Source organism: Manis pentadactyla, chromosome 11 (assembly GCF_030020395.1).
Source record: "Manis pentadactyla isolate mManPen7 chromosome 11, mManPen7.hap1, whole genome shotgun sequence".
Taxonomy (NCBI): Eukaryota; Metazoa; Chordata; class Mammalia; order Pholidota; family Manidae; genus Manis; species Manis pentadactyla.
Window position 1 is genome coordinate 120,987,446 of NC_080029.1, and position 69,931 is coordinate 121,057,376.

At 54.4% G+C, this 69,931-nt stretch overlaps 1 protein-coding gene and 1 long non-coding RNA gene across 3 annotated transcripts; one reads left to right on the forward strand and one right to left on the reverse strand.

Annotated features, from left to right (window-relative positions):
• Window positions 1-10,864: 10,864 nt before the first annotated feature.
• INSYN1 (inhibitory synaptic factor 1) lies at window positions 10,865-21,796 on the reverse strand. Of its 2 annotated transcripts, XM_036907760.2 has the most exons (4): window positions 21,139-21,796; window positions 20,024-20,743; window positions 11,616-11,690; window positions 10,865-11,520 (listed from the first exon to the last, which is right to left on the reverse strand). In XM_036907760.2, exons 3-4 carry the CDS (start codon window positions 11,633-11,635, stop codon window positions 10,968-10,970), a joined length of 573 nt encoding a protein of 190 aa, XP_036763655.2. In that variant the 5' UTR covers window positions 11,636-11,690; window positions 20,024-20,743; window positions 21,139-21,796; the 3' UTR covers window positions 10,865-10,967. The 2 variants fall into 2 exon arrangements, with proteins under 2 accessions (XP_036763655.2, XP_036763654.2); XM_036907759.2 differs by having other exon boundaries at window positions 10,865-11,690; window positions 21,139-21,500.
• A 6,290-nt stretch (window positions 21,797-28,086) lies between these two features.
• Window positions 28,087-43,947, forward strand: LOC130679633 (uncharacterized). Its single transcript, XR_008992671.1, has 3 exons — window positions 28,087-28,295; window positions 39,206-39,410; window positions 42,995-43,947. It is a non-coding gene; the product is annotated as an uncharacterized LOC130679633 (long non-coding RNA).
• The last annotated feature ends 25,984 nt before the right edge of the window (window positions 43,948-69,931 follow it).

A 69,931-nucleotide genomic window follows, 5' to 3' on the forward strand; every position in this document is an offset into this window, starting at 1 on the left:
CTGCAGGCAGGGCAGAGCCTCTGGGTTTTCCAATCCAGGCTCCTTAGTCCTGGTCTACCCCTGGAGGTGGCCTTACATAGGGCTGTTTTTCCTCTGTTGGCCCACTTTCATGTCTGTCTCATCTAAGGTGGCGCTCAGAGTTCTCTTTAACTTGTATGCATCTGCCACGTTCAAGGGATTGTTTCCTCATTGCACTTACTCTCAGGCGTGGGCGTGCCCTTCTGGGGTCAGGAGCCTGACCGCCTGTCCTGTCCCAGGTGAGGCAGAGTCAGGACCTGCCAAAGACTGAGGACCTCATTTGACCTGTTGCCTCTTCTTCCGTCCCCTAGCAACAGAGACTCATTCTCTGCTCATTGGTGGTTTTCTGGATTTGACTCTCCACACTCTCCTGTGTATCAGGGCTTGTCCCATCTGTCACATGTCCATGTTGCTGCGTTCCTAGATGCGGGAGCACGGATCCCCAGATGGGGCAGCAGCCCTGGAGTTGACGAATGTCCTGTTTCACATGTGGGAGCTGCTGATTTGCTTCAGTATCTGAAAATGCCTTTTGCTTTTCCTCTGAGCCCTGGGGCTGGGGGGCTGTGAGATTGAGATGGCATTCCTATCCCAGGCTTCCCACCCTGTGCCCCAGGTTGCCCAGGTAGGCTGACCCACCCTGGTTGATCCCCGTCCTTCCCAGGGCTTGCCTGCCTTTGCCTGCATTCAAGGTTGCTGCTCAGGAAGTTGCTCTCTGCCAATGGCCTCTGGTCCACTTCTTTATGTTAGAATCCCAAGCTGTAGTTGGCTAGAGGATAGAAGGGTCATGATCCACTAGCAAAGGAACATTTATCCAAATTTGATCTAAGAGGAGCTGTGGGGTCCAGAAGAAGGAGGAAGTAACCCTGGAGGAATTGGAGAAGACTTCCCAAAGGTAGTGCCATTTGAACTGAGCCTTGAGAATGCTAGTCATGGTTGGGTGCAGGACGCAGAAGCTAGTGTATTTCAAGCAGAGAGGTGTTGAATGCAGTGTACTGGGTGTTCACAGAGTCAGGGCTGAGGCTGGGTCTCCAGGAATGATTCCCAGAATACCACAGAACTGACCCGCTGGGAGGCTGTGACCTCGGCCACAGTCAGGAAGGCATGGCGGGAGGCTGTACAGCCACATTCGAATCCCCAGAACCTGTGCTTGTTACCTCCCATGGAAATGGAGACTTTGAGGAGGTTAAGCTAGGAATCTTGAGCTAGGGAATTTATCATGATCCAAGTGGACCCAGTATCATCACAAGGGTTCTTAGAAGAGGAAGGCGGGAAAGCAGAGACAGAAGATGGAGGAGACAGAATGACCGGTGCAAAGGCGGCTTGAAGATGCAGGAAGGGGCCATGAACCAAGCAGCCTCCAGAAACGGGAGAAAGCAAGGCAGGGGGTTCTCCCTTAGAGCCTCCAGAAGGAATGCAGGCTTGCCAACCTTGACTTTACCACGTGAGACTGATGTTGGGCTTCTGACCTCCAGAGCTGTAAGAGAATAAAGGTGCGCTGTCTTAAGCCTCTAAGTGTGTGGTAGGTAACCGGTTACAGCAGCAAAAGGAATATGGAGTGTAGTGGAACCGCTGGGTCCCGGAACTCACTGCCCTAGCTGGGTCCAGGGAGCGGGGGTGGTGCTGCCGGCTCTCCCACCACTGAATCTGAAAATGCTGAGAGACTGCTGCATTCCCACACCCGAGCTTCCTGACTGGAAGCAGCACAAAGCAGCCATCATCTGCCTTCTGAGTCTTGCCAAAGTGCTGCTAATGGCTTGAACCGAGCTCACACGCAAGGCAGCTGCAAGGGGGCCAGGGAAAGGTTGTTTTCAGCTTTCTAGCCACAGCTGTCCAGCAAGGCCACTAGGAGGGGCAGGGATGAGATGCGGAGTGTTGCTCTAACATGGCCAACGCAATGGGAAACAATGAAAGTAAAATGAGTTAACACCTGTCTGTGGGCACACCCTGAGAGCGCCTCCCGGGCGCACGCACAGGTCGCAGGGCCCTCTGTTCAGATGAGGCTAAGCTACTTGCTCAAAGTTCCAGAGCAGCAAGCGATAAAGGCAGGTTTTGAACCTGGCTTTGCTTGACCTCCGAGCTCGAGCCTCTAAGCATTACACAATACTTGGTTAGTCCTGTGAGGGGAAACGGCCTTGAGGAACACAAGGGCGTGAAGGAATCAGGCACTTTGGGGACTGCAAATGGCTTGTCTGCCTAGAATGGAAGCTGCCTGGAGGGAGTTACCCGGAGAGCAGAGACCCGCAGAGGCGCGGCTGTGGAGGGACTCCAGTGTCCTGCTCTGTAGTCCTAAAGGCCAGGAGGAACCAACGAAGTTTTTTCTTCTTTTTTTTTCACAGGGGGTTTTAAGGCAAGAGAGTGACAAGTTGGTTTGAGTTTTGTATGTGAGGAATAGCTTGCAGTAGAGATTGGGGAGCTGAGTCAGGGAGAGCAGACTGAGCCCTGCCTTCCCCCAGGTGGAGTCCTATCCTTGGGCTCCCCCAGAACCCTTACTTTGAATGTAGCCTGGGCCTGCCCAGCAGCTGAGCCCTTACCTCATCCAGCGTCCTAGGAATGCCACTGATCACTGGGGCAATCAGGTGTAAGAGTGACTCACTCCACAGCCCAGAGCTCACAGCTTAACAAAGCAGAGAAGTGTCCGCTCCTCTGGGACAGCTGACTGACAGTGCTGGCTTTGCCCCTGTGAGCTGAGGCAGAGGAGGAGGAAGCCGGGTAAGAGGGAAGGTGAGTTCTCAGCATGCTGAGCTGCCTGTCCCACAGTGAAAGAGATCATTGCAAACCTGGAGCTCCCTGACAGCGGGGCCCCTAGTGACAACCTGGGGCTAGGCGAGCTCTGCTGGGCCTCTAGCAGAGAAATCAGGAGCAGGCCCTCCCCCAGCCACAGGGTCTTCCTTAGTGAGATGAAGGCTGAGGAGACCTGGGAAGCAGGGCAAGCAGATCCCATCCCTCACTGGCATCCACCGGTGAGGCCCAGGCAGCGCTCTGGGTGGAGGCGGCAGGAGGCTGAAAGTCAAAGGCAGCAGGCAGAGCTGGGATGGGTCCAGGAAAAACACCCATTTGTCATCACAGAGGTGGGGCGGAAAGGTGGGCACAAGGTGCTCACGACACCAGAGGCGGCCCAAAGTAGTCAGAGATGAGGCCAATCTCTCCCTTGGGTTGGAGCCCCCTACAATGGGGAGCCTCTGTACCCCACCTCTGCCATGTTTCCCTTCCAGCTCCAGGGGCCCCCTGGGCCATGCCGCCCCTCCTTCCCCCATTTATATTTCCTGTTTTGATTCTAGTCTGGGAGATCTCTGTCTTATCCCTGAAGTCTCCAGGGGTCAAGGGAGGTTTCTGCCTGCTACCAGGTGTGGTCATCTACAGGGCGGGGGAGGTACATCTTCCCTAATGGACAGCTTTTCAAAATTCCTGGGACACCACTGACTCTGGCGGGCCCACTTCCAGCAAAGCTGACGGCTTCCTCACTGCTCCACGCCAGCCCCACCTTCCTGCCCCACCTCTGTGGTGACATAAGGGCAGGTATCCTTGTCTGGAGCTTGCAAACTGTCCCAGGGGGCAGCCACAGAAACATTTTCCTGGGACTCTGCTCCTGAGCTCAGGGTATTTCCGGTATGGCAGGGAGGCAGAGAGCCCTCCAGACGGAAGAAACACATTGCTGGTGCACGTTCTGCAGGGCCCAGATAGGGACTTTCCATGTATTTTGTCACTGAGGCTTCACAGAGCTGTTGGATGGGCCTTATCATCCCTGAGAAAATGAAGCTCCAAGAAGTTGAGCAGCTTATGCAAAATCACAATGCTAGTAGAAGATGGAGCCCCGATTCAGACCCAAGTCTCTCTGGATCCGAAGTCTGTGACTTCACCCTGTATCATCTGCAGGACATCCTCCTTCCAGGCAGCTCTGCCCGCCGTTTGGTCCACAGTGATCCAAATGTGGCCATGGTGTCAGCAATCTTGAATCTCAAGGCCCTGGATGTTTCTCTGCTGGGCCTGGGTTGCCACAGATCCTGTTCTCTGCCACCTGAAATTTTGGGATGCAGGTCTCTGCCAGGGGTGGGGTGGGCATTATATTCCTCTTTGGGCCAGTCTGGAACCAGGGCAGGGACACTGACACCAGCCGCACTTTGCCCCCTGCTCTATTCCCCGTTGAAAGCTCTCTGGACACAGGGTGCGAGCTGAGGGGTCTAGTTGGCCCTGGGTGTCAGCTCAGAGTGTGGACCATCCATCCCTGCGTCCTATGCAGGTACCAGAACAGCCACATCACACACTTGCAAGGGGTGTCACTCCCACAGTGCTCCCTTGGGAGCTGTGCTGAGGGGGCCATTCGCACGGACTACTGCATGCGCGGTGCCCCTGGAGATGTGCAGCGGCCCTGGCAGGTGCCCTCAACGCCTCCCCCGGAAGGAAATTCTGCCAGGGCTGGAGAAGGGGTAGGGGGATAGAGGGTAGGTTTATTTCAACGTGGAATAGAGCAGGTGGGGTGGGCTGAGGGCACAGGGCTCACCAGCAGGGAGTCCAGGTGGGGCTGCTGGGGCAGAGTTCCAAGGCCACCTATCCTGGGGAAGCAGAGGGTGCAGGTCTGAGGTGTTAAACCAGATCTGCCTGTCTGAAGCTTCAGCGGGCCTTCAGAATGTACCAGCGTCACGTGGCAAAGGCACTTGATTAAGCAAAGATCTCTTAACTGACCCCTCACACCGTCCCATCCAACACTTGAACGGTGGCAGTTACTTGGTGTGTGAGTTACCTCTGTGGCCGGTGCTCCCGTGGATTGATGCAATAGCTACGAGGGCTATTGGACTCGAAGCTTCCTTTATTAAAAAGTATGGAATCATCCTTCAGCCCTGCAATGATGCTCAACATTAGAAAACAAACATATGAAGACAAAACTGGGTGAGTGCTTGGCCTTCAGGCAGTGGGCAGCCACCTCAAAGAGCAGGAGGGGTGGGCAAGGGGCCCTGCTTGTCCTTTGGTTCCCTCTAGACCTGGAATGACACCCCACTTTCAGAAAGACTTTGGGAGTCATGGACCCCGCTGTGGATCTGGAGAGAGGGTTAAATCCTGAGGGCAAAGGGGGGCTGTAGGCCTGTGCAGGGTGAGAGGCGTATTCATTCAATAATATTCACCGAGGACCTACTGTGTGCCAACCCGGTGCCGGCTCCTGGAAGCACATCAATTACTCCTGCCCTCAGGGGCCTTGCAGTCCACTGGAGGAGACAGCTGTGTGGAGAGAATAAACCCCTGGGCGTTAATGGGGTGGACAGAAGACAGGGCAGGGCCAGGAAGAGAAGGAGTGGCTGTAAAAGATGCACTGGGGCAGATGAGATCAGCAGAGGAATCAGACTGAGACAGAGGAAGGAGCCTCTGTAGATGAATGCAGGCCACTCACAGGGTGGGGGGCCGGGGATACAGATGAGGGGACTGGTGAGTGCCCCCCTCCACCTGCTGCTCAGCACCTGAGGACTCTTTCTTTGTGGGACACCAGTGCAGCATGGTCAGATCTACTGATTTGTTGTAGACTTAATTATTTTAGAGCAAAATTTAGGGGATTTTTTCCAAGAAACACGAAATCTGGATTTTTATGTAAAATTATCTTCAAACCAAACCAAACCAAACCAAACTATGTGTGCAAGACAGGTGTGCAAGCCACCAGTCTGTAATCTCTGGATGGAAGAGAAATGCCGGGGAACTGGAGGGTGAGTAGGGCCAGCTTGGCCCGAGGGGCACAGCTGAGGGCCAGACAAGTCCCCAGAGCAGTCCTGCCGGGGCTGGGGGGCCTCACCTGCTCCCAGCCTCTGGCCTGAGCACAGGGGGCTCTCCCACGAGGCAGCCAGAGGGACTCGAGGGAGACCCATATGCTCCGTGTCTGGGGGCCCACCCTAGGACTTCTCCTCTAGCCTATACCAGCCCAGGGGTGCGGGCGGTCCTGAGGAGGGCGGCACTCCACTCTCAGGCACCAGGGACCCTGCAGTGTCTGCCCGTGAAAGAGGTACTGGGCTGAGCACACTGGGCCCTGTCCTAGATGTGTCCCCTCACCAGGCCGGTCTGCTGCCTCACGCGCCTGGCCCTCTCCCAGGGACCCCCTGTTGCCCCCTCCCTGTGCCTGTAGGATCACAGGCTGCACTCAACCACCCTCTGCCCGCACAGGCCAAACCCTGGGCTCATCACCCCTGGGACTCTTCCTCTCACGGAGGTAACTCTGCACATTCGCCCTGCGTCTCCGAGGCAGATGCGCCTCCTCCCAGGACTGTGCCCTGGGGAGTGGTCGGTGTTGGGCACACGGGAGAGGAGTGCTGATGAGCCTGCTGGCGGTGAGCGGTTGCCAGCCCTCTGCCTCCGACCCCTTCCCAGCACTCCTGAATCCCCGGGGAGCTCCTTCCCTGCCCCACCCCTCCGAAGTGGACATAACCACCACCACCTCCTTTGCGATCCCTCCCACAGCCAGCAGAGTACTTAGCACCCCTACAGAGGTCCCCTAGGAAGGCCCTACCACTGACCACAAGGAAACCCCACATAAACCAGGGACCACCCCCACCCCAGCTTCTTTCCACAGTTCCTCCACAGGCTGGGCCCTGCAGTGACCCCACCCCACCTTGCCTTTTTGGGGGTGGAGGAGGGGTGGAGTAGTGTGGATGGCAGGGGAGCTAGTGCCTGGACACTGAGTTTCTGTGGCCCTTCTAAGATGGCTGGTGGTGGGGAGGGTGCCCCGTGGGGTTTGCACTGCTGGACTGTTGCACACGGTGGGGAAATGCTACTCTAAGTGCATCCCAGCCCGGGTAGGAGAGGCAGCAACCTGAGCAGGGAACTCAGAGCCACAAGCAGGTGTGTGAGGTTGAGCGTTCCTGCCAGGAAGTCAGGTCTGCTCAGGACTGGGCATGGATGGCATTGACTTCAGGCCACCCACGTTAGTCTGCTTGGCTGGCAAGGCGGGGACAGGTAAAGCGGGAGAGGCGGGAGGTGACAGTGGCTGTGCTTCCCTCTCTAGTCGGCATTCAGGGCAGGCAGGTGGGCAGAGCCGGATCTCATCAGGATCTTGGCTGGCTCACCTGAAATGGGGACAGAATGGCCCCAGCGTCCCCACCCCCACCCCATGGGGGAAAGGAAGTTTCAGTGAGAATGCATTGCAGAAGGAATATTTAACCTATTTGCAAGACAGAATGACTTTCAAGGGCTTCAGTGTATCTATTTTCTTACCAATGTGCTTACCACGTGCTGTTCTCGTCTGTCCATCAAAGTGGGTCCGTGTCGCAGCAGTCTCTTCCGGTTGGCTGTCACTGAGCTCTTCAAGCCACTCTAGTGCCAGACTAGACGGGAAGCCCTGATTCCTTCTCCTGCAGCCTAGAGGACGGAGTGGCTCTGAGGGGCCATGGGACCCCTGTCCCTTGCTGCGGGTGCTCTCGTCTCTTCCATCCTCTGCTCTGGCAAGGTTCTCCCCGCCGACCCCCGTCTGGCCATTCCAGCCAATTTTGTCAAGTTCTACCAGCCCCAAATCCCCTTCGTTCCAGGTACCCAAGCTCTGCTCCACGGCAAACGAACTCCATTTCAAGTCCCCCCTCCTCCTCCCAGGAGCCTTTTCTAGATCCTCTGGCCACTGACACCAGTCTGACCGAGACCAGACTGGGGCTGGGCATGTGCTGGGCTGGGAGCAGCTTATCTTCCAGGCTCTCCGGAGGTGTGAGAAGGGGGAGGGATGCTTCGGACCTTGAGCTTTCTTCTGCTGGTCACCTAGTCAGCATCTGAGACCCACAGGGAACCGGGGGCGGGTGCTAGGAGTCTGGCCTCACACTCCCAGAGGCTGTGCTGAAGAGAGCAGGGCCTGAGTTCTGGTGAGCTCCGGTCAGCTGTCGCGAGGGAATTCTGTGCTCTGGCAGTGTCTACTTGCAGGGGTTCCAGGCCCCCTGAAGCTAGGAGTGTGGGAAGCACGGTGAAGTCCAGATTCAGGTCCTGTTTCTGCATTTCCAAGCTGGTTATTTGGGGGAGGATACTATACCTCTATGGGTCTCATTCTCCTCATTTATAAAATGGTTAATAGCCTCTGTTACTTGGAAGGTTGATATAAAGTAGGTAAGATAATTTATGTAAAGTGTCTAATGCATCAAATAATAGGTATTCCAAAAATAGTAGCTCTTACGTAGTGTAAATAATAATAACAAGGTCACATCCCAGCTCCACCAATTTCTGACTATACAACTTTGAACAAATTCCTTGCTTGTTCTTTGGCTCCCTCACCTGTAAAATAGGCTGTGGTTCCCCCTTTTACTCAATAAATAATTGCTGAACAACCCATTATGTGCTGGACACAACAAAACTGTCATTTTAGTGTCAGTTGAAAGATGTGGCACAATGCCTGGCAGATACTAGGTGCTCGGTAAGTGTCAGTTTTCTCATACAAGTCACCGCTAGAGAACGAGAGGTGGGGAAGGGGTGTGCGGTTGGAGGCGTTGGAACAGAGAAAGGGAACTCCAGAGGGGCGGAGGTGGAAGGCTGGCCTGCTCTGAGTTCCAGTGTCCTCCCTGCCCTGTCCCCCTTTTCTGACATGGCCTCACTTTGTCTCTAAGAGCAGGGGATGGTGCTGGGGCCTCTGAATAGTCTTCCTCCTTTTCTGCCCCTTGCTCCCATCAGACCACTTCTGTAGACTAGATCTTCTGTCCTTTGCCTATAAAATGGAGACAAGTGATGCCTCTTCTTTCTCAGACATTGGTGACACTGCAAAGTGCCCACCCCGTTAAAATGGTGTCAGGCTGGACACTCCCCAACACGTGGCTGGAGTGGTCTCACCGAGCTCATCTCCTGCCTCACGCTCCTGGCCCCTTTCCCAGGGATCGCAATTTGGACCCAAGGCCACCTCTGGCTTCCTAGCACTGAAGCCCCACCCCCAGCCACACCAGATCAGACCCTCACAGGGGAGTTGTGCATACCTGTGTACATAAGTGACATGAGAGCCGGCACGTAGGAGGTCTACAGGCCTGGGCCCGAGAGCTAGCCCTGTCCACCCACCCTGGATTTCCATGCTGGAGGTTGCATCTGGGCACACCCTTCCGGGCATTACCTCGGCCCAGGCCGGAGGGGAGCTGCCCGTACTGCGGAGCATGCTTCTTAGACCAGCCCATCCTCATAGCCTCCCTGACATCTGCTCCAGACTGGCCTGCACAGTCTACCTCCCACTGCCGGGGCTGGGCAGCACCTCCCCAGGCCCCGCAGGCATTAGCCAGTGGGTGCGGCCAGGCTGCCGGTCAGACCCTCATGGGTGTCCATGTGAGGGGCAGAAACCCTTCCTGACAGGCCCTGGTGGGCTGTAAATCTGCCTTCAGTGAAATGTGCAGCAGGGAGGCCCCCAAGGAATGATGTCCTTGCCGTGCCCCTGCCACCACCACCGCTCTGAGCAAGGGGCAGTGAATCACACGGCAGCAATCTCCTGGCCGCAGGCTGCTGTGGGGGACAAAGCCAAGCGGTGACCTAGGGACAGCTCCCAGTCAATGGTTGTGGCTTCTTCCCCCACCCCACTCAGGGTTCTGGGCTGGGGTCGCATCGACCACAAGGCGTGTCCAGTGCCTTTGTGCTTACCAAGTGCTCTCACATTTCTTATCTAATTGAAGCCCCACAACAGCCTGTGAGGTAGGGGAAGGCTATCAGGCCCATTTTACAGATGAGGTAGATAGGTTTAGAGAGGTAAATGGACTTGCTCAAGGTGCTAGATAGCAGAGCTGGGTATAGCCTGGAAACCACACATGCATAGGGCGTAGGGTGGCACAGGCCCTGTGACTTTGGGCCAATTACTTAACCTCTCTGAATCTCAGTCTTCTCATCTGAAAACCGGGTATAGTAATAGTTTCTATCTTGTCAGGTTAGTGTGAAGATTAAATGACATACTACTACAAAAGGTACTTGGCATATAGTGGCATAGAGACCTGCTCAATATATGTGAGCAATGATTATTATCCCAAGGGTATTCAGATGCTGTCCCTGTGTAGGCCACACCCAAGATGAAGCCCTGGTACCCCAGGCTCCTATCTTGTCTCTGCTGGTGTCATTCAAGTCCTGCTAAGGTGGGCTCAGGGTCAGTGTGGAGGAGGAGGGGCAGAATCGGGCCATTGGAGCCTCTCCACAGGGCTGCCTGGAGGAGGAGGTTGGAAGCCTGCCTACGGCCCTGGTCTGCAGCCCATGGCAGCTGGTGCCTGCGTCCTCGGGACCTCGGGTCCCTCAGGGCCAAGCCAGAGGCTGGCTGAGCCTCTGCCCTGAGTCTCTGATCTCTAGATGACAAGGCTGAGCATGGGCTCTGGAAGGGCTGGGAGTGGTCCAGGCTCTCCAACCAAACCCCTGCCCAGCTCAGCCTGGCCCTCCAGGGGCCAGTGAAGGCCAGCATCCCAACATGGAGGTCCGCCCCATGCGTGCGGGAGCAGACTGCCCCTTCTCGGTGTCCCGAGCAGCTTTGCGATGCAAGGGGCTGGGATGGGGTTGCACCTATGGGGCTGTTTGCCTTTGTGAGGGAGGGGCAGACGTCTGCCCTGGGCTAAGAGGTGTGGGGCACAAGCGACCCTGGGCCCTCAGTTGTGTAGCCAACCCCAGATCACTCTTGGACTCGGCTCCTGAGAGTTGCCTCCTGCTGCCAAACCCTCCCCAGGACAGAGCCCAGGCCGGCAGCCGCTCCCCAGCACTGTGCTCTGTGCTCGGGCCCTGCAAGAGCAGCCCCAGGTTGGACCGCCCCCGCCTCATTTACATACTTTCAGATGCCCCCTCGGGAGCCCTGCAGTGGGAAGGAAGGGGGGTCATCCTGGTGCACTCCTGGGACCCAGGAGGTGAGTAGGCATCCCTAAGATGAGCTCTGTAAAAGCTTTGGGGCCTGCAGGGCCAGATCCTTAGCATTTTAAAATTTTATTATGACTGTGTTTGTTTAAATATATATATATGTATATATATATATATATTTATAGCTCTATGAGCCCACCGCCCCCCAGCCCCTAGTTTTTCCCCTGGGCCTTCTGTCTGGTGGCTGTGTAGGGCAGCACTGTCTGTGTGCTCTTGTCTGACACTGTTTGGGTGCTGCTGTTCCTCGTGACCCTTTGGGTCTGCTCAGGGCCCAAGGTGGGGCCCGAGCGGCGGCTGGTCAGTGGGGAGCGCCTGGGCCTGGAGGGGCCTCGGGAGGGCTTGAGGGGGCCTGCATGGGTCTCTGAACGGGGAGGCTCTGGGGACAGGCCCACCTCCGCCGCCGCCGCCGCCTCCTGGCCGTCCCCCTCCTCATCGTCGCAGCACAAAGCGTGGTAGAGCACTTTGTCACTAAAGCGCACCCTCTCCCGCGTGCCTGGGGTCCGCTGGGGGAGCTGGCCCTTAGGAGGGCCGGCGCTGAAGGCCTCCTCGCTGGAGGAGTCTGGGGTCTCCACCCGTGGCCCGTTGGGGATAGGCATGCCGCCGTTCATGAGCCGGAAGTCGGGGCCAGGCCCTGGCCGGCTCGACTCGGGGCCATCCGCGGAGTCCGACGGCGTGGACGCGTCCAGGAAGGAGCAGAACTCCCAGCTGTCTGAGAGGATGTCAGCTGTCATGAGGTCCAGGTGACCCAGATCGAAGGGGCCGCCCGCGCCCGCCTTGTCACTGCTGGATGTGCTGCTCACGGTGGCCGTGGTCCAGTCATCAGGCTCCAGTTCAAAGTCGAAGTTGGAGGTCAGCTTGTCAATCTGGCTCACCACCTGGCCAGAGAAGGAGAGAGGAGCGAGGGGGCCTGGCACCACCTTGGTGGGAGGGTGTCCCTACCCACCTGCTCCATCCCTGGCTGATGATCCCACGGCAGGGCGACTGGTTTGAGCCACAGGTTTGCTTGCCCCCTTGAGGCCCAAATGGGCCCTGGGGCACGGAGCTTGTCTGGGCCACTCCCCTCCTTTCTCCTCCTCAGTCCCTCAGTGGGGAGGGGACTATCTGCCAGCCCAGCACCCCACCCATTCACAGGCCCCTCTTCCCCAAAGCCAGCTGCTGTTCTGGGGGGCAGCCCTGGTGCTTAAAACTTGATCTTGCATCAGTTGAGAGGGGCCATTTAAAGAAGGCTGAGAGACCCTGGCAAGCCCGCTCGGTGGAGAGGTGGCAGATCACCCACCTTCAGAGAGGAATGATAAGGGGCGGCCACAAGGAAGGCTCTGCCCAGGCTTCCTAAAGCTTCCTGGACCAGCTTGGGCAGCTGACCAGTGACTGTCCCTCACGGGTCACCACCAACCACCCGACCCCACCCCACCCCACCCCACATACCCGGGAGCTCGCTCCCTCCTTCCCTTCCCTGTTATTTGGTAAGCAGTAAGGAAACCATCCGCCCTCAGCCCTGAGCTGCTTGTTAAATGGGCTCAGAGGACAGCTCAGCTGCTGAGGTCACTGCACCCTCCTGCCCCGAGTGGAGTGAAGCCCTGCCTCCAAGCAGGCGGCCCTGCCTCGGGACACCCCTTTGCCTGGGCCACTGTCAGGGCAGAAACCAGGGACCAAGACAACAAGGGGAAAAAGGGAGATCCTGTCAGAGACCCAGGAGAGGACAGAGGAAGAGAGAGAACTGACTCTGACCACAAACAAAAAGAGCCGAACAATAGCAAAAGCAAAGCAGAGGGACCCAGAGACCCAGAGACCCAGACATACACAGGGAGGCATCAAGCCAGGCCCCAGCTCCCAAAGCCTCTCCGGGGCCCTTTACCTGGGGTCGCAGCAGTCAACTAATTAACTACCTAACAAAGTCCCTAATCCAACAAATCTCCGCAGAGGAGTACCACTGTCCAGGGATGTGCTAGGTGTTCGACCAGGAGCGGGAGTGGTGAGTGCCCCAAAGTGAAAGCGGAAAGCTGGGGCGCTAATAATGGGTTGGGGGCAAGCCTACCTGGTCAGGAGACAGGGGTTCCTACTACTCAGAGTCGGTGACCCGGGCATTTTCCCTCTTAGGTCTCAGTTTCTCAAACTGAAATGGGGAGGTTGTGTGAATAGTTTCTCTCTAAGATTCCCTTTATCTCTGAGTTTCTAGGACTGTGTTTATAGGAGTGACCTAGGGAGCTGTTTTGGGGTGTTGTTACCTAGGGATGCCCACTCCAGGCCAGGGGAGGTGGGAACACTTGGCTGAGGTTCACAGAAGAACTGGGGGAATCGAGACACTCAGCTTCCAGATTCAGCTTAGACGTTGCTCTGTGTGTCTTGTCAAGTCACAGAACCTCTCTGGACCTCAACTCCATTTGCCACCAATTGGGTACGATAATCCCATCCCTGCCAACCTCCCAGAGCTTCATGAGGCACAGTGGCAAGTGTAGTGAAGAGGCTCCAGGGGGCACTGGTGATAAAAGTGACGTCTCTGAGCGCTGACTATGTTCCAGGCGGTCCACTCACAAGATCCTCATCTCCTGAGTTTACAGATGAAGGCGGGAGGCCCCAGTCACCGGGCGCTGAGATTCCTGCCTCTGCTGACCCTGTCAGACCGCACGCTGCCCTGACTTTCCTCATAAAGGAGAATTCTAGTAGTACTACTTGCCAGGGCTGTGTCAGGATTTAATGGCTTGATACATGGAAAGCATGTAGAATAACAGAAACTACCAATATCCACTGTGCACCAGTGGGTGCTAACATGTGACCAGGCCCCTGGCACCAGGCCCAAAAGCTGAAAGGAAATCAGTTCTTCACCAAAGGAATGACACTCTGTTGGGGACATTTTCAGCACCTGTGTAAGAATGATGGGACATATTGAGCCTTTCAAACCTCAGCTCATGGGTGGCACCTATGTTCCCTAAAGTAGGGCTGTTTCCAGTCAGAACAGAAGCCAAAGAAGTTCTAAAAGCAAATGGTTATGAAGCTCACAGGCAAATCAGTCCAGCCCATCTGGTGGGACAGGCGACACCCATTTGATGAATGACATGTGAGGATCAGAAAGAGGAGTGACGTGACAAAGGTACCCAGATTGTATGCAGGGCCCGGGTCAGCCCCCAAACCCCACTGCCTGTTCCCGTTACCTCATTTCATGGGGTCAGTGGGGCAGGCCCTATGCTACTGACTCTCTGCTTTGCATGTCTCGAAATTCATGATTACTTTCTGAAATTTAATAATCATGTTGCCTACATGTAATTTGGATTGTCTAAGAGTACAGGGAAATAATTATATACACAGAAGGAAAGGGGGGAGAAAGAATGGGGAGAAAAATAGAATCCCTAAAATCACAGAATCAACACTGCTGAGCTCCCCCTTCTCGTTGTGCTTGCTGATGGGGAAACTGAGGCCCAGAGACTGCAAGGGGCGGAGCTGCAGGCAGAAGCTGGGGGTCCTGACTCCTCAGCCGGGCACCTTAGGACAAGTCACCTGCTCTAGAGGAGGAGCAGTGAAGGCTGGAGGGAAGAGCAGGGCTGGAGGCTGTGACTGAACCCACCGGGGTGGGGCTGGGGTGTCCCAGGCCCTTCCCAAGGGGTTTCCAACCTCGGTCCTGGCCACAGCCTCAGCCCTCCTTGCCTGAACCACCGCACACGCCCGGCCTTTCCGCTGAGAGCACCTGCTGTCCAGCTCCTGCTGCCGCTGCATCCGGGGAACTTCCCAGTCAGCCAGCAGGACATGGCACCCCGCTGCTCCCAGCGCTTCCCTGTTCCCCACATTCCTGAGTCTCTCAAAGCAACCAACCAGCAAGTCTGGCCACAGGCCCTTTGCTGTCCAGCAGGCCTCCTCCAGCCTGACAGGCCTGCCTCCTCACCAGTCCTCCACATTCCACTGAGTTCACTTCTGCCTCGGCCCCCCACCCCGAATGCCTCCCTCCTTTCCTACGCACTCCATTTCACTCCCATAAGCAAGTCTTCCTGACCCCCAGTTCCCTACGAAACATTTTCAAAGCACCCTGCACCTCCCCCTACAATATTTTTCAGTGTTTACCATTGCTACAATGTTATGCATGCAGTCGTTATAATGTGATTAATGCCTGTCTCCCCACCACTAAGCCCCATGAAGGATGGGACTGGGAATGTCTTGCCAACCATTGCATCCCCAGTTGGGCACAGCGAGTGGTACACTCTTTACAGTAAGAGCTTAGTAAAAACTGCTGGGGTCTCCTTTTCTGAGAGAGTCCTGTGGTGCTGGATACCCCAATACTGCCTGCCCCAGCCTTCCCTCCAGCCCTGGCTGAGGCCCCACTCCAAGGAGAGCATGTCTGTGTCCCCTAACACCCCAGAGCCGTGAGTAGTCTGAGGACCTGGGGTCCCGGCCCCTCTCCGCCCGACCCCTTCACTTTGCTTCATGAGCTTCTCCCCTCTTTCCTCCCTCCCAGCTCCCCAGGCAGCCGGTTACATAACTGGGGATGCTGCATTATTTATGACCACTGATTATTTTTTAATTCTGTGATTATGTTATTTATTATCTTCCCTGGGGGGCCGTGGAGTTGGGGAGGGAGAGTGAGTGGACCATGATGCATGACTCTCACCCTGCAGTTTGGCCACCTGGCCAGGGAGCTTCGTGACTCTGTCGGGAGAAGGCAGAGGGAAAAGGAGGGAAGGAAGGTGAGAAAAAAATAGTAAGAGAAAAACCACCCAGTTCTTGCTGAGCTGCAGGTGACGGAGCTGACCCACTTCGGCACAGCTCTGTGGTCCCCAGCCTCTCCGGCTCCCGCTGCTTCCTGGCTGGGTCACATTTGTCTCATGCCTACATGGCCCTTGGCTTTCCTTGTCACCACACATGCAGTACCTTGCTGATGGGACTGCACAACTGTCATCGGACCTGCTCCCCAGGAAAATCAGGTGAGAGGATTCTCCACCGCCACCCCAGGCTGTGGGTGGGCACCCACCCCACCCCTCCATCCTCCTGATGTGTTTGGGCCGAGGTGGGCAACTGTGCCCTTAAGTTATATCCTACCCAAGAGTGTGAGGACATGGGGGACACCAGTGGTGCATGCAAGGATCATTTTTGAGCCCCCATCCCATCCGAGTGACATCTTTGGGAAGGGAAATCAAGGAGGAAGAGGCCAAGGTAGGTTCAACATCTCGGGAGGCCAAGAATGAGGCCCTTACCTCTGCCCTTGGGGCCTGGTTGGTGCAGAACAGGGAGGAGCAGGGGAGAGGCCTTCCGTAGCTCATCTGCCTCCCTGCCACCTCCTTGACCTCTCCCCCTGCATTCCTTTTCCTGGTTCAGCCCCCTCCAGATGTGCTGGCTTCCTTGCTGATCCTGAACATGCCCAGCACACTTCCTGCTCAGGACCTTTGCTGTGGCTGCTTGCACGGCCCAGAAGCCTCTTTCCCTAGATACCTGTTTGTTTGTACCCTCACTTCCTTTAGGTCTCTATTCAAAAGCCATCTTATTGGAGACCTTCCCACCCCCATTCCTGTCACTTGCTAGCCCATTTGCCTAGTGGAAGAGGGTGGGACTGCCTACGTCAGGGGATACTAAAGGGTGCCAGCCAGGAGGCCAGAGTCCTGGCTCTGACCTCCCTGATCATGGCTAAGAGGCTGATGTGACTCTAAAAGAACGAGGCCATACAGAGAATGAGGAACAGACGTGCGCTGGCCTATCTTAGTGATAATATCTACTAGATGTGGAGTCACCTTTGTGCCCACCACTGTACTAAGACTTTACACATGATACCACTTTTAATTCTTACCACAACCCTGGGGCTGAGGGGAGGCATAAAATTCAGTATCCTCATTTTACAGATGGGGAAGCAGAGGCATAAAAAGGTAATATAACTTTCTCAAGTTCACATGGCTAGAAGGGCACAGAGCTTGGATTTGAACCAGAGACATCTGGCTTCAGAGCCCATGCTTTTAGCCCCTGGGCTGTGCTGCCTCTAAATTAATAGCTGCAGAATTCTGAGGAGCCCAGAGAGCCTGCTGGGATTGGCCTGGCCTCCTGGAGAACTGGGGAACCTAGGAGAGACCAGGGCTAATTAATGACTGACGGCCACATCCCTCTGCAGCACAATTTTAGCTTTCAAGGCACTTTTACATTTCTCACTTCACTGAGTCCACTAAACTACTTTACCTACCCGTGGGACAGGACTGCTCCCCATCACCTCTGGAGCCGCGACAGCAGGGGTTAGGGAGGGTGAGGAGGTATGGGAGAGGAAACCCCAAATCCTTTAGGAGTGTGAACAGGTACTGGCCCCCGCACTGCATGCCAAGCCCCAGATAAGTCCTTGTAAGATCCCATCCTCCCCATTTCCAAGATGAGCAGACAGGCTCAGGGACCTGGGGAGAAGTACTTTAGTGTCTCTCATCTTTCTATGAATTTCAGGCTGTATGCTCAAGAGGATGGGGAGAGTCTGCCATGATCAGTGGCATCTGGGGCTGGGGAAGGGGAGCAGCAGAAGAGAAAGATGGCAGAGGAATAAAGCCAAGCCCCCTCTCTCTGCTGGCCTAGCTCCTTCAAGCATCCCAGTGCTGCTCCCTGGCAGATTTGCATGTGAATCCCGCCTTCACATCCAAGTACTTTGCCTTCCTAAGACAAGAACCCAGCTGCTGTGCCCTGAGCTGGTGCTGTCTAGGAAATGGGGTCTCATGAGGGACCAAGTGCCTGCCACCGTCTCAACCTTAGGCCTACCCATCTACTTGGATGGAAAAATGTCACACAAAGTGGCTGAGAAGGATAGCCAGTTAGATCCAGCTTTACAGCCCCCTGGGAGGACCAAGAGCCAGGACCACAGGGTCCAGGGAGTAGGGAGGCTGCACCCCTTATGCCAAACCAGGGTCCGCCACCTCTACTTGGTAACCTTATTCCTGACAAACCCCATCCCACAGGGTGTCAGTTACAGCACCTCCTTTTCTGCCTGGCACTCCCAGAGCCTCACCTGCCTTCCCCAAACACTCTCCTCTGCCCATCACCCCTTGTCTAGACCCCGCCTGGGGGATGGGGGAGCAGTGAGGCCTGCACCTCCTCCCAGCTGGGTGCGATTGGCAGCGGGCAGGCAGTGGCATACGGGGTAGGCTCTGGTTGCCATAGCAACCTGCCAAAGTCTTGGGTGGAGGCACATGGCCTACAGGGTAGGTGGGGGGAGGGGACCCATCTTTCACTGTCCTGGCTCGGGCCTCTGGGCTGCACAGCTTGTGGACCTGAAGATCTGTTGTTTGGGACCTGAAGGTCTGCTAGGTGAGTGTTTGTGCTGAGAAGGGAGAGAGGGAACATCTAAATGATCTGCAAATAAATCCTGGTGCTCCTGATCTCCCTGCCTCACCCCCTAAAGTCACCCCCTCAAGCACCACAGCATGGGCAGAAGGTGCCCCTAGAAGGACCCTGTAACAATGCAGAGGCTGCCCATTAGCCCCTGCACCGGCCCCAAAACAGGCATCAAGAGCCCAAGTTCTAGGCTTAGTTCGGCCACTGGCAGGCTGTGTGACCCTGGACAAGCCCCTCTCCCTCTGTAGGCCTCTCAGTTCAATACCAAATGGACAGGGTTGATCTGGATGACCAATGAGATGCCTCCAAACCCCAGTGGTTATGCTGGGGGAGGCAGATGCCTGCAGACACTCAGGTGGGAGTAGGCTCTGCCCTGCAGGAATGCTGACTCCCAGGCTTAGAGGCAGTCCTGCCCTTCGTGGGTGGGCATGCTAGGGTACAGGATCTGTGGCCCTGCCGAAGACCGAGACTCCGGGCAGCTCCCAGGGCCCTGACAGAACCACCGAGCGTCTGGAGTAAGATGGGGGGTGGGGATGGTAGTCCTTTGGACCAAAGAGGGTGAGGGAAGAGGGTTGCTCAGGGGCATCTGGCCTTTGACCTCCAAGTTGTACTCCCCAGAGATATTCAGCCCAGACCGTGGCCAGCTCGGTCCATGGGCAGAAGCACCGCCACCTCTGATTACCTGACACAACACCATTCCCGCTTCCTGAGAAAGGACTTCCTGGCAGGCTCCACGACGCTGACTCTGGGCGGAGGGGCTGTCCCGTCCAGCCTCAGCTCCCGCCTGGTATCTGCACAAGCCGCTCCACTCTGGACACAGCTCCCTTCAAACCAGCCCTGCTCCTTGGCTCACACACCAGGCTGGCATGCCACTCACTCTGCCATCCTGGAGTTGGTACCCACCATCTCCCCCTCTCCTCAATCCTGCTAGTGCCCACATCCTCCCCACACAGCTGGCTGGGGAGAGCTGGAGCCCATAACTCCAGTTCAATCATTCTCCCTGACATCTTGGCAGGGGCCCTAATTACACAGAGTTGCAATTTGCCTAAAGCCCACCTGGCTGGCATAATGGCACCCAGTGGGCAAATTCAGGCCAATGGCTCAGAACGCTGGCCATGCATTTTGGGCTCAAACACAGCCCAGGGGGCAGGGCTGAGGACATGTGTACCTCATTACCCTGGCAATGTGGGAAGCAGTAATTACACCGGGCTCCACTTAGAGAGACAGAGGGACACACATCCCAGGATCTCTCCGTGACTTTCCAGCCTTGGCGAAAACGTTCAGAACCATGGGATGGAGATGCATCCCTTTAGAGGAGATTCCTGCCCCTGCCAAGGTACACAGGAACTCTGATGTCTACTGGAAGCCCCCTAACCAGACCCATTTCCATCTTTGGATTCGCTGTGTGCAGTCCAGATCGGTTGGCTTTAATTTTTCCAGACTGAAAGGTTCAGAGATCTGTGGGATCTCTGGGGAATACTCCAACTGCACCTCAGCAGTGGGGACTGCCTCAGTATAGTCATCCACGCTCTCCCAGGGACCCTTGTGACCAGGTCAGAGTCTAGGGGGCAGATGATGGTGTCCAATGGCAACCTGGGTCCCAGAAAAGGGTTTCCCACTAAGAGGTTATGGTGGGGTCCAGTTCTCATTTGCCACTTTGGCAGCCCTGAGTGCTAACCAGTGAGCATGCGCCCGTGACGTGCTGTCCAAGCAGTCTCTGCAGTACCTGGACCCCCCCAGCCTTGGGGGATGGTGAGATTTGTAGCAAAGTAGGTTTGAGGAAAGGAGAGCAAGGAGAAGGAGGCACCCAGCAGAGTGACACATGTGCACACAGCTTTGTGTGCACAGACACACTTAAACACATATGTGTGAGTACATTTCTTGTGCCAGGCCCAGGAAAAGTGGGCCAGGGTCCGTCTGGCCCCTCACTCACCTCCCTTAGCTCCTTGGCCACCTCCTTGAGCTCCCGCAAGATGCCCTCGAGCTGCCCGATGACCATCTTCATGCGCTGTCGAATCCGCTCCCGCTCACCGCCACTGCCGGGGTCGTCGCTGGGCTGCCCGAGGTCCGGGGTGCCCCGAATGTTCATCCTTTACCACGTGGCCACAGGCCTGCCCATACTCCCTCCAGCCAGGCACACGCTCTGTCTGTCTCCGCGGAGCCCCCCTCGGCCAGGCACAGCTCCACATCTTAACGGCCCCCCCAGTCCACCCTGACCCTGGGTGGCCCTCACCCAGCCCCTGCCCCCTGCCACCCCACTTCCTGTGCCTCTGGGTGGGGAATGGGACACCCAGAGGGAGACAGAGTCTTCCAGAGGAGGTTAAGGTGAGGACACAGGAGGGCAGGGGGAGGGGCCTTAGGTCTCAGGCCTCCAGGACTTGAAGTGCCTGTGGGTGTGCTGAGCAGATCTCTGGTTGAGCCTGGGCACAGAGGCAGGGGGATGACTCTGCAAGGACTAAGGGTAAGAGACGCCCTTGGGAAGGGGGAAAGGCAGCAGCAATCCCCTCACAACTCCTAGGCAGCTGCAAAAGCAGAGGTCTCTGGAAGCAACTGACACCTGCAGAGGGAAGGTGGCTGGGGTCTTCCAGATGTGGAGGGAGTTCCAGATGTGGACAACTCTGGGAAGGGAACTGGGTTGGAGGAGGGCAGCCCCCTGCGGAGAGAGCAAGCCTGGCGTCAGCCCTCCCAGGTTGCAGCACCAGCCGGCAACGCCGCTGTCTCCCTTGCCAGCCTGCACCCTTACTCACTGGGGATTTATTTATTTTTCTTTGTGGGTAGGGGTGGCGGAGGCAGATGGTCTACAGCACAGCCCCTCCTCTCCAAGGAAAAGAGGATGCCCCTGCTATAGGGGCAGAAGTGCTCGGCCTGCGATGGGGCACCCTGCCCCAGCTCCCCCCAGTCCCCTGCCCCCACTGGCTCACCAGAGGGCCTCTCCATTCTTCTGTCCTCCCTCCTAATGCCCCCAGAGTGCCCTCATTCCCAGCGGACTCTCCCCTCCCCAGCCTCCTCTTCCCTCCCTCAGAACCCCCGCTTCACCCCGAGACTCACCGAGGGTGGGGACACTGGCTTTCCTTCCAGCAGCGTCGGGGGCCCAGCCCCACGGTGAGGTTGGGGGGCCCCCAGGGCTCCCTAGGGCGGGCTTCTCTCTCTGGACCCTTCGGCCCTCGGCCTCGGGGAGGTCCTCCGAGCCGCCAGGAGGGACATCTGGGCGGTGGGAGGGGGCGGGGCCCCCGCGCTCCGAGGAAGCGGGCAGCAAAGCTCTCCCCCAACCCCGCCGGGAACGAGCGAGGGGCTGGCGGGCGCGGGGCGCGAGGCCTCAGGTGAGCCGGTCGCAGGGCGACCCAAGTGACGCGTGGCCGGTCCCAGCGCGTGAGCTAAAGTCGGAGGCTCGGGGAGCGCCGGGGTCCCCTCGGCCCGCGCCCGGCGTTCCCCCGGCTCGGCGCAGCCCCGGATCCGCCGTGTGCAGTTCAGGCCGGCCGCCCGGGACGCGCCTGCCGGGCCCCACCAGGTCCGCGCTCCCGCCCTCGCGGCGTCCGGAGCGGCCGCAAAGGTCCGCGCAGCCCGGCCCCGCGGTCCGCGGTCCGGAAGGTCGGGACTCCGCCGGGCCCCGGGGGGAGGGGCGAGGGCGCGCGGGTCCCGGTCCCGCCCGGCCCGACGGGGGTCGGCGGCCCGGGCGCGGGAGGCAGAGCGGCGCCGGGCGGAGGAGGGGAGGCGACAAGAGCGGGGGGAGGGGGCCGGGCCGGGCGCACGGGCTTCGCAGCCCCCGTTCCGCTCCCGCCGCCGCCGCCCGCGGCTCGCCAGCCCCCGGGCGCCGGGCGGCTGCCGGTGGGGCAAACAGGCGCCGGACCGGGGCTGGGCCTCCCTCGGCGGCCTCTCCCTGCCCGGCCCCGCCGGGCTCCGCGGGCCTCGGCCGGCTCCCCGAGCGCCGCGCCGCCCCGCCGCCCGCGCCCCGGCTGCCCCCCGGCCCGCCCCGCCGCCCCCCGCCGGACTGGCCGCCCGGGCGGGCGCTGGCTCCGCGGAAGGCCGCCCGGCAGGCTGGGCTCCGCTCGCCTCGGCGCCGCCAGGGAAGGGGCCGGCCCCGCGCGCCGGGAGGGAGCTGTTAAAGCGACACACACGCCTCCCGGCGCAGAGCGCAGAGCGTGCCGCCCATGGGGCTCTCCGCCTGGGCGACCCGGAGGGGTCCTGGGCCTGCAGGGCTGGAGGCGGACTAGCCCGGCCGGACTCCACCCGACTTCGGGGCGTGGACGGACAGCGAGCCAGGGACTTGGTTCCTTCCCACCTTTCCGGAGAACCCCGTGGCCCCTTCCCCCACTGTGGTGCATCCCAAGCTGCCTTCTGGCTAAGGCGCCCGCATTCAGACCTTCCCCCTGCCCCCTCTGGTATCTCAAAGTATCCCAGACATTGCCTTGATCAGATTAATTCAGAAAATAGCATACAGACGAGCTTTACTGAACACCTACTATGTGCCACGCTCCAGGCTGCACAGGACTGGGAGTTAGAGGCTCTGATGCACCTATGCATTAGACATAGATCACTGCGTTCAGTTATTCATCCATCTACTCAACATTTATTCAGCACCTCCGTGTACCACACCTCACGCTAGACTCTGGTGCCACAGGAAGGAAAGGCAGTTTTTCAAGGAGCTCACAGCTCATGGTGGGACACTCCTGAATAAACTTACAGGTAAAGGCAGGACAAAGGCAAGTTCTAGAAGCAACAGTAAGGGAGGCGGACTGCGGGGAGCCAGCCAGGTCAGGGTCTGGCAGGCTCTATCAGGAGGCAACCCCTGAGCTGAACCTCAAAGGAGATGTGGGAGTTACCCAGGTGACTGTCAGAGTGGGGGAGGAGGGTGAGAGCAGAGGCTTAGAGCAGCAGGGAGGGGAGGGGCTGTGGAGCCAATGAGGCCTCTAGAGAGAGCGTTTTAACAGCTCTGTGGATAGATTAGAGGAAGACCAGATCCCGGGGAACCTGGGAGGCATGCTTAGGAGCTTGGGTTTGTCGGGGGGCAGCGGGGCTCAGTGATGTCGGGAAGGAACCTGGTCCCACTGGCCTTCTCAGAAGCTCCCTCTGGGGCAGCGTGGGTGGGGTATCCGAAGGCTAGGCCACAGGAAGGAAACCAGTTAGGAGGCTGCTCGAAACCTCCAGCTGAGAGTGGCAGCAGGGATGGGGAAGAGGGGGTGCTTAGAGAAACAATTTAGGGGACATGGCAGGACTTGGGGACAGGTTGAACTTTGAGAGAAAGGGAGAGTTGAGGATGCTTCTGGCTCATAGTGTGGAGAACTGGGTAGATGGCACACCACCAGTTGAGTTAGAGAGCAGAGAGGAAGAACGAGTTTGGGGTGAAGGTGAGTCCAATATAAGACAGGTAGAGATATCCTGAGGACAGGTGAGTATATGGACCAATGCCTGGGCTTGAGAGAAATTTTTTTTTAATTGTCATGAGAGGAGATGAGATAAGTAGGAAGACCATGTAGACTAGAGAAAAAGCAATAGGTCCAGGCCAGAACTTCGGAAGAGTTCCTGGGTGAGATGGATCAGCAATGGTCAGGGAGGTAGGAGAAGAACCAGGGCAGTGGGTGTCATGCAGGCCGAGGAGGGGGAGAAGCATGTGCTCAGTGGTGTCAGAGCAGAGAGCCCTGTGACAGAAGGAATGGAAAGTGCCCATTGGCCTTAGTGTCTGTTGTCCACTAAGGAGACCACTGGTGATGTGACAGGGGCTAAATTGTTGGGTATTGAGGGCTGAATGGTTGGTGAAGAGCAGGAGTTAGTGAGTATAGGTGACGTCACACATTCAGATGAGAGGGGAGTAGAGTTTTCTTGAACTACAGGCAGATGCAGGACCAGGGGAGATGGGGCTGGATGGTGACTTGAGGCTGGCTTATGGTGGGCTCAAACTCCAGGCACAGTGATGTGTTACTTAAGGGCACCACTGGTTTCACTTGTTCTCCAGGTTCTCTCAGAGGAGTGTTCACAGGATCCTCCAGAAGCCACATGGTGAGAACCCAGCTACCCAGGGTTCAGAGAGAGGTTCTCCTGGGGAGGTGGGCATCCAGAAGGTGCACAAATCACTTCTTTTTTTAAGTTGTGGTAAAATACACCTAAGTTTACTATCTTAACCACATGCAAGTGTGTAGTTCAGTGGAGTTAAGTGCACTCACGTTGCTGTACAACCATCAAATCCATCTCCAGAACTCTCCTCATCTTGAAAAACAGAGACTCTGTGCTCATCAGACAGTAACTGCCCATTCTCCCTCCCCCAGCCCCTGGCAACCGACATCCTGTTTTCTGTGTCTATGAAAGTGACTACCCTAGGTGCCTTGTTAAAGTGGAATTACATGGTCCCACCGGTCACTTTCATGGAGGTGGTAATGTTAAGGGATAGCCAAGATAAAAAATGGACTGATCCTGATGAAATAAAATGGATTTCTAGTCTTATAGCCATGGAACCATCTACCCATGTCCAGGATGGGGGAGATGTGCTTCAACTGGAGTATTAGAAGACAATGAGCTCGGTGTGAAAAGATGGGATGTGACTGCATAATACCTAATTGATCTTCGGTCTCATTAAAAGAAGTTAGGTATTTAGAGAAGTGACATTTCTTCTGTTCTCAGTGTGGATCAAACTATGTCTAGGATCTCAATTCACTGGGTGTGTCCACAGGAAGGCACCCAGGATGGAGAAAAGGAGATGTGTATATGTCTTAAGAAGAAGGGTTGGGCTGGTCAGGACAGGCCAGAGAAGAGGAATCTCAGAAGAAGAGGTCTCTGATTGTAAATCTCCAAAAGGTCTGCCACAGGCTGGAGCGAATAGGTAGTATTTGGGTAGTGCTTAGGTTTATCTTCCTTCTTGTTTGGAGACTGACCCATCCTCTCTCTTCCCACAACCTCCCTGGACACCTACCCAGATATCTCTTCCTTCAGATTTCTGCTTAGATTCACTCTGTCCTCCAAACCTCCAGACAGCTTTCCCTAGTTCTTAAGTCAAGAAGGAAAAGCAGAAGTACTCTTTTGGCCCTTAACCAAATGTTTCCTAGGATGTACATTTAATGTGCTAGCTGTGTGACCTTGGGCAAGTCACTTAACCTCTCTGAGGAAGGATAAGGAGCCCATAAACATTTTTATTTTTTCCTGTATTGTCTGTCTTGCCAAAAAGAATTTTAAAATGTTGTTTTCTACTGTGTCTTTGACTCAGAAAAATAGGGATGATAGTACTACCTACTTCCCAGGGTCACTGTGAGCATGGAGTAAGATCATGCATTTGGAGGCACTTGGCCCAACGCCTGGTAGCCGCAGGGGCTCTTTTGATGGTAGCTGCTATCAGCTATTATGAACAGCTTCATGTCTGTAAGCCTTATTTCCTTGTGAGGCTGTGAATTCCCCAAGATGGTGTCTGTGTTGTGTTTGCCCCTGTCTCTCACGTGGACAGTGTAATAGACTGTGACATCGAGTGACTTTTACCCCTTTGGCCTGTTTTCTAGCGTCTGCTTCTGGCATCTCCTTCCTTTGGGAAACTCCCCAGTGTTGTCCCATAGTCCTGGCAGGTTGTCCATTAAAGGGCTCACTGCTCCCACCCATCCCTACCCCACTGCCAGCCGGTGGGCATGTGACCCAGACTGCACCATTATAGAGCCCCATCCTCCAGCGCCAGCAATCAGGCCAAGCAGGGGCACACTACCCAAGCAGGACCAACAGACTGTTCCCCTGGGATTGATATATGGGTGCTGGGAGGAGGAGGCTTCTTCCTACTGGACGACAAAGCTGGATGCTATGGGCCTGAGGCTGCCTGAGAAGCCATCCTTCCCACTTAAATGCAGGCGTCAAGCAAGACCACAAATGGGAGAGGAATTTAGAGGGCCTGCTAGCAGCAGAGTCCCAGCCTTGGCTCTCATGGTCTTGCAGCCCTCTTTTCAGTCCTAGGAGCCACAGGAACATCCTACCCATCTGTAGGAGCTGGTATGTCCCCTTACTGCTCCAGCTTGTTTCACTGGGTGTCTGTCTTACACAACCGACTGGAGCCTGACAAACATACTCAGGGAAGGCTGGATGAATAGGTGATTGACTTAATGACTGGATTCCCTAGTGGAGTGGGATGTCCAAAGACCCTGAAGTCAGAGGGTTGGGAGCTGTTGCTCTGTAGCCGTGGAAGGGAGGGCAAGTGCTTGGGAGGTTATTGCAACAGCAGACTTAGATTTGGGTCCTAAGTGTCATTTGCTAGCTGTGTGATCTTGGGCAAGTTACTTACCCTCTCTAAACTTATCTTACCCTCTCTGTTCCTTATCTGTGAAATGGCAAAAGTAATAGTAACTGCATACGGTTGCCTTGAGGATAAAGTGAGACAAGGAACAAGATGCACCAAGCATTATGCCCTAGGTGGGGACAGGGGAGGCAGGAGCTGGAAAAATGGTAGCTGTTTCTATTAGTCTGCAATCCTTTGTGGCCCCCTGTGGAGGACTGAGATTGGCGTGCAGGTCAGGAGGAAACAAGGATTCAGTCTGCAAGCTGAATTCTCACAAGTGGGTTCTAGCACCAAGGAGGCAGTGCCTGGACCAGAGTGAGCACGTTTGGGCTTCAGAGAGAGACAATGGAGACAATAGACAAGCTAGTGCTCAGGCAGTGGAGCTGGAGATGTCTGGCACACATGCTAGTTTTCCATAACCATGTGACTCACTAAATTTCCCCAAGCCTCAGTTTTCCCCCTCTGTAAATACTTTCCGGATAGTGTCTTGTATACTAAATGAAACGGTCCATGTAATGTGTTCTGCATAGGGCTTAGGAGGTATTCCATATATATTAGTTATTATCATTGATATTTGGGGCTTAGAGAAATTTTCTGGACACAAATGTGGGATTAGTGTATAATACTATAAAACTTTTCATGAGAAAATCCCCAAGTAAAGGAGAGTCTATATCTGAGTCTCCCAGGAAAGGCCCTTTCAGAATGAGGAAGAGATGACATATGTCCTTCTGTGGCTGTACAGTGGTAGGGCTCACACTGGAGAATCCATGTCTGGGGACATTTCTGTCATCTTCCTGCCTGCTGTAATTTCCCCAGATGAAGCAAGGCTCTCAGAAGATTTGTCTATACTGGCTGCCTCCTTTTCCTTGCTTCCTGTCACCCCTCAAACCTTATAACTGGTTTCAGCATCATTGTATTGCTGAAATCATCCTCACTGAGTAAGACCTTGACCTTGCTAAGACCCGTGGACACTTTTCCTTCCCTGTCCAAGGTGACAGCTTTGTGGCCCCTGACCCTGATAGCCATTGCTGCTTCCTGACACCCTCTCCTTTATGGCAGCATAACTCATTTCTCCTGATCCATACTCCATCCCCAGGGGAGCTTTTCCACACTCCCTAAAAGTTCTTGATTTCCAATTTGCCATTTCCAGACCTTTCCAAAGCTTCAGACCATATTGCCACCTGCCTCCTGGACATTCCATAAGCATGTCCTGCAGGCCTTTCAAACTCAATGTGCCCAAGTCAGAGCCCATTATTGCCCCCCTGAATGTATCCCCTCTAGTCTTCCCCATCTCAGAGGATGGCACCACCCTCCATCCCTCCACCCAACTACCAACTTGAGATCACCTTATTCTTGCTCTCCCACATCCAACTTGTCACTAAGTCCTGTTGATTCTGTCCTCTTAACATCACGTGGACAGGCTTCAACTCTCTACTGACGACCAAGCCCTTTCTTGCACCCGTTGGCCCCTGCATTAGCTGATGGCTAACTAATGATCTGCCGACCTTCAGATTCACTCTGTGGACTCCACTGTTGCGGGTATCCGCTGCTTGATGAACCTGTTTATGACCCTCCATGGCTCCTCTCCCAGCCTCCTTAGCTTGGCGTTCCCCTCCTTTCTGGAGTTAGCCCTCATTCAGCTCTCCAGCCTCCTATTGTGTCCTGCTCCCTGTGCTCTGCCAGGCTGAGCTGCCTGCAGCCGCTCACCTCATACGCTTTACACTCGCTCTCCTCCTTGCCTGCAGTGCTCCCCCTTCACACCCTTCTGAAGACCTTCCAGAAACACTCTTCCAGTGTGTGAGGTCCCTCCTCCGCCCCACCATGGAGCCCTAGGCCACTGCAAGTACAGCCCTTGCCACGTTTCATTGTCATCATGAATCTGACCCTCTCCCACCAGACCATGAGCTGCCGGACAGCAGTCACCTCCACAGCCTCAGTGTCCAGCAGTCTGCTATATTCTATTCTCAAAGTAAGTTTTTTGAATATTGAATCTCTAAAACACTCGTTAAACAAAATGTTTTTAAGGTGACCTGAGAGGGAAAAAACTGGAGGAAGGGGGCAGGGCACACAGCCCAAGGGTCCCTCCAGCACACACCCTGAGCCTTCACACCTCTGCCCTGAACCTCTAATACTCAGAGCCTGCTCTCCTCAGGGAAGACCTACATACAAAGCCCTGCTGTGTGACTTAGACCAATCACACACCCTCTCTGTGCCTCTGCTTCCTCTTCTGAAAATGGGATGCTAGCATATTTCAGGATGATATTTTGCATAGTACTTTCACACAAAAGATACCCTATCAGTCTGCCCGCAGCACCGGAGAACCGCGTTGTTACCCTCCCCCCTGCCTTCCGGGGTGTGCTGTCCGTTATCCCTCACTCTCTACCATCAGGTCAATCTCTCCCTCTCCATCTCTCCCTCTCTCCCTCAACTCTTCCTTCTTGAAAGTAAGATCACGGTTCCCGTCCAAAGTGCTGTGTCATCTTCCTCTTCCCACCACACGTCCCCCAAGCGCTTTGCCCCTTGCCTGCCTCTTCCCCAGCTCTCGCCCACTCCCCTGTGTGGCAGTTGTCGCCTCCACCCCACTCCTCTAACAAAACTTTTAGTGCTGAGGTCACTGGGGACTTCGGAGTCGCGCAGTCCACAAGTTCCCTTCTGACTTCCCTCCCGCTGTCGTTGGTTGTCGACTCCCTCTGTCCCTCAGCTTCAAGGACACAGACCTTGCTGGATTTCTGCTGGCCACGTCCTCACTGCTGGCTTGCAGCGTCCTCTGCCGGCTCGCTGCTCTGCCCATCTCAGAACAAGGACTTGCTCCAGGCTCAGTTCTGTTCCCTTTCGTTCTCTCTGCTTTCTCATGGCGGCAGTCACCTCCTACACGGCCCCTAACCCAAAATACGCATATGCAGCCGGGACTTTCTCCAAGTTCCCACCCATGGATCCTCTGCCTCCTGAAGAGCTCAGATTCAAAACCAAACTTGGGATATTTCCCAAACAACTCTTCCCCCTGTGTCCCCTATCTCAGCCACTTTTACCGAAGCCCTGGGAATCTCCCTTTACACCTTCTTCACCTTACCGTCCACATCGATCCCCTTCTGCTCATTCTCCCTCCTGAATATTTCTCCTGTCTCGGTTCTCTGATGCCACCTCCTTTGAGCACATCTCTCCACCTGACAATGAAATCCACCCCCTACCACATGCTCTCTGGTCTTCTCCAAGGTATTAGCATTAGCCCCACAACAGCCACAAGGATCTCAAAAAACTTCAACTTGGACATATCATTCCCCTGCTTAAAATCCTCACGCGTTTCGTATTTTCCTGAAGTCCCCTATTCTCACCACATGCACAAGCGCCTGCGTGATCTGGCCCTGTAGCTCTCTCGGCTGCCCTCTCTGCTCACTTCCCATTACCCTCTGCTCCTGTCACACTGACCTCCTCCCAGTGCCTTGGATGCTTGTGTTTCTTGCCTCTGGACTTTGGCACATGCTGTTTCCTCTGCCCGGGGGCACTTGCACACCTTCTTCACCTGCTAACTCCTGCTCACCCTTGAGGTCCTGGCTTAAATTTCAGTCCTCAGGAAAGTCCTCCCAGAGCCCACTGTGAGACTCATCTGTGCCCCCTGTTATTTGTAATAATGTAACTTCTGCATTCTCTGCAAAATATACCCCCTTTTATTGACTACAATTCAATGCTCAGCAATATTGATTGACAACTGAGGAAGTTCAGGGTGGTTAAGCAACCTTGGCTGAGGTCACACAGCCTAGCAGCAGTAAGCCTCATCTTGAACCCTTTTAGACTGGTTTTGGTGTCTCTGCCATGGGGCCCCACAGCACACAGATTCCCTTTATGGGAACTGGGATGCACCTTATCCTGGCTGTTTGCTCAATAGCCTGTCTCCCTGGTATAGCTGCAGCCTCCAGGGCAGAGGCCACACTGTCCTAGTCTTCTTGTCAGCATCTGGCACCCAGTGGGGATAGAGCACTGTGAATGCTGTTGATTGACTCTCTATTGACAAGTCCCCCAGATGCTTTCCCAGCTCTGCCTTCCTACCAGGTACCAATTTCATTCTCCAGCCCAGCTGTGGGTTGAGCCTCTTTTTTTAATCTTCATCCTAAGTTTACTCTTTAAAAGAAGCTTTTACTTAAAAAAAAAAAAAAGAATAAATCTGAATAATTGAGGGAAGCACAAAAGGAAATAAGATGAAAATATGAGCCTCGAAATAGCTGAGGCAGAGCTTTGGCTCACATAGTCTGTGTGGCCTGAGCATTCACACATCACTGCCCCTTGCCCAATTCTGCTCTTTGGTCCTTGGGCCAATCCACCCCTCTTGCCTCCTGGTTAGGGGGACACTTTCCCAGGCAAACTCATTGCCTATCCACATACTGGCTGACAAACCTGGGGTAAACACTTCTAAGGGGACTGAGGTCTCAAACATGATGTGGACACAAAGGCCCAGAGAGGGTTAGGAGAGTGGACGGTGGGTTCCAGGTCCATTGCACAGGGCCAGATTGTGCCTGTGCTCGCTGAGCTGGGCTGCACTTTCCCCCGACAGATGTGTGACTTTGGCTGGCCTATAACCCTGCTCTGGGTGTGGGAAGAGAGGAGGAGGGGCTCGGGACCGGATGGCGGGGGGTTGAGGGCCATGGGGTCCCCACTGACAGGCACAAGCCGGCAAGGCCAGGACTGAACCCAGGAGGAAGGGCGGGGCCACCGGGATGGGGCACAAGACAGAACAGCAGGTTCTTGTCAGACACACAATTTAATTCTGAGGCTGTATTCCTCGTGCCTAGGAGATTTTTCAGCTTGCAATAGTGTCATTTACAGATGGATTTGCAGCAGCGAATTACAAGTTTGTAAGCAACAGCTTCCCTGACGCCTTGAAGAAAAAAGCCTTATCCCTCTGCAAATTATAAATTCATAACTAACAGTGTTATCCAACTGAATGCAAAACAAATTCATTACCAGCTACATTATTCCATTGAATACCAAGTGAATGAACTGCGCAGGGTTTTGTGCGGATTGGGCACCTGCCAGGAGATTGGGTAAAATGGCCCTCACCCTCTCCAGTTTCCTCTTCTTTGTGCCCCTTCAGGCCCACCTCAAGCTAACCCTGAATGCAGGCAGAACTGGGTGGACGTATCCTGCTTGGATAAAAGGAGGTTGGAGGTCGCGATGGTGATGGTGAGGGTCGTGGTGATGAAGTACCAAAACACGACCACCCTGTTGCGTGCATGCAACTTTTGTATTATTATTGGAATTGCTGTGGTGTTACCTTAAGATACCATAAGAGCTCACATGCCTCAGTGCTTGTGAATGGCAGGACATCCCCTGAAAAGGGGGATCATTCCTACTGTTAATCCTGCAGGAGGATGTGGGTCCTCTGAGCAGAAACCAAAGGAGATAGGTCTGAGTTGAGGCACTGGGGTGGGCATTCTTTGCGTCCCTTCCCCCTCCCAGAGTGTTACACTCTTGGGACCAGACCTCAAGGTGCTGCATATCTGGGTGGCTGTTCCTGGGGGGGGTGTCAAGACTGCACCTACAATGTGCAGGCAACTTGGGGTCTGTGGTGGGAGAGTGAAGGCCATACTTTTAACCCGGATTATCTAGCTCCATCTGACTCTATGGTGTATTTACAATGTGTGGTCCCTGAAACTTATTTTTTTCTTTATTGTTTATTTTAGAAAAGAAAAACATACAAATAAACAAAACTAAAAAATATATATACCACCCATAATTTATACCACCAGAAATAACCACTTTGGGTTAGATCAAACCTGAAACCTGATCTCTTTTCCAACTCCTGAGTGAGTGGAAAGCCATTCATTCAGAACCTCTGAGCACTTAGAAGACTTGACTGAAGATTCAATCAGGTGAAGAAGTGGCCGACCCTGCAGCACACAAGCAAAGGGCAGGGATCCCAGCTCTTAAGGACCTTCCTCCACTTCCCCACAGCATCAGATGATTTTCTGGGCATCTGTCCCTCATCTCGGCCTCTCTCCTTCCCGCCAACTTCTCTGTCTCTCTCCCTTCTTTTTGATTGTTACAACATTCTCTGCCATCTTCCTCAAGAGCAAAACGAATTTCTCTCCTTGTCTCATGCTGAGTGGTTTGCGACTACCATCTGTCTGAACAGTTGACCAAAGTTATTTTTTTTCTAAACAAAGACAGTTTCCTTTCTAAGAAGAATTTTGGCGCCAGCTGTTAAGAGAAAAAATATTCACCTTGTTTCATGAACATGTTAATATTTTTAGAAGTAGGGAGTTATTCTACAAATGCTGATATGACACCTGCTTTTTGTTCATTAACAATATAGAGTCAGCATATTTTTATGTTAATTATTTTCTGTTTTAATGGCCACATATTAGTCCATATCATTTCTTTAAACCATCTCTCTTTTTTTTTCTGCTATGCATTCAAGCTGTATCATCTTTGCACATTTATCTAATTATTTCCTTAGGGTAGGTTCTTAGAAGTAAAATTTCTGAGAATACAATTTCCAAAAGTTTTTTTGTTTTGTTAAACTACTTCTCAGAAAGCTCGTGCCCATTTGTACTGTGACCAGCAGCTTGTATTATTGTCCCGCTCACTATCAATGTTCCAGCTTTGCCTTGTCGATACCCTGAGGTATTAAAGAAAGAGCCCCTGTGGCCACTTTGGTGGCAATAACCGGTCAGAGATTCTCTAAAGGATAAAAAAATCCCAGGGAGGAAGAATGGGGGCCATGTGATCCAGCCGTCCCTCCCTATATGGATTCTTCCACGGCCTTCAGTGAAGGACTTGAAATTGGTTGATTGATCGATTGATTGAGTTTTGTGAAAGAAGACGTCATGTCTGACAAGTTTGTGCACCTGACTCACCCTCAGACCCTCTCCACTCCTGTGCTAGCCCCAAGCAATCCCACTCTCACCTTTGGTTGACAGGGAGAAGGGTCTAGAACAGTGGCCTAGGGCTCTGGCTCCCTCCTTCTTCCCCCACAGGAGCTCCCCAAGTCTGGTAGATGAGCATTTACTCGGTAGCATTGCTGGGAAGAGCCCTCCCCCACTTCTCCAGGTAGAGCATGAGGTCTGCTAAGCACATTCACAAGGCTGCAGGATTCTCTCTTCCTGGGCAAGGGTGCCTGAAAACCACCAGGCTTTGTGAAAAGCAGCCAATAGGGAGTAGAGAATGTTTGTGTCTAAGCAGCCGGTGTCAGGGTATCAAGGGATGAACGCATCCCTGAGGATGAGTCTAGGTGTCTCCCCTCAGACTGCCTGCTATCCTCTCTACTCCTTCACAGAAGCCACTGAAGCCAAGTGGTGCTCAGTTTAGGAGAGAGAGAAACATTTTTTTCTTCTCATTTTAATGATACTGGTGACCTCACAAGGTTTCCATGGTGACAAGACCAGGGAGCCAGGGGACTTGGTGAATTAGGCCAAACAAACCGACCCCCCAGAATCTTCTCCCCGACTCTGGACTTGGGGAAGGGACTCTAGATAATCAGCAAGCTTGCAGAAGAAGGAAGAGTGAGGCATGGGACACAAAGACAGAGCCAAAGTCAGTGCCCTCCTTTCCAGTCTGCCCCACCCCTTGTTCTGCCGGAAGAGCTCCCTTCCCTGAGGGCGGAGTGCTGAGTGTGGCCCCTGACAGGGAGACCTGGAGAGTCACAGAACACCCACAGGACAGTAGTTAGGGTCCTAAGGCTGGGAAGCATTAATGGGGGAATTGGGCACCAAGGCAGGTGAGAAGACCAGGGTAGGCAGGATATAGAGCCGTGGGGTGGGTTTGCAAGATTAGCATCTGGTGAGGACTCATGCCATCCCAAGAAAAGGCAGTTGCTAGGAGTCTGGAGGCAGAGAGCTGGGGAGTGAGCCCCTGGCATCAGAGTGGAGCTTGGAGGTTGGTTGGGTGTACCTCTTTGACATGGACCGTTTCTCTTGGGAGATGTAATGAATCTACTTTAATCAATGTTCAGACACAGTCTTTTAGCTGGAATCTCACTTGCTGGGAGTCTGTGTCCTATAGTGGATGAAGATTCTCCACAAGGGTGCATGGTCCCCTCCCCAGTATGCAGTGCAGCCTGGAGCCCCCAGCGGGCGGGGCCTGCTGCTCCCTGAGTCCAGGCTCACGGAACCACTGGGAACAGCCCGGGCCTCACTGCCCCGAGCTACTGTCTTGCAGGGCTGCCAGGAATCAGGCTCAAAGGGCTGGGTGCTCCCCTAACAGGGCAGCCCCCAGCCGGAGCCCAATGTTATCAGCCCAGGAAGATGCTCCAGGGTACTCTCCTCCTTCCTTCCCTGCCCTCTCCAGCTCCGCTTTCTGTCCCATCTTCCTTTCCTGCCCCCCAGGGGCCCAGGGGCTTGGGCCTTCTTGAGCTTTGAGGGCCCTCGGGCTGCGTCCTCACTCCACTTGCTCAGGGCAATGAGAACCCATGTTGGAAATGTCTTTGCTTTTCTTTCTTTTATATTTTCTAACTGGATTTTGCTAGTGTAAATATTTTGATACTGGCTATCTTACTGACCTCTCTCATAGTCTCTTATTAGTTTTTCAGTTGATTCTCTTGAGTTTTCTGGATAAACAGTCAGATCATGAACAAAATAATGATAGCAATTTCTCCTCACTCCAACATTATGCTTGTTCTTCTTCTTTTTTTAATGTACTGTTGCACCAGCTACAACTTCCAGAACAATATAAACTTGTAAATTGTGGTAATGGTGGGCATTCTTGTCCCACTCTGACTTAAACATGAATACAACTTACCAGTGTTTTATTGCTTAGAAAGATGTTGACTGTTGACTAAAGATAGATATTTTTAATTATGTCAAGGGAATGTTCTTTTATTTTTATTTTGCTAAGAGTTTTCATCGATGTTCAGTTGTATCACATGTGTTTTTGGTGTCTGCTAAGATTGTCACATAAGTTTTCCCTTCCTGATAATTGACATGGTTAATGATATGAACTGATTTCCAAAGTAGCCATCTGTGGAATGGGGAGGAGACCCATTGCTCAAGAGAAGTCTGGCTGAATAGCAGATCTGTACCCTGTCCGCCGAGTCCCACGGCTGTGGGCATGCTCAGGCCTTAATTCAGGATGCAGTCCCAGGAAAGCCCACTGTGATGCCTAGGGGCAGGAGCTCTGGGGAGCTGGGTGGGGTGTCAGCTGGCCCAAGAGTGATCTTTTAAAGGCCAGTCCCACCAAATGACTCCTCAGTGGCTCCTCACTGCCTTCAGCAGAAAACCCAAGCTTCTAGGCACATTGTCCAGGCCTCTTATAACTGACCTCTGTCCAGACTCCCCCCATTATCACCCCACCTCCTCCCTTCTAACCACATGGAAGTCCTGGCAGGTGGCAAGCCCATGTCTCCTTCTGTGCCTCTGAGACCTCTCACATGCTGCTCCCCTTCCTGGAATGATCTTCCCACCCTCCTCAGTACTTCTGGGGAGCCTTCCTGACCTGGCAGGCTGGGTTAGGAGCCCCTCCCCAGATGCTATGGTCCATGAGCCCACCACCTCTTTGGGACTTACCAGGTAGAAGGCAGTTTCTATGTGCATGTTTATCTCCAAGAGCTCTGGGGGGCCAAGGACCAACCTGGTCCATCTGGGTCCCATCTCCAGCACAGGACCTGTCTCACAAGTGTTGCTCCATCAGCCCTAAATCAGACACACCCATGAACATGCCCTGCTTGAGCCGCCACCCAGCCTGTGATCCCCAGGGCTCACTGTCCCAGCCACACCAGCAGTGAGTGTTGAGAGGCCCCATCGCCGGCCTCACAGCGGCTGCAGCTCCCTGGAGCCTCTTTAGAAAATGCAGTCAGCCTTGTTTCCTCCTCACAAACAACAACTTAGCACAGCACTGGGGCCCCAGGGGAGAGTGTTCCTCCCCCAAAGCTGCTGCCGGTAGAGATGCAGGAGGAGAAGCCAAGTGGGCCCAGGAGGGACCAGCTGCCTGGGGACAGGCAGGAGAGAGCAGGCGGAGGGGCTTGGAGGGCTGCGTCCCCTGGGTTTCCTGCGAGACCCGGATGCTGGCATCCTCCGCGGCTGTGCCTCTGCCTCTCCACGAGGCCGCACTCTCTTTCTCGTCCTCCCAGGGGCTTCTCCGTCCACTCCGAAGACCTATTTCAGCTCTGCCTTCCCCAGCCACCAGGTAGCCAGCTAGAGTCCTCACCTGCTGGGACAAGCTGGTATCAAATGCAGGGCTGCTCGGCTGCTAAGCTCAGGGTGGGACGGGGGCAGCCCAGACCTGCACCTTCTCTTTTGTCCCCTCGTCCCCTGCAATCCTAAGTTACTCAACACATTCCTGGACAAAAATCTGGTGAGAGGTCGGGTGACATGGCTTAAAGGGCACTGGGATCACGTTTGAGAGTCAGGCAGACCTGGGTTCAGTTTCCAGCTCCACCTCTTACTAGCTGTGTGATATTACTTAACCTCTCTGAGCCTCGGTTTCTTCATTTGGGGAACAGGGTGCTTACCTATAGAGCTGCTGTGAGGATTAAATGAAATGACTGACTGACAGTAAAGCCCTCAGAAGCACATCTGACGCACAGTAGGAGCTCCATGAATGCTAGCCGATGTTATCAATGACAGGTCAGAGCAGGTTGGGCCATAGCTGTCACCATAGCGCCATCCCCCATTGGCAGGTGGAGAAACTGAGGCCCAGAGAGCAGCAGGACATCAAGTTGCTGACGCCCCTCCTTGGCCTGGGCTGTGTCTGTTGAGGAGCTCTCTGCAATGACTGACAGTTTCAATCCTGAAGACCCTGATACCGACAGTCTGGGATCTTGGGCTCTGCCCAGTGAACACCCTGGCAATGTCATTTATTTAACAAACCTTTACACTGTGTTTACTAAGCACCCAGCACTGTTACAAGCCCTTTATGTATATTAACTTTTATAATAATATATTCCAAGTAACTTCAATCTTTCTAACAACCACACGATACAGACACTATTATTATCCCCATTTTACAGATGAGGGAGCTGCACAGTTCATGACTTGCCGAAGATCACCCAGTAGGCCAGCAGGAGGGTCACTTTCTGCCAGCAAGAATGCCACTGTTGAGGTTCCTCCCATCAGGAGCATAGGCTGGGCCCCAAAGTGGGATCCTGAAGGGTCCTGGGGCCCTCAAAGCCTGTCTTACCCACATTTGAAGTGGGGGTGGAGGTGGTGTTCTCGGGGTACTTGGCAGGCTGAGACTGCCCACAGGGGAGCACCAGCTTTGTTCTACAAATGCCCGTGGCTGGATGCCACATCTCAGACCACAGCAGGTTTTTCCCTGGAGAGAGGGCAATGAAAACTAAACTGGGAACAGGAGAGCTCTTTATTATTCAGAATGACCACACTATTTAATTGATGATTAATATTAGCTCTGGAGTCAACCTTCTTGAAGAGAAGTGAGAGCTGAAAGGGTGTCCCAATCTTCTCTCCCCTTCCTCCCTCCCTGCCTCCCTTCTCTCTCTACTCCTTCCCTCTCTCTTCTCCTGTCTCCTGTCCTCAGAATACTGAGAACTCAGTCACGAATGATTGAGCTGCTCTGGGGGGTGGAGTGGGAGAAATTGAGGCTCAGCTCACACAGTTACCCCTTCTCCCTGCACAGCCTTGCTCTGCTGCTCCTCTCTGGGTCCCCGGAGGCCACCACCCATCTGCTGTCAGACCCCTGGAGGGAGAGTATGGCTTCTGCGCTCTTGGGCTGAGCCAGAGAGCGGAGGCCGGGGGCTGTGTTCCAGCTGACGCAGAGGGAAAGCTGAGCTCAGCAATCCTTGCCCTCTTTGTCCTGGAGGGGGCTATGGGCGGTGATGGGGGATCAGCAGGACCAGGATCCCTTTGGGGCCCCATCTTCTGCCCTCTGCGTTCAGTGGGGCAGGTGGATGGGGGGAGATGCAGTGTAAGAAGCAGCACGTCCGCAGAGGAACGGAGCCGGAGAGGAGACCTGAATTCCTGCTGGTAGGGTATCTGGCTCGGAGTTCAGAAGATTCAGGCGGATCTGAGAACTGCCTTCAAAGAACTAGAGAGATGGAGTTTCGCGTGCACAAGTTTTCACCGAGGCCCTTCTCTGCCTGGTGCCCGAAATGTGTGGCTCCAGTCTCAATGGAAGCCTCAGGGTGGCAGAGACAATGGACAGGAAGGAACCTAGCTACTGTCTCTATAAAGCAGTGCTTCAGGGGCAGAGCCCAAAGTCCTCATGGAAGCTGTAGGAGGTGAGGACTCGATTTGCCTGATTCAGAGATAGATGAGTTTCCCGGCTCCCAGAGGCAAGGGTGCAGAGACTCCCCTTCAGAGCTGAATTTGGTCCTTGGGCATTTATTTAAATGGCGCTTGGTCTCCTGGGCACACATTGTCCCTGACTCTGCCTCATACTGGGGCCCCTGCATGCCCTCAGGTGTGTTGGGGGACCCACTGGGGCTCTCCTCCCAGAAGATAGGGGTCTTTTCCTCCCTGTCTTCTAACTACGTGACTGCCCAGAGCTGGAGGGCACATGGGCTATGAGATGAAGGTCTCAGGGCTACAGAGCAGCACCCCTGGGAGATCTCACCCAACCTTCTGTCCACCTGACCACATGGGTAGAGCCCTAGACATCCTCTGGCACCGAGGAGCTCTTTATAACACCACTGCAGGGTAAATTCAGACTGGCTGATTGCTTCTTGAGCTTTCTTATTCTCAAGAGCCGGGTTCCACATACTCGCACGCACACACTCCTCAGCGCACACTCACACACGAGCTGGCTCTGGGCATGAGGGCCTCACTCTTTATTCAAGGAGCAAACTGCATCTGAATGGATGCTTGAAGACTCTGCCTTTGCAATTAACACGCTGCTGCAGTATTATTAGCCTCTGATAGGCAGGTCTGCCTTTGCCAGAGACTATAAATATGTGGGGCCAATGACTCAGCAAATCTGTTGCTATTTTTCTTGCAGGTCTGTGTGGATCTGTGTCTGTGTACACCATGGCCCCATCTCCCAGCAGCTCCCATGGCTCGTATCCATGGAAACGCAGTCTTCCCCAATGATGGTACTCTGGCTGACAAACACCGGGAGTCTCCCCAGCCCCCTACCCATCTTGGAGAGGCAGCGTGGACCCCGGCAGCTCCCAGCGAGCAGGAGGGTGTCACTGCTGGAGGAGGTGCAACTTTCTCAGTTGCTTTGAAGGTCTGGGCAGGGCTGACCCCAGGCCTGTACCCCGCTAGTCTGTGGTCGAGGCCTTGTCGCCATGTTCAAGACAAGCGGCTGGCCAGGGAGCCCTTACTGAGGCTGGGCCCTCATGGCAGTAAGGCTAGCAGGGCAGTTCCTGAGAGCTGTGGGCAGTGTGGCGGGTGGGGGGGCTGCTGTCCTTGTCAGTGGGGAGCACTAGCACATGGAAGGGAGCCGTGGTGATGAGCGGAGAAAGAGATCATATTTGGTATAAAATCTTGGGGCCTTGTCTCTTGACCTCGACTGTCAAAAGAAGCCATGGGATAGATGAAAGGGCATGAAATCTGGAATTCCTGCCTGCCTCCCTCCTGTTCTTCCACACGCACCCCCAATCTGTGTACTCTGTGCCAGGCCCTGTGCTGAGCATGGGGATGCAGAGATGGATCAGAACCACACCCTTCTTCTTGGGGACTCAGGGCCTGGGGGGAGAAGACAGACTCAGCAACATGTCAGTGAGCTCAGGGGTCCTGAATGTCCGGATGGAGAAGCAGGGCGCAGGACGGCGGGCAGAGCCACCCTCAGGCCAGGGGAGGATTCCTTGGGGAGCTGCAGCTCAGGGAACGTCCAGGAGGAGGACGCAGGGTGCAGGGAGGTGCCGGTGGGACACAGAGTAGCCCCAGGGAGCAGGTCAGTGAGACTCACACACAGAGCTCTGACTCTGGCTCCTACTGGTGGTAGTCCCTTGAGAAAACTAAAATAACCTAAGCTTTCTGGCCTATAAAACGGGAAACCATAATACCTACCTTATAGGGCTGGGGCAAATGAACTAAAGCATCTGGCCCTGATTACAGCAAACACTTACTGTTCTAACCATAGACCAGAACCGTCTACATGTCAGTTACTTTCTTCCCTCCAGGGTCTGTTTCCTTTTTTCAAATGAGGAGGCTGAGCCAGATGATGCTTAGCAGCCCAGCAACTCTGACTTTCCCTTGTCCTTAGTTTCCCCATTTTCCAATATGGAGAAGATGGTTGCAACAGGTTTCAGAAGTGAAGGAATGGATCATGGGATCATTCAAAGCACATCAACAGATATTTTTTAAGTGCAGCTTGCTCGTCTCCTTGCCTAGGGAAAGCAGAGCCAGCCTTCGCAGGTGGCACCTCCATGGGACACAGAGGGCAGGAGACCCAGCCCCTCCCTCAGAACACCCAGTATGGCTGCAGACACTCAATGTGACCAGGTCTCCCAGGCTCACCCCTCTGCCGCTCTCCTGCATCTCCACCTCTTCTGTTGGGGGGTAATGGGAGGGGTCCTGGAAGCTGAGCTCTAGGGACCACCCAGCTCAGATGTATCAGCTACTTGCTTTCAAAGCCCCAGGCAGTCTGGGGAGCTGAAATGATTGAACGCCTTCTTTGTTAGCTCATATTGAGGTCACACTGACCCTAAAAGGTAACTATTATTATTATCCCCCATTTCACCGATGAGGAAACTGGAACTGAGAGTTAGGGACAGCCCAAGGCTACCCCAATGCAGATGGCAGAGCTGGGCTTACCAATCCAGGTCGGTGTCATGCCAGGGCCCGCACTCCCTCCACTGCGCTGCACCCTGCCCTCAGGAACTTGGGTAAACCTCCTCAAATCCCGCAGGGAGTAGAAAAGATATAAATAGCACATGGGATTATGAAATGGAAAAAGAAAGTTGCAGAACATACATACAGGACGATTGCAGGCATGTAAGAAAACATCTTTGAACTGATTGTGTTTTTATGTGTAAATGTCTATGAGCGTAAATACACAGAAGTAAAGCTGGGAGGACAGCTATCCTGCTGCTTGGACAGCGTTCATCCCTGGGCGGAGGAATGGAATGGAGGTGGGGTAGAGGCGGCATGTTCCTTATTATTCAACGTATTTCTGGATTGCTTGACTTTTTATTACCATGAGAATGCGCTCATTTATTACTTCCCCAATAAAAACATCATACACGGGAGGGATGGTTCTGCCCTGGGTGACCTGTCTCCCAAAACCACAAGCAGTGCCGTGTGAGGGTTGGAGCAGGTGGTAACCCGCAGGGGCTGGTTCGCTGGAACTTTTCAGACAGATGTGGCCGGCTTTTGTGGGGACTCCATATGCTTCATCTGTCTTTCAACAATTGACAGAGCAGCTCCTCTACCCATTTTACAGTGGGAACCCTTAAGTCCAGAGACAGACTAGCGCTCACCTGGTTAGTACATCTGCCTAAGTAGCAAGGCTTAGAGAATCATGAGCCTTATCTTCAGGCAGGCCTGGTTTTGACTTTGCCTGGTCCATCATCGACTCTCTGAGCCTCAGCTTTCCTATTTGTAAAATGGGATTGACACACCTACCTTAAAAATCTTTTCAACTGAGATCAAGTTTGCTAAGCGGCTGCCAGAGGACAGGGGCTCTGTTCACGGTAGTTCCCCCAGCAATCTTCTTTCTTTCTTTGTCTAAGGGATGCTGTTCTGGACTCAGCATGGTGCAGATGAGACACAGGCCTTGGCCTGAATCCTAGCTTGGCCACATAGAAACAATGACCATACAATGAGCACATTACAGAGCCAGGAATAGTGCCAAGGGCTACACCTACAACTCCCTTAATCCTAATCCTTAACCCGAATTCTTCATCCTGATCCCGCTCCCTACCTCTGAGAGAGGCTTGACCTATTTTTATTACCACCTTACAGATGTGGGAATTGAGATATCAAGGTTATGCTTGCCTCATCAAATGACTTAGAAAGAATTCAATCTTATTCTATTATTGGAAAGACTTTGGGTAATAAGGTTTATTTATTTTTCTGAAATATTAGATAGACTTCACCAGGAAAATTGCCTGGGCCTGGAGTTTCCTCTGTGAGAAAAGTTTTGATTATAAATTCAAGTTCTTTGGGAGTTTTAGAAGCATTCCTATTTTCTATTTCTTCTGTGTCAATGCTGGTAAATTTCCTCCTCTTTAAGAAGACAACAATTCCTGCCAGGCAGGGTTATGGGGCAGAATAATAGAGTTTACTCACTTGTTCTGTGTTATAACCAAGCATCATACCCACTCCAGGCCTGGAATACATTAGGTCTCCTGACATTGCACTTGGGCATCCTGATGTCCATCCCTCTCCATCAGAGCCCAAGAGGGCTAGGATGGTTAGCCAGTGCCTCCCCATTGAGTGTGGGGCTTGAGCTCTTCTAAAATGCCAGGAAGACTTGCATTAAGCCAAGAACGCCCTGGAAGGTTAGCACATGGGGCTGGAGGGCCTGTTCAAGGCCTGAGACCCTGAGACACCTGGAGAGCCAGCAGAAGCACAGAACTCAAAACCTCCACACCAGTAGGCCCAGCAGCTCTGGTTTTGAAATGCTGAGTACCCAACTGGTGCTCTGGTAGTGTTTATGGAGGGACAGAAAGGGGACGAGGGAATGGGGAAGTGGGGGCAGTGCAGAGGAAAGGTTTCTTGGCCCAGAAGAGGGAGAGGGTATGTGTCTTGGGGGCTTCCTTCTCCAGCAAGCCTTCAGAGCCAGATGGTTACAAGCAGAGGGTATGTCCCCTGACCGTACCTCCTCTTGGATCCCCAGTTTGCAGATCTGCTTCCTGGAGGAGGTGATTCTCACTGCAGACCCCGCAAGGTGCCCCCATGACCACCCCTCCAGCTCCAGAGCCTAGGCAATGTGGAGGCCTGCAGCATACCTCGCTGGACACTTTGACCTTGACTCTCCTTCCTCCCTGAACAGCAGGACTGAGTGGATTGGTGGACAGAATGCCCAGAATGAGAACCTACTTTGCCATCTAAGCTCCAGGTCCCTGCTCTGTGAGGCTATAAGGAACTCATCCCTGAGTCCAGCCTTCTGGGGGCTGCTCCCGGGATCCCCTGGGCAAGGATGTTCTATGTCCTGTGACAACTTGGCACAGCCAAACTGTTTCACGTGGCACTGGGATCTCTCAGAATGTTCAATAAACCCTGAACAAATGAATGAGCAAACAGACGATGGCTCACTGAATATCTACAACCCCTACTACAGGTACCGGCACGTAAAGGTAAAAAGACACCTTGTCTGCTGAGGGAGGCTGACATACACACGCAACATTACATCTTTGGGTGATAAATGCAGTGCTGAAGTGGCCCAGGGTATTGTGGGAGCACAAATATGGTCTAACAGGTAGACCACGATTTCGTCTCGTCCATCTTGATGTGTGGTGAAGGAGGAAGCCGTCATTTCTTGGAAGAGGTGGCATACACTGAGTTCTGAAGGATAAGTAAGAGTTAGCCAGGAGTTGCAGAGCTGGGAGAGTGTGCAGGGAGTAAGAAATGCTTGTGCAATTGCACAGAGGGGCTAGAGACAATGAGGTCCCTAATCTCAGTCTGTTAGTGACGTCACTGACACTCTCGGCCTTACTTCCAGGGCATTTCCCGCTCCAGGAAGGTCCTGGACTCAGTGCACTGGAAACTCAAAGTCTCCACCTCCCCTGTAAGGACAAAGATCAAGGGGAAGTGATCTCTTTCCACCTGAGCTTAGCATTTTTAAACTGGAGGAGGGGATATAACCACAATGCATATGGCCGTAAGTAAGAAAAAAAAACCTAATAGTATCCTAACAAAAAAAGTGGGAGGGAGGAGGGTATTTGTTCCACACTACGGGAGGGAGTTCAGGAGTGAGCCGTCCAGAAAATGTGAAAGCTCTATTAGGCTGTTAAGGCCCCTAAGACCCCTTCCATCATCCCCTCTACCACCCCTAGGGTGAAAGCCTTTGTCTTCATGCTTGTTGCCTCACAACAGCAAAACAGCTGCAACAACTCCAGACCTCTATCCATGTTCCAGACAGAAAGAAAATAAGAAAATGGAAAGGCTAAAGAGAATGCCAGCTCTGTGCCTTTTAAAAAGAGCACCCTGAAGCCCATCCAGGGCTTCACTTAGCTCTCATTGGCCAGAAGTGAGTCACATGGCCATCTCTAGACCAATCACTGGAAGGTGGCTGGGGAGAAAGTGTGTGGATAGGCTTGGGTCAACCAGCCAGCAGTGTCTTCTACAAACGGACATTCAGGCCAGAACACAGAGCTCTCAGCCCCCTAGGACGTGGGAGCCAGCAAGTCAGGGAAGGAAACCAGCCAACCTAGATGTGACCGCCTTCATGCAGTCATTCAACCAGCGGTAGCAATTGCCCTGCTGCAACCAGTGGTTGAGCCCCAGAAGCCAGTGGGGAAATGAGCTTCAATACAAGGCCAGGCAGAATGGAGGGTAAGAGACCAGAGCAAGACCCATCCTCAGGGAAGAGGAGTGCTGAACGACAATGGATCCTGAGCCTGCAAAACCTTTCTTACCTTTGAAGGAGAAAAGGAATTCTTCATATGCTAGCCTCAAAACCCCAGCAGAGACAGTATGGCCCCTTCATCCGACCAACTACGAAGTGGCTTCCACTGGATGTTGGAGAAGGTATGCAGACAAGTGGGTGTCGCAGAGTTACACCATGGCTTTGGCATGGCATGAGGGTGTCACCAATCTCCAGCAATGTCAGCTCCATAAAGTATCAGAGATCCGGGGCCTGTCCCCACCTCTCCATCACTAAGCTCTCTTTTCTCAGTGATGTTATCTGATACATCCTTACCCCTCAGAGCCCTGTGCCCAGCAGTTACTTCAACATTATAGCAGAGCAAGGTCCTCAGGGCTTCTTAAGCTTCCCCATGGCTCCCTCATCCAACCTCAGAGGGAGAACTGATCCAATTCTGGATCTGATGAGGAGTGCTCAGGGCCGGGCATCAGGCCTGTGTGACCTTGGGCAAGTCAGTCAACCTCTCTGGGCCTTCAGTGACCTTATGGCAGCTTCTGCTTGAAACCAAAGTGCTTGCATAAAAAAGAAAACTGTATCCCCCCCACCTCCCTGCTTCCCTTCAGCCCTGCCCAGGTCTGTCTCAGCTCCACGTGGCAGGGCAGCCTTCCAGCACATCTGATCCTGCCCTTCCCCACCACTGCCAGTCATGTGATTCGGCCAGCGAAAGTGCGACAACTTCCCCAGGGAAGCAATCGCAGCACAGCCCTCCGGTCTTTCACTGCAGGTCTCAAGGCTCTGTCCTGCTTGGTACCTTCTTCAGCTGTGGGAGGAGGATATGGGGAAATGTGCTGATCACATGAGTCAGAAAATCCCCTGATTTTCCAGAAGGAGAAAGTGAGCCAAGTGAGGCCCGTGCTGGACTACCAGCCTCAGCCTCCCACTTTCTCTCTCTTCTCTGATGGGTGAAGGATCTTGCCAGCCCAGAAGTAGCCAGGATGCGTTCCCTGCGTGTGTGTATGTGTGTGTGTGTGTGTGTGTGTGTGTTGCCACACTTGGGGAACTTACCCCTAGTGCTCCCACAGTGGGGTGGGTTCAGCCCAAACTCCAGCTCTAAGGGAGAGGCCCTGCTGTTTGCCTTTGAGATGGGTGCCCCAACCTACTTGGTTGTCAATGCCCAGTGTTCTTGGCTTCCCTTCCTGCCCCATGAGGCCAACACCCTCTGCTCTGATTTCCTGCTATCCAGACCTGCTCCTACCCAGAGATCTGCTGGGTAGAAGGGATCTAATAAAACCACTCCTAGAGGCAGCTGTTCATGACTAATAAGGGTGCCCAGAGGGGACTGACAGGTTGAGAAGGGTCTTCTAGGCCCAGAGCCAAGTGCTAATGGTGGAATTTCAAACCAGGTCTCTGTGGCCCTAAACATTTTCTCTTCCAGCCTGTGTATCTGACCCAATGGCACAAGGAGGCAGTTTGAACAGAGGGAAAAGCTGTCATGTGCTCTTCCATCTCCCCACCCAGTCACCTTGGGATTATAGGGAAGGGACCTGGGGTTTGAGTGACTTGAAGACGGGCCTTGGGGACTTAGTTTGGGGTCCTGCAATAGCTGACCAGCTTCATATCATCAAGAAGGTTAAGGGGATTGCGTAGCTGCTCTGGGCAAGGCACTTAATACTTGAAAGTCAGAAGTTGGCCTGAAATCCTCCCCCTAAATGTGTTCAGCCCCAGGACTTGAGAGTCCCTCAAAAGGCAGGGAGCCTCCAGGCCCTCCTTTGGCTGGAAGAAACCTGTGGCAACCCAGAGCAGGTCTGTTCTGACCCAGACATTGTGTCACTTAATCCTCTCTAGCCCCATGAGGTGGGACCGACTCGTTACCCTGCTTCACAGGTGAGGGGGCTGAGGCTCAGAGGAGTGTGGCTGGTTCCTGTGGTACCGGGTCAAGTGTCAGGGCCGCTTGCTGTCTGAGGGCAGGAGGGCAAAGGCAGGACACAGGCCTCTACCTTACGGGCCACAGTCCCCCATGCTAGGATCTAGGAACCACCTCTCCTGATGGATCAGAGCCACAGATGCAAGCTTGTGAGGCCAGGGCTAGACCAGGGCAACATGCTGGCCCCATCTCTCCACCACACAGCACTCTGCCTAAGGCTGTTGCTATTACTTGCATGCTTCTAAACATCCACTGGCTCTCCATCATCTCCAGGACCTGCTGTCACCGTCCCCTTTGCTTGCTCTCCCTGTGTCATAAGCCTCAGCCTGACCGGACCATCCACCATGCTTGGCAGCTACGTCCATTCCCAACATGGCCTTCTTGATAGCGTTGCCCATTCTTTCCAAGCCACTTCTCTAGGAAGCCTTCCTGTCTGCTCTCTGTAACTGGGGCAAGTTATTTAACCTCTCCAGGCTTCAGATTACACCTCTGGAGAAAATGGGAGTGTGACAAGAAGCTGCCACAGAAGGGCTGTGGCAGGGGCTTTCACTGCATGAGGCAATGCGTGGCCAGCACCCAGCACTTGCTGAGGCTCAAGCAGAAGGACCTGACCCAACTTCATCGTTTTCACGTTGCGAGAATCCGGGGTTCCCTCTCCTGACCAACCAGAGCCCAGGACAACATAGCTCCCCGCGGGGGCCTTCAGGGTACCCTGGAGAGCTGCACTTTCCTCCTCAGCCCTAAAGAGCATGAAAGGGAGACTTTCAAACTGGCATCATCCGGAATGTGTGTGATGGGGGCGGGGCGGGGCCTGCGCTGGGATCCCACTTGCTCCCCGTGCCTGGTGAGAGCATTCATTGTCTCCTTGCCATGGGAGCTAGGCCTTGGGGTGAAGCCAGCCCTTAGCCTTTGATGGGAGGAAGACCTAATCACCTTCTCAGGCAGAGGGAGAGGATAACGGGGAGCAGAGGAAAAGCCTGGCAAGGCTGCTCCTCCCCAGGGAAGGCTCCTTCCCAGGGTCCAGCCTGCCCCCACCCTGCTGCCAACCTCTCTGGGCTCAGGTGAGACCTTGTATCCCGGTCTGTAGTGCAACCTGGGCAGCCGTGGCCCTTGTGTGATGCACAGATCACAGGGACCACCAGTGCCATAAATCCCCCCAGAAGCACTTCCTGTCTAGGGTAACCCGCAGTGCCCCTACCTGATACGGAAGAAGTGGTCAGGACCTCCTGGCCCGCTCTGGAATCCTGGAACTCTTCAGATGAGTAAGTGGGAGGGCAGACACGCAGGCTTCTGGTTTGCAGTACGGAATCCTGATGGAATGGGAAGCAAAGGACCTATTTCACAGAGGAGCGTCAGTGGGTGGGCCACGGGCCTGCCTCGCATGGGGCCTGGCAGGGCCTTTTGTCCGTTGGCGCTAGTGTGGTGTACTCCTTGTACTCTGGGCCCTCAGTGGGCAGGGAGGGGGGGAAAGGAGGAGAAAGAGGAGAAAGTGTCAACAGCATCTGGGCACGAACATAGGGGAGAGGGAGAGGAAGTCGGGCAAAGCATCCTTGAGAGCAGACCTAGCATCTGGAGTCTGTCTTGTAGGTGGCGCGTGACGCTGCTTCTCAGGCTGGGGCACTCCTTGCCCTTCCCTTGAAGATGTCATCGAACTCAGTGCAACAGGGAGTCCCTAACTGTGGTGTCTTGGAGGGTGCTGATTAACCTGATGCCAGACGGTCCTCCCTGGCAGCGGGCACCTGCAGAGCAGAAAGGTGGAGAGGGGCCTGAGGGAGGACTCCTGCCCGGCACAGCCCCTGTCCCCCTCCTGGTGCCGGAATCCCCCCAGCCCAGTGCCCCTCCTTACCAGAGAGGCAGTCCGGAGGAGTAGGGGGCTGCTCAGCAGCCCTGGCCCATTCTGCCACGGACTCGTTCTGTGACCCTGGGCAAGTCACTTCTCTCTTCTAAGCCTTAGCTGCCTTGTCTATAAAATGGGGATTGTAAGAGGGTTGTTAGGACAATTAAAAAAGACAGTGTATGTAAACTTCTGAGCATAATGCCCGGCCTGGGGCAGATGCTCACAATGTGAGCTATTATTATGGTTATTATTAATCCCATTGGACAGTATTTCTCAACTTTAAAAAATTCTGGTCTCCTTTGTAATAAGCCCATAAACCTCAAACTCCTCCCTTTAAGGGTATGGGATTGAAAATGTCAAAAAAATAAAAGTTGGAGGCCAAAACCAAATCTAAGTGCTTATAATATGAAATAAACTTTTTGCAAACTAAAGAGCACCCCTACACACAACTGAGGCTCACTGTGGGGGTGGGGGGCAGGGGTGGTAAGAATAGTTTGGACTGGATTTGTGGGGCCCTCAGGCCAACCACAGAGAGGCTGGTAAGGGCTCGGAGGGGAGGGCGGCGGGGGGCGGGCTCCCTTCTGGCGGGTGCCGCTCTGCCCCCGCCCACACCGGCCTCTGGATCCCAGCCCAGGCTCCCAGCTCCGACTCCAAGGACTTTGAGGAACAGAGGAAGCTCTTTAGAATACAAATAACTTTAGACCCTCAGATCCCAACTGGAGCCCCATTCTCATGCTAATGCAGAGGGTTGGGGAGTAGCTTAAAGGGGAAATTACTGATTGTAGGAAACCTACCCCAAGCCTGGACCTTGGAGACAGGGCCAGAGTCCCTGGGGCTTTTTCCAATGTATCCTGCTGGTACCCAGCACTGGGTGCAGCCTGGCACCCAACAGTCCTGACAAGTCCCCTGGTGGGCTGGGAGGTTCCACAGCTCAGGGGTGGTAACCTCGAGGGCCCCTACCCGATATGGAAGAAGTGGTCAGGACCCTTCCCAGTCTCCCCATGCAATTCACTTCTCCTGTGCCCAAGGTGCTTCGTGCATCTCATTCATCTCCAGTAACCTCCACCGCAGTCCATGGGAGTAAGGCTCACCAAGTGCTGCTTTGCTCAGACCTCACAGCTGTGGCGCTGGGATCCACATCTGTGTGCGCGCATCCCAGGACTACAGCTCCAAGGCCTTTTAGCTCCTCACTAGGTTCCAGGGGCTGCTGGTATTCTGGTGAGCCACAGGGGAGCATGGAGAGGCCTGCTAGGTGAGGGGTGGGGTGCGGCAGAGGCCGAGATTCAGGCCCTGGGAGGTGTCGACATAAGCAGGACCCAGTGTCCGAAAGGGACCCAGAGATGGTAGCTCGGGTCCAGGCGTCGGCCTGCTGTGGTGAGTCTGGGTTCCCAGCCCAGGCTACGATGGGACGGGAGCTGCCAGAGCCGGGCAGGGACTCTTAACGGGGTTGCCAGAGATTTTAGAACAGTGGTCTGCTGTCTGCTTTTGCAGTGTGCTGTGGGCAGACCCTAGACCTAGACAACCCTTGCCTATTTCCTCAGCTTGGCGAACTCCTACTCAGTCTTCAAGGCCCAATTCAAATACCACCGACTCAGTAAAGCCCTCCCTGACTCTACCAAGCTTTCTCCTCAGTGCCCCCATATTCCCAAACCTCTATGGCAGAGAGGTGGAGCTCTGCCTCCTCTCCTAGCCTGGGAAGTCCTTGAGGAGAGGGTCTGTGCCTGATTCGTCTCCATGGCTCCAGCGCCCAGCACAGGGCCTGGTACCCCGTGTGCCTCCAGTAATGGTTGTAGAATGAATGAGTAACTATGCAGAATGGTTCCAATTGAGGAAGACCGTGATCTCCACTCTTGTAGGGTCTCCAGCAAAAGGAAGCCACAAAATCCTAAGCAAGAAGGCACTGTCTGGTGGAGCGGACCTCTCTGTGCCTAGAACCGCACCTGCTCTGCTCATTTCTGATTTCTGCTCATTTCTGATTTCTGCCACAGCTGCGGTGCACTGTTCTGGGTAAGCTCAGCTGTGCACAGTTCTGGGTAAGCTCACCCATGCTGGCTGTGTTCCTCCTCGAGCACACCTCTGAGAGAATTTACTTTCTGCCTCAAGGCCTTGTCTAATGCCAGGGAAGCCCGCTTACCCATGAACAAATGCAGTCTGACAGGGCAGGGGAGTTCACACATCCAAGACAACCCTCACCTAATGGGGACAAAAGAGAGCGGCTCCAGCCTTTCAGGCAACTCCTTCCAGGTGAACAGTTCTCAGGGAAATTAAGGGACAGTTATTCAGGGAATTATTTCCTGAAATTAAACTCCACGGTCCCTGAGGGAAGAAGGGAATGGGGCCCGGTGATGCTAGGGTAGGGTAGGGAGAGAGAGGTTGTTGGGGGTTTGATGGGAAAACCACTTCGCTTTAATTGTCTTGTGCACATTAAACCAACAACTCCGGGAGCCAAGGGGAGAGGGGAGCAGTGTGGGAAAATGCTGCAATGAGCTTGCAGGGAGGGGGTAGTGCTGGGGATTCAGTGGGGATAAGGGATTGGGCTTTAGAGATCCCTTGGCCAGGCAAGGCCACCCCACTCCACCTCTTGCCTACTGGGGCATGAAGTAGGTGGTAGGCAGAGGGTGGGAACTGCGACTCGGCCGATTGACCACCTACTAAATCCAGGCCTTGTAACAGGCCTGGCTGGATCCTCTTCACTTCGAAGCTGCTTTACATGCACCACCAGATGTAACTCTTGCAGGAAACCTGTGAGCTGAGCACTATTGCTATCTTAATTTCCCACGAGAGAACTGCACAGAGAAGTGAGTAACTTGCCCGAGATCTCGCAGGGGCACCCCATCCACCCCGGCTGGGGATAAGCCTGATATCTACAGTGATAGGGAAAGAAGAATTGAGGCCAGACTCCTGCTGAGGGATGGAGAAGCGATTCTGGAGAAGCTCCAGGCCCTTGGCCCCAGTGGGAGAAGGACGGAGAGCTTGAAGAGTTTCAGAGGCGTCAAGAAGACTTCTTAGAGACGTGAGGTGGGACCCTGGGCGAGCTACAGGCTCCTTCCCCTCTCTGAACTCAAGATGCCTGATCTGGAAGACAGGAAATGGCCCCCCTGCCCTGCCCCCTCCTCCTAGGGACTGCTGGGAGGATCCGGGAGCTCCATGCTCTGGATGCGAGCATTCAGGGGTGTGCTGAAGATGCTCTCTGGAAAGGCTAGCCTGAGGCCCAGAGAGGAAAAGGCCACTCCCTGGGGGAGCTCAGGAGGGTGCCTCTCTCTGCAAGATTTGCCCAGTATTCTTGGGGAGGGGCTCTTGGGAACTTTTTCTTCCCGATACAGTGGGCTAGGCTCCCCGTTGGCAAGACTGATGAATTGATTGGACACATGGCCCAAACAGGGCCAGCCATCCCAGAAGCCTCAGACTCTGGGCAGCTCTGTCCCAACCTGGCCGTTCTACCTGCCAGATGCCTACCTGGTGGGCCTCCCACGGCTTGTCTTCCAAGGTGCAGAGTTTGACCACTGGAAGAGCCCCATCTGGATCTTGCCTCTGACCAAACTCCCAGTGTCCCCTCATTGGTGTCTCACATGGCCTAAATGTCCCCAGTCCTTACTGAGGAGGTTGTGATCTGAGTATAGGTCTCAGAAGTCTGACCGCAATGACCCATCCAACAAATGATGGGGGTTGGCCATTTGTTCTGAATGTAGACTTCCATCAGGACTCAGTGTGTGACCAAGTTTGGGGCACAGTCTGTGACCAGGGTCAGGGGTCACTGTGTGAACATGTTAAGAGTTCAGCCTGTAGCTGCTGTCAGAAGCTAATGTTTCCAGGAATTGGCTTTGCCTAGAGCAGGGTTCCAGGGGCCACAGAGACTGCTTGCTGGGAGCATGGTAAGGTAATCCGTAAGCTAAGGGGCAGTGCAGTCAGACAGGCTGGGTCTAAATCCTGGCTCACCACCTGCTGATGCTCACCCTGGGCAATATCCTTAGCCTCAAAACCTTGAGTTTCCCACTTGTGAGGATGAGGACATATGCCTTGTGGGTTGGGAAGGTAGAATGAGATGAAAAGCAGCAAGCTCTGAGCCTGGCACACAGGGAGCTAGCAGGAAGTGTTCGCCTCTGTTACACACGCATCTACGTGTACACTTCATCATCATTGTGCTGGAGGCTCTGGGGCTTGCCACCCATAGCCGCCCTCCTGATTCGGAGTAGGTTAAGAGAGTCAAAGGGACCAGCCTCCCTGCCCATCCTTGGCCAAGAGAGCCACTGGGTCTGGGGAGCTTTGCTGGGCTTGATAAGGTTTCAGGGGCAGGAGTCTCACCCCTCTGACAGCCTTAGACTTTCCTCAGAGGCCCAGGGAGCTGTGTGTGGCTGTTGTGCATGCTCTCCGGTGGGCAGAACAGTCCTGCAGCCCGGCTCCTTTGATCCCCAGCAAGGCCCATCTCTCAGCCCCTGCAGCACGGGCTTCCAGGATTCTCTGATTCCTTGCGGCTTTCTCTTTCCTCCCCTCTCCGCCATTTGGCTGTTTTCTAAGAGCGCAGAATTCCAGCCACCAGCCAGCCCTCCCTGCCCCGTCCAGTGAGACCCATCATCTGTTCTCCATTTTCCAAAAGGGGAAAAGGAAAACAAATCAGCTGAAATTGCAGTGGAAGGCGATGGGGACAAGACAGCTGGGTTGGCTGTGAGAGGCAGAGGTGGTCTGGGAATCGGATGCTCCCCTAGGACCCTGGCCACAGGACAGGGCCTCCTGTCAGAAGGAAAGGACGAACTCAGTGATCTCAGATCCCTTCCTGTCCCAGGATCCAGTCTTATTAGAGAGGCATCATGGATTCCAACCCAGACCTCTGGGAAGCATCCAAGCCAGGCCTCTCCCAGGCTGAGCGGCCTTGGGCAGGTTATTTAACTTCTCTGTGCCCCAGTTTTCTCATCTGTAGAATGGCTGTTGTGTGGAGTAACTGAGCCCTGGGCTCAGGACCTAGAACATGCAAGTTCCATGTAATTGTTAGCTATTATAATCTACACTAGCAGACCCCCAACATGTCTGACTACTCACTCCTATCAGTAAAAAACTTAAAGACACCCCCAAGATACAGCAGTATTAACCAATTTGTAAATTAAATGCAAGTATTTCTGAGTTAATAGATCCTGAGTTAATAGTAATTTTGAAAGGATAAGTTAAACCAAATATTAATAGAAGTTCTAATACTTTCTTCTCACACCCCAGTGGGTCCTACGGTGCCCCCACTGGAGGCAGGCACAGCACTTTGGAGGCCTCTTCATATACTAGCAACCCACATAAATTGCAGCGATTTGGGTAGCAGCCCCTTCAGAAAAGCTTCTTTCAGGCCTGTGTGAGAGAAGCTCCAGGGCCCCCACGTGGGAGGGAGGAGGGAGGGCTGATGCGGGCGATTAAATCACCTGTGATAATCCATTTGGAACAGCAGCCGTGCCTGACGTGGGGCATGCTGACTGCTCCACAAATAGAAAGGGGGCCAGGGAGGCAGTCGGTGGGACGTGCTCCAAGGGCATGGGGCAGGCGCGTGCAGACTCACCCCTGCTGCTCAGCGTCTCCTTCGTCAGGTTCACTCGCCAGGCTCTGTGCCTGCTCCGTGCAATGGATGTGCCCTCTTCTTCCCCACCTAAACCCCCCTGTCCTCTCCCGACTCTGAATCAGTCCCTCCTCTTCCAGGAAGCCCTGATTGATGGCCTTTCTCCTTAATTTCCCTTTTGGAACAAGTCCTCTTAGGTTTGAATCTTCCTCTCTCCCTCCATCTCTTCCTTTCTCCCTCCCTTTCTTTGATCTAGTGGCTGTGCACCCGGCCTGCTCTCTGTTCTGGGGGTGCCATGTCGCACACCTGCTGTTTTTGATCTCCCAGCATCACTTCCCCTTCTTCTGGAAACCATTGCCATGTTATCCTTTTGTGACATTTCCCTTCCCTCATTTCAGTCAATAAACCCATGGTTCTAAGAATGGGCACATCGCCCAGGCCCAGCTAATCGCAACGGTGGTCACATGACCCATCCCAGGCCAGCGCGATCCTGCTCCAGGACTTTTGCTGGAACCACTGGGAACAAGGTGCTCTCCGTTGCAATTGCTAAGCTGATAGAATGTAAACTGGAAACTACGGGTACTCAGTAAACACCAGTTACATGAATGTGCTTCTATGACTGTCCCATGGGGCTAAGCCCCGTCCCTCCCTGGCCCAGACCCCCAGGAGAGGGGCTAAAGACCCCTCCTCCTCCATCTCTCCCACTGCTCAGCTCATCAAGTTAATGGCTGATCCCTTCCATCCTGCATTCTCCTTCACAGCCCCTGTCACGTTTGTAATTACCTGCAGGAGGGGTGATGTCTATCTTCCCCATCACCTAGGCCCTGCCTGATAAATTTGTTAATAATGCTCCTAACAGCACTGGTCAAGGCCACCCCTTTCAAGGCATCCAAGTCAGTTTTGGAAGAGCAGGCAGTTAGTTTGCTCCCTAATTACCAGACTCACCGTGGACATCCTCAGAAGATGCCTCTTTCCTAATTAAAACAGCAGGGTGGCTTGCGGGCTCTGGGCAGCATCCTGGGCCTCCCCTGGCAGGAGCTAGAGGAAGGCAAAGGTGTTTCATTAGAAAGTTACAGGAAGGGGGGCAGTTGCAGTGTCTACCTCCTCCTGGAAGAGTTGTTTAGAGGCCCGCAATTTAGATGCACAATGAAACAGCAGATATAAGAATGGAATCATTAAGTCCCAGACCTGTCTCCTGATCTTGGGGCCCTGGCCTCACCTGGCCACTCCTCCTCCCACTAACTCTCTCTGCATAACCCTAAACTTCAGCACTTGCTCAGGTGACCTTTGGCCTCCTACTATCTGTGGGCAGGAGATGGTAGCTCAGAGGTGGTCCTGGGACTATCTGAGCCCCTCTCCTTTCTGGAAGAGAGAACATCTCAGCCCAGACCCAGTCATGCCCAAGGTTTGGGGTCTTATTCAGCCTCTTGAGGCTGCTGGCTGTGACATGGCCCACTTGTTGCATTCCAGTACCCATTTCCCCCTTTATTTCTTAGTAATAGAGCCTCAATTTTATTCCAGACAGCAAGGTGCCCAGCTAAAAGACTACCTTTCCCAGCCTCCTTGCAGCTAGAGATCACCCATGACACATGAGCACAAGTTGTAAGGTGGACTTTGGGGAATATTCTTTAAGAGGAAGATCGATAACACATGCCCTTTTATGCTATCCCAATTTCTGCTTCTTGCCTGGAATGTGGATGTGATGGCTGGCACTTGGCAGCCATTTTGGGCTTCCAAGGATGACTGCTGTATACTTTGGTTGGTGGTTCAAAAAATAGAATGGCTGAATACAACTGATGCACTGACCCCTTTGAGAATGTGGGAAAAGGTGGGACCCCATTCTACAGGCACATGCTGCCTGCAAGTAGTCATGGACATGTGTGTGTATATACAAACACATATTATTTTGCACACAATTTCAAATTGTGGGCAAAGCAGTCACAGACATTTCTCTAAGTAAGGAGGTCAGCTATCTCATTAGTCCCCCATCTCAGGCTTTAGTCACCATGGCTCACTGTTTTATGACTGCAAACCCATGGTCTGGCATCTAGAATCTGCTTTATGATAGCCTTTTTGCTTCCAGTGCCATTAGATCAAATTTCTGCATCAGGGAGTAGAAGAGAACACAGGACTTGACCTTGCCAAGTCCTGGGGAAAACTAGACTCAGCCTGGTTTATTACCAACAGAGACAGGGTAAAATCTGGGTTCATAGAGGGCTGTAGCCAGGAAGTGCCCTGGATCTCAGAGGTGGTAGCAACCTGTAGGAATTAGGGGGTTTCCTGGAGGACGGACCCCTGGACCTGGAAGCTGAGGGCAGCAAGCCCTGAGAAGGAGAGATACGGAGGGAAGAGAGGCCACCTGAAGGCAGAGGCTAAGGTAGCACTTGATGCTAAGGGTGACTTTGACCTCTGTGTCCATAGGGCCTGAGCAGGAGGACTGCCCTCACCTGATCACAGTCCGACGGGGCCCTGGTGGGAGACTGAGCAGTGGGAATTCAAAGTCCCTGCCTGAGAGCATCAGGGAGAAACCTGCCCATGGCCTAGCCAGCAGGACCTGGGGCAGAGAGCATTTGGGCCATTTCAGAGGCCTGATACTAGAAGTTTCCATGCTTCCCACCCTATCCCTGGTGCTCTAAGGAAGTTGACCTGCCTGGCTGGTCCTTCTTCTTGGCTCATGGCACTGCCTGTCAGTACCTCTGGGGAGAGGGTGCGGAGGATCGAAGGAAGCAACCGTGAACTTGGGACACCCTGACCTTCAGAATCTCCAGGCCTGGTTCAGCCACTAGTTAATTCCCTTATGTGAGTTTTTTCCACCCTCTTCTCCTACCACAGAGCCCCCCACCCCCACCCCAGGCTCTGGAGCTCTCAGAGAATTCAGGGACTGTGGCATTCAAGGCCAACATGTTGATGTCATTCATTTCGGCCTCGAGGAGAAATCTGCTCCAGTGAAATTTAGGCTGGCACCCAGAGGCCCTCCTCCCATGGCTAACTGCTCGGTCTTCCTCCGCTCACCTGTCCTTCTTCCTGCTCCACACCCCACCCCCTCCAGCCCATGGGTGACCGAGGTCAGAGAGACATAAACAACCCACGGTTTCCAATTAATTTTTAATTGCAACTTGAAATTCTTAATTGCAGCTGAAATGCTATCTTGGGTGGAGGCATGATGGTGAAGGGGGGGTGGGGGTGACCCAGTTAGAGATGCTCGGCCCCTGCTGGGCTGGGCACTGAGCCAGCAGAGGAGGGGGCCTGAGGGCAGCCTGAGCCTGGCTGGGTGCTTTGGCCAGTTACTCCAGGAACACCAGGGCAAGGCAGTTACGCTTCATCCCTTGGGTGGCCAGAGGCCTGCATTCTAGCCTGTGACCTGGGGAGGATGCCTGAGAAGCCTCATCCGTCAGTGTCTCATGACAGCTCTAGAGGGTCCTGAAGGGATAGTGCCACAGACTCCACTTGGCCAAGTAGAGCCCTGAACTGGAGCAGGACCCAGAAGTGGCCCTGAGGGGCCTTGGGGGCCTGTGGGAACCTCACGGGAGACCAGCACTTCTCCCGGGGAGGCCCAGGCCTGCAGAGGTGGGGTGGGCAACTGAGGAGAGGAGCCCCTGAGATCAGAGCGCACTGCACTGAGCTGGGAGGACGGGCGCAGGCGGAGCTGAACCGGCCGACCTGCTGTCCCACTTTGTCTGAGACAGGGGTGTGCTGGGATGTGGAACTTTTGGAGCTAAAACAGGAAAGTCCCAGACAAACAGAGATGAGTTGGTTGCCCTAGTTGTCTGACACTACTAGTTTGGGGAGGGACTGCTGCCCTTAGGCTCCTCCTGCGCTGTGGGGTTTCCCCCTTCTCCTCCCACCTCTGGCCCGCCCCCCGCCCTGTCTGTCGGTGCCACTCGCACCTTTGGCTAGACTCAATGGTGCATTCTGTCAGCCAACTATACCACTCCCATTTGGCGGGTGAGGCAGACAACACCTATGGCCCCCCCCGCTTCGCGGGCAGTTCGGTGTCATCTGGAGTAAGGTGTGTGCCTAGCCTGAGCCCCAAGTTCCCCGTCTGCCTCCTCCCTTGCCCAGGAGTGGCCTGGACCAGGTAGGGATGAGGCTGGTGAGGGGAGCTCCCGGCCAGGGTAAGGGGACCAGAACGGACAGCGTGGGTCTCTGCAGCCTGTGCTGCCGGAGGAGAGTCCGGGAGCCACCCACCGGCCTGCCGCGGGGCGGGGCTCAGGGAGGGAGCCAACTGCAGAGCGGCCTGCCCCTCGCCCACCCGCGCCCCCCAGGCTGTATTTGCAAACTCTTCTAGAAGGTAGCTGGTTCTCCACCGGAGCTATTGTCTGAGACCTGACAGCTAATGACACAGGAGGCCTGCGTCGGTTTCTCTGCCTGGGCTTGCCTGGAGGCCTGCTTGGGGCTGCGGGGCAGAGGCTGGGCTGGGCTGGGTGGGGCAGAGACCAGTGGCAGTAGGGCAGGAAGAGGGGCTGGGCCCCGGGCTGCAGCTTGGGTAGATGCAGGGCCTTGAGGGCTGGGAGGGTTCTGGCCAGATGGGCTGTTTAGGGGAGAGTAGGAGGAGGATCCTGGGGGCAATATCCGCTTAGTAACCCACTCCGGCTCCCACCCCCTCACTCCGTCCCTCTGTCCTGCCTCCCTCCCCAGCTGCCACCCGCAGGCCCATTCTGGGGGATCTCAGGAAAGAAACCCACCAACGCCAGAAAAGCTGTCCTTGAGCACCGTTTCTCCAGGTGAATGTCTCCCCGTAGTGCAGTTCCCACACCACCCCCCATATGCACCTCAACCCCCCTCCCGCCCTGGGACAGGATCCCTCCCTGGCGCTCCCCCAGTTCTCTGTCTCCAGTCCAGGTCTGCAGCAGGCAGCCCCACCTGCCCAAGTGTGGGTACAATTGTACCATTTCCAGAATATCTCGCCTGGCTTTGGCACGTCTGCATATCAACAGGCCCTCAAGGGTGGAGAGAAGTTAATCTCCATATCAACGGGTAATTACCTGGGCAACGGAGGGCTTATCTGAACCTGAGAGGTGAGGGGGGTGGGGCTGTTTTTGCTTCTGCTGGAGCAGGAAAGAGAGCCGGCCCTGGACTGCAGTTTGTGAGCAATAAACGGATTTTAAACTTTATTTCTCCCTTTGACTGATTTTGGTTTTTAGAGGTATTTTGCCCCGGGATGTCCTCTCCCCGGACTTACACCAAGGTTCTGACCCAGCCGAGGGGCCAAGGGGTTTGGAGCCTGAGGGGAGAGAGCTCAGAGGCATCAAAACTTGCCTGCCCTGGTCCCTTCCGGCTGTGCCTGGGAGTCCATGGGACTCAGGGGGTCAAGGAGACAGTCAAATGCACCTTAGGGATGTCGTCCTCAACCCCCCGTTCTGTGCCTTCCTGTGCCTCCGAGGCCCTGCCCTTGAGCCTCCTGGAGCCAAGAGGAGACAGGGCCCTGGGTCCTCACAACAGTACCGGTGGGACATTGCACCTGAAGAACATGGAGCCCCTGTGATTTGCCCAGTGTGCCGCTTAGCACTTCACACAGACAAGCCTGGAGGTCTTACTGCTGAGCCCATGCTCCTAAGGTGCCCACTGTGCCCTCCTGAGTGGCAGATGGCACAGCAGGGCAAGGTTATGACAAGCCAGGAGCTCAGAGGAGCAGGGTTCCTGTGGACAGGGGCCTCCGCAAAGGCTTCTGTGGGAAGGTGCTCCTCAAGGGCAGCCCCTGAGCAGAGCCCTGCCTGTGACCCACTCTCAGGATGGGACCCTGCGCAGCACCAGCTCTTCAGGAAGGCCGAATGAAGGAACATGGAGGGGATCTTCCCCTGGCCCTTCAAGGATGTGTATACAGTTGGTTCAGAGATGAGCAAGGGCATTATCTGGAAGAGGAACAGCATGAGCTGAGGCCATGAGGTGAGGAGAACTGGCAGGGACTTCGTGGAGAGGAAGAGAATTTCTGACTTGGTGGGGGAGGGGTGCTGAGGACTCACTGGCCAGTGTCAAGCCTGGTGAGGCAGAGGGGAGGCACTGGCAGGTATGCTGCTAAGCTGGCCGAGGAGTGACCTCTGCTTTGATCTGACATTGACCCATACACCTAAGAACCTGAGACCAGCTGGGCTGCAGATCAGGCGACCCAACCAGTCTTGTGCAAGTGGGAAATGGGAGGTCCAGGGGGGAGGGCAGTTCGCAGCCCCCACCTCTCTCTGCTGGTATGTGGCCCTCCCAGGGGAGCAGCAGACAAGAAACACTGCCTGACATTGCCAACCATCCGGGAGGAACCCTGAACAGACAGCTCCTTGGGAGAGGCACGGACTAAGGCCTAGGAAGGAGAGGCTGGCCTCCCGGCCCTGCCTGCCTGCATCCACCGCTTGCCCACTCCACAGGCCGGCCTCTTTCCACTCTCCACATCAGGAATGACCTCCCTGGCCTCCTGCTCCTTTCTGCCTCCCCAAACCTCCCTTCTGTTGGCTGAACCTCTGTCTATGGTTGGATCCAGCTCCAGACTCCACTTTGTCCAAGAATTCTCTCAAAATGTGCCCACCTGCTGACCTCTCACTTCCTCCAGTGGCTCCCAGCCTGAGTCTGTCCTGATGAGATTAACGGGACTGTGTGAAATCGGGGTTCCTTCCTCTGTCCTTCCACAACCCTGCTCCTCTCCAGCCCCGCTCTGACCTCCCTAAGGGGATGAGCCTGTGACAGGCTGCTTCCAACCCTCCCCCGGCCCCCACCCCCGAGAGCAGTCATCCTGAGGCAGAGAAGGCACCGAACCCTGGTCTAGAGAGGAAGCCAAAGCAGGGTCCCTCTACCCCATCCTGCCTGTCTTTGCCAACTACATGGGCCGAGAGATGGCTTCTGCCCCTGGAGTCGGACGACCAGGCCTCAGGCATGAGGTTAGGGGCCTCTTAAGGTCCAGGACGTCATCCACCCCAGGCCAGCTCCCTCCCAGGCTCTTAGTGCCGGGGTCAGACAAGCGCACGTGGGCATTAGGCCGGAGCCTTTAACACACCCCGACCAGGGCGCATCCAGCGGCTCCTGCATGCCTCCAGCGAGCTGCTCACGACCTGTAGCATCATTTCATATTCTGCTTGGACTGGTCAGACTCTGTGTCACTTTAGGTCAGCAGTGCCTGGTGCCAGAGGTCCTGACGTCAGGTGCAAAGCTGGGTGAGCGGAACAAAGGCTGGGCACCTCATCATAGGCCGCCTGGGCATGGGACCAGCCTTTTCTCTCCATGCTGGCTGCTGACTCTTTTGTCTGGGGCCACATCACCCCCCTGCCCCCCTCCCTCTGTGCAATTTCCTTCTCCTTCTCCCCCTCTCCCCCCACTTCCTTGAATCTAAGGATTGCATGAGTCACTCACTTTGCACTGCCAGATGTCTATGGCAGTTGGGTTTGGAGTGGAAGCCAATTTTTCCTTTTACTCAAAGAGAGCTCAGGGCTGATGAAAGCCCCCAACACTATCATCCTGGCCTTTTCAGGAGGGTGGGGCTGGCTGTGCTAGCTAGCAGCACTTCTCTGAGGTTCCGGCCAGCTCACCCGCCAGCCCCAGCTTGGTCCTCCTGCCAGCAGCAGGCAGGGTGCGGTCCAGGGCATGCTCAGAGTCGGCCCCCATCATCCAGCCACTCGGCACTGCCGGTGTGAGAGCCCGGGCCCAGGGCCAATCCCCAGCCCATCCGGGAGCTTTCTAGGAGAGCCTCCTGGGTACCCAGCCCCATTCTGGTGCTGTGGGGGAGACAGGAAAAGAAAAAGAAGGCCCTTTCCTTCAAGGAATTGGCAGTCTGTTCTGGGAGACAACATTTCATACATACCGCGGTTCATGTTTTTCAGCCTCGATTGTACTTCTGCTTCCACACGTGACCCCGTTTAGTTCTCACAACCCTTCAACGTGGTGTTATTATCCTCACGTTACAGATAGGCCACGGGGGCTATGAGACGTGAAGTGACTTGTCCAAGGCCACATGGGTGGCGGTGATGGGGCTGAGCTCCACCCCAAGTCTGCCAGGCCCCACGCCTCACTGTCTGTGGTCAGGCTAGAGAGGGGCAGGGCCACTGTCTGCCCTCCCCACCTAGACTGGCTTCTGCTGCTTTGCCCTGAGAATATACCTGTCTTGAGCCATTCTCGAGGGGCCTGGCAGGCCAGGGATACTCTATGTCGGGGAGTGTGGAGGTGGGAACTGGAAAGGCTTTCTTAGTTTGGGTTCCCTTGAAAGCAGGACTTGGGAGGGAATCTCTGGAAGCAGGAGGCCGTGGGGATAAGGACAGAGAGAAGCAGAGAAGCTGATACACAGGAACATTAACAGAGAAACCGGGGGATGGGGGCAGTAGCCCTGGGACAGCTGAAACTGCCTTAAGAGGGGCGGCTGGAACGGTTGCCCCCTGGCTCCCGTGCCCTGCTGGTGGCGGATAGCCCCAGTGCGGTGTGCACTCCTCTGCCCTCCCAGATTGCACTTGCTCCCAAGCCCACTGGTGGGCACTGGTGGGTGGCATCAGGAAGAAAGTGGGAAAACTGGCAGTTGGTTCTTGAGGTGGGCGCTGAGCTTGCCTAGAACTATCCACCCCTGAGTGCAACTGAACCAGAAATGGCTTCCGCTACCAGGGGATGAAGTGCACTTGGTTCTGGGCACCACAGCTGCCTCAGCAAGTCAGAGGGCAGGCCTTACTGAGCAATGCCTGGCAAGTGCCTAGCCAGGTGCCCTGCAGTGTGAGAGAGATGAAGAAAAGACTTAGGAGGAGGAACGGACAAGGTGCTTACATACTTCTAATTCATTCTGCTTACAGTCAGCATCAGTTGCCCCAATATCCTCCTTCCGTGCTGGCTGGCTGGCTCCTCAGGGGCCAGGGGCCAGTCCCATCTGCCTGTCCTTGGATCCCTGCACAGGGTCTGGCACCGAGGAGATGCCCAGGGAAGCTGCCCTGAAAAAAATGGTGCAAGGTGATGACCCAGCCTATGCTCTCGGCTGCCAAAGGCTAACTGGGGCCCCTGGGCTCCTCTCCGAGGCACTGCTTTTCCCACGGAGCAAAAAATGAGGGGAGAGCCCACCCCTTCCTAACTGACTGGGGCCTCAGGCTCATAAAACCCTGGGTTCTCTCCTCCTGTCCTCAGCCTTCCTCTCTCTCTTGATTGCTTATCTCATGAATGAAGTGGTTTCAGGCTGCCAAATGTTTGAAGGAAATTATCCTGCATAAGAAAGACGCATTCCCTCCATAAACTTGTATTGTGTTTTTGACTGTCTCCCATGAAGGAAGAGATGTATCTTCCAGTTTATGTTTACAACTGTGTAGCTGAAAAAATCAATTCTCTCTGTCCACATTTTTTCAGCCCAACTTCCCCCGGCAGCCTTTCTGCTGGGCCAGCAGGCTGGTGCCCAGGGCTCAGGGCTGGAGCTTCCTTTGCTGTGTGCGTGCAACCAGGAGGGGCCACAGCCTTGGGCTGGCCTGGCACAAACTGGCACAGGAAGGGACTTCTTGTCTCTGCTCGCCTCCCAAGCCACGTCAGCGCCAGAAGGCAGAGGCTGGCTGACAGAATGTGGCTGGTCCTCCAGTTGGAGAAGGCTGGCCAGCAGGGAAACGGAGGCAGTTCCAGGCATCAGCAGCACCCTCCACCAGGCCCAGTGCAGCCTCTGATGGAGGCAGCGGGGACCTCTCCCCTACCAACCTCGAGTGCTGCCACCTCCTACTTGAAGCCTTCCTAATGGCACAGCATAAATAGAACTCCTCCATCTGTTAGCTTCCTTGCTGGACCCTGTGTCCGGATTGCTTTCTGTCTGCTGTGGGCTCATCTGGAGTCATGGTTGCCTGGTAGTTCGGAGCAGAGTTCCCCCAACAGAACATTCTGGTTCAAATCCTAGCTCCTCCCTTCCTCACCGTCTGACCTTGGGCAACTTACTTCACCTTTCAGGGTCTCGGTTTCCTCAGCCGTCCTGAAGGGTATGTTAAAGATTAAATGAGACGGCCTGATTTAAAGCCATGACCCTCGTCTCCTTTCCTGCTCCCTTTTTCTTCATAGCACTTACCACCATGTACGATCCCATCATGAAGGTCGCCCATGTGTCTGGGAGCCCTTTAGGGACAGGATCCCCACCCTTTTTTTTTTTCACAACAGTACAGCTCCTTTCGGGTTCCCGGACCTGATTCCAGCGCGTGTGTCCTAGAACTCAGTTCTGTCGCTGTCTGCCCAGAGACAGTCCTGGGTTCCCCAGGTTAAGGGCTCCCTCCTGCAAGACTGCCCTCCAGCCCCAACTCCAGATGCCAGTTGCAAGCCCCAGGTAGTCATCTGTGCTTCTGATCAACCGGCTACAGATTGGAGGTTCCACCAAACTCCCCCTTAGGGTCAGTTAATTTGCTAGAAGGGCTCACAGGACTCAGGAAACACTTATGTTTACCAGTTTAATAAAGGTACAAGTTAACAGCCAGATGAAGAGAGCCATGCAAGACTCCAAATAAAGGAGCTTCTATCCTGGTGGAGCTTGGGGTTGGCCGAGTGGCACGTGGACGCATTCTGATTCCCCAAGCTGGACGCTTTCTCAGACAGAGAAGCAGAATCCAAGAAAACAGAAGGACCATCTCAGGGATTTTTGTGAGGGCTTCGTTGCATAGTCATGATTAACTAAATTGTCGGCCATTGGCTAATTCAACCTTCAGCCCCAACCCTTGGGTGGGGCCCAAAAGACTCATTAACATGACAAGACACCCATTCCATCTTTAAGGCTGAAATGTTTTTAGAACTGTGGATGGAGGCCAACTATACCTGGGAAATACATATTTGGCCATCTGCATAACCAAATACATATTTCTTATAGCTCATTATATCCAGCGCCCATTACCCTCGTTCATAATGGGCCTTCCCAGGATCTGAGGTGCCGGAATCTTATGGCAAAAGGCCAGAGAATGGACACCTTTGGGTTCTGGTGAGGGTAGTTTTAGTCTAAATGGGCAGGAGCCGTGCTGTGGCCTGCCCGGTCCCTCTCACCGAGATCAGCCCTAGCCCTGGTGAACCCAATCCAAGTTACCGGTACACCCCTGCGCCTGTTCACCCCGTGGCTCGCCAAACAGTGCTGTGGTTACCAGGTGGAATGGAGAGGCCACTGGCTTCTGTGTCTGGCAGACATAGCTTGATTTCAGAAAAGTGACCTTGGGCATGAACCAACCTCCTTGAGCCTCACTTTTGACATCTGTAGATGGGCATAGGTGGAGACTGTGAACAGGTAAGATGCACCCTTCTAGGCAGCTCCCTGGCTGACCACAGTCCTGGCAATCATCCCTCACATACCTCTCTACCTTGCCTCAGACCCTTTCTCACCTTTTATTTTGTCTGATCTTTATGACAGGTTTGTGAGAAAGCCAGCAAGATCATTACGCTCATTTTAAAGGTGAAGAAACTGAGGCAAAGAGACAAAACCATGCCTGGAGTTCCCCCAGAAGCCCTACAGCCAGACAGACCAGGTCTCCGGCCTGCCAGGTCAGGCCAGCCGTGCCCCAGCTCCCAGGGTCTTGAGGGCCTGCAGCACCGCCGCCTGCCTCCCTCCTGTGCCGCGGGGGACCCGGCAGTCTCTCCTCCCTCTGCTTTTTGATTGCTTGGAAACAGAGCCGGCGGCACCAGGAAGAGCTCAGCCGCTGCTGGTCTCATGACTGGATGCTTTTGTTTGTTCACAGAATCATATTTTTACACTCCAGCTTCTGTTAATTTATGCCACAGACTGAGCTCTCCCTCGCTGAAGATCGAGTTTTAGGGCGCGGGGAGTCAGTTCCTGGGTCTGTTTAGTCATCTTGAAGCCTATCAGAAGCCAAGCAGGGGACAAATTAACAACAACAAAAGTAATAATAGTTGGGCTTAGTGTTTATTTCCGACGGGCCCGCCGTGCCCCGTAGCACTTCCACTGAGAGAAGCTTCGCTAGGAAAATTAAACGGCTCCTTACTTAAGATGAAACGATCAGCCTGTGCCACTTGCTGCCCAGGACCCAGGTGGGCTCATCCCAGCTCAGCTCCAAGGGGGGAGGAGGTAGGGAGGCCTGGGAGCAGCTCCCAATACACCCCCAAACACACACACACTCACACAGACGCACACACACAAAGGGAAGCCGCAGCCCACGACATCTCTCTGTGTGAAGGGGTGGAGTTCAGGCACAGAGCTGAAACCCCCGGTAAGAGACTGGGCTCCATTGGGAGCAATCAGAGAGGGCTTCCTGGAGGACTGGAGCTGCAGATCTGAGAATGGGAAGGGGGCACCTGAGTTTGACCCATAAGGGGCCACAGGCAGGGACTGATACAGCAGCGCTATGGAGGAGGGAAGGGGAGCAAGTGGGCCGAGGACCGATTTGGAAGCCGAAGCTGTGGGAAGATCTCTCCCGAGATGGACTCGATCGCCGCAGGTAAGCTTAGGGGTGGAAACATTCACACCTACTGCAAATGAACCAAGGACTGGAGCTGATGAGACGGCATGGGAGGAGGCCCCACCTCCCGAAAGCCCCAGTAACGTGAGAATTGTCTCTTGATTAGTAACTGGACCAGGAAGGGTCTGAGTAAGGCCCACAGAAGTCCAGCACGTGCATGCAAGGTCTGAGAGCAGGGGGAAGGGACGCAGGGGGAAGGGGAGAGGGAACCAGCCCTGAGCTCAGTGCTGGCACGTGGAGGCTGCTTGCCACCTGTTAGTCCTTGGCCCTGCCTTTGCCTCTTGGGACATATGTGGCTGCCTTATCACCGCCATGCCCACCAGGGCCAGTCTTTTAGTCGGCACAGATCTGTGGATTGCACTCACCCACCCTCCCACCCACCAGTCTCCCATCGATCATATACAGACTGTCATTCATCTGCCCACATATCCACCCACTCACTTGTCCACCACCCACCCAGCCACCCACCCAGGCAGCTACTTACACAACAGCACGGAGGCTCCTTACCAGCAACCCGGCTGGCAGGTTAAGGCGGCATTACCTTGTGAAGGTGCCAAGGACCCGGCCACCAGCCTTGGGGCGGCAGGAATCTGCTTTGGAGAGCCGGGTCCTAAGGAGATCCATCAGTCTGCAACAGACTCACGTTTACCAAGCTTACAAGGACTGATATATATCTATACGCTCTGATGCCAATGTATTAGTTTATCGTAAGAAATGCTACTCAAGTGGAGTGGATGTTTGCCTTAGCAGAACAGAGTCCCTCCCAGTAGGCAAGCTACATGGGAAGTCAGATTATTATAAAAAATGCTGGGTTAGTGATTCACAATGAGAAATAGGACTTCTGAGGGGACTGGGTACTTGTGTACACCGGGTCCGTCTTCTCTCCTGAAAAGCAAGTTATAAGAGAACGTCATCAGAAGACCCCTCAGTGAACCTGAATTATAGGAAGGGGCAGCGGGGTTGGCTGTGTGATTTGCTGCTTCATGGCCTCATGCATATGCCCAACCCTGGGACCTGGTCTGTCTCAGGCACCCTCTACCCCAGGGGCAGCAAAGCATGGCCCATGGGCCAAGCAAGTCTATACAGCCTGTGAGCTAAGAATGAATTTTACATTTCCAAATGATTGGGGGAGGGTGGGGGGGGGGAATCCAGAAAAGAATAATATTTTGTGACATGTGAAAATTCTATGAAATTCAAATTTCAGCTTCTCCCCAATAACAGTTTTAATGGATCATAGCCCTTTCATTAGTCACCTATTATCTAATGCTGCTTCTGCATTACAATCACAGAGTTATTAGTTACAAGAGACTGTGTAGAGGGGTTGCAACAGCAAAGCCTAAACTATTTACTATCTGGCCCTTTATAGAAAAAGTCTGCAGACTTCGGCTCTAGGCCAATCCCTCACTTTTCTGTGGCCTTTATCTCTGTACTGAATTCCTGTGACCCTCCAGCCCCATTGAATCGAGATTGTTCAGAGGTCACCTAGACCAAGGAAGCTGCCCAAGGTGATCAGTAACAAATTTGTAGGCAGTCATCTTGTGGTTGTAGCACACACGTTAGTGCGCCACCCATCAACCCGTCATCCCACCCATCAGCCCTTCGTCTACCAAGCTGGCCTCATTGGTCCACCCATGAGAGCACCCACCTTTCCATCTCTTGAACATTCCCCTATTTATTCACTCAGCCTCTGATCTAATCAGGCAGTGTGTGGTACAAGCATGACTGTGTGTGTGTGTGTGTGTAGTGGGTGACTTTACAGCTCAACAAACTCCCAGCTCTATTTGAGACTTTAATCAGAGGTTAAAGGCCCATGAGAAGGTCGTGGTCCCTGCAGATCAGGGTTCAGGTACCCTGAGTCGGGCTGATTGTCTCCAGTGAGACTTTTCTCTGATTGAGAACTAACAGCACAACTGCGACCCTGTGGCCTTCCTCTGCCTCAAGGCTGTGAAGTATCGTCTGGAGTTCTTAAGAGGCAGCTGTGTGGGAGAGAGAGTGGGGGGAAAAGAAGAGAGGAGGCAAGGGAGGGGAGGGGAGGGCAGCCAGAAGACAGAACAGAGCTGCGGAGAGGCGGGCAGGGCAGGAGAGCAACTTGTGCCCTGTGGGAAGGCACTGGTTCAAGGCCCCTTGATCCATTCTTCCCGGCACCTTTGTCCTGGGCCTGGGAGGTGTGGGCAGCGAGCCAGGAGGAGCCAGGAGTGCCAGGAGCAGTGTGGGCACAGCTGGGTGCTCAGGCAGCCAGCACCCTGCCCACCCGCATCTTGCTCCCCGACTAGGAACTTAGGTTTCTGGCTCTCCGGGTGGGGTGGGGGGCAGAATGGGGAGGATCTGTGCAGGACTCAGCCTGAGCTTTAGGGACAATCAGCGTGACAGGCTCCTCAGAGAGGGGAGAAAGCGGGCTCTCTAGTTGGCAGTGCCTGCTCTACAGCCCCAGAGGCCAGCTCTAATCTGCCTTAGCTGGCTCCTGTTGGCCTCAGACACCAGATTTGGGGCTGGGTAGTGCAGACCAAATAGAGGTGCCTGGGCAGCATGACAACTGAACACCAGTGTCTGAGAGCCCAGCTTTGGGTGCTGTTCCCTGCTCCAGGCTGACAGGAGAAAACATGCCCACCTCACTCAGCCGGGCTTCCAGAGGCCATGGGCAGGAGGCAATAATTAAACAAAGCAGAGAGAATCTTTAAAATAAGACATCCGTGTAAAGCCACAATGATTGCCTTTCCTCCTAATGTCATAGACCTTTAAAGCTGGAAGCACCTGCTTTTGCATTTCAAATGCAAAAGAGAAGCCCCAGCTTCAGATGATGAAAGGCTAAGTGGCGCGGCCAGCATGCACCTCAGGCCTCCCGACCTTGAGTCAGAGCTTCCGTCCCAGTGGGGAGGCAGCACAGGATAATAGCAAAGACCCAGGCCTCTGATGCCAGAAGGACATGGCTGCACGCTCACCTCCTTTTTGGTAGAGAGGGTCTCAGTCTCCCTTATAAAATGGGAATGCTAAAAAGAGCGTTGAGGTTGTTTTGAGGAATAAAGAGGCATTCCTTGTGCCTGGTGCATAGTAGGTGGGCAACGTGTTAACTTGTAGAGAGATTGGGCTTTGGGGTTAGAGAACTGAAAACCCTGTGACAAGGAGACCCCAGGCTGGTGAGGGAGAGGTGCGGACTCACCGTTCACAGGCATCAGGCCAACCGCAGGGCAGGCGTGGGTGCTCTGGGTGTGACCAGGGAAGGGAAGCGGACAGCTTTGCAGAGGTGGCTGGTGCACCAACCCTGAAGGCAGAGCAGGTGTTCATCACAGGGGATGGGGACAGGAGAGCATTCCAGGCAGAGGCTGTGGCCCAGACGAAGGCAGAGAGTGCAGGACTGTCCCAGGCACGAGGCTGCTCACTGGGCAGCCGCAGGAGGGTTCTCCCTGCCAAGCTGGGGTCCCCAGTTGGGCTCAATCAGCCCCAGACTTCTCACCACCCTCCCTCTAGTGTGAGCTCTGGGAAGGCAAACTGGCTTAATATTTGCTGAAGCCAAACACCATTTTGCTTCAGCAAATTTTCTGGTGGAAAAAGATAACTCTGTAATGAGGCCCCAAGCTAAATAGACATGGAGTTTGGA

Coding starts and splice junctions, on each gene's coding strand:
- INSYN1 (XM_036907759.2), bottom strand. CDS start 20,179: ATGAACATTCGGGGCACCCCGGACCTCGGGCAGCCCAGCGACGACCCC. Junction 11,691..20,023: donor TGGCCAAGGAGCTAAGGGAG/GTGAGTGAGGGG, acceptor TTCTCTGGCCAG/GTGGTGAGCCAGATTGACAA.